The 72,089-nt window shown below is 40.0% G+C and overlaps 2 protein-coding genes across 2 annotated transcripts in view; one reads left to right on the top strand and one right to left on the bottom strand.

Moving 5' to 3' along the window:
- Nucleotides 1-18,643: 18,643 nt before the first annotated feature.
- LOC143438593 (uncharacterized) lies at nucleotides 18,644-41,054 on the bottom strand. The gene is given in 7 exon segments (XM_076924289.1): nucleotides 18,644-20,458; nucleotides 20,460-20,718; nucleotides 22,054-22,083; nucleotides 22,085-22,112; nucleotides 22,350-22,476; nucleotides 39,023-39,092; nucleotides 40,790-41,054. Coding segments are annotated over 6 exon segments (2,028 nt in total). The 5' UTR covers nucleotides 39,083-39,092; nucleotides 40,790-41,054; the 3' UTR covers nucleotides 18,644-18,934.
- Nucleotides 41,055-68,674: 27,620 nt separating this feature from the next.
- The window catches only part of LOC143438590 (uncharacterized), a 111,065-nt gene continuing 107,650 nt past the window's right edge, over nucleotides 68,675-72,089 (top strand). The window contains exons 1-2 of the mRNA XM_076924287.1: nucleotides 68,675-68,848; nucleotides 69,787-69,856. Of these exons, the coding sequence (XP_076780402.1) occupies nucleotides 69,797-69,856 (60 nt within the window). The 5' untranslated portion in view covers nucleotides 68,675-68,848; nucleotides 69,787-69,796. The remainder of the gene's footprint in view (nucleotides 68,849-69,786; nucleotides 69,857-72,089) is intronic.

Here is a 72,089-nt window from a genome sequence, read left to right as displayed (position 1 = left end):
TTAATTTTAGAAAAGCTGCATCATCAGCCTTTTAGAAAAATGTTTTTGAGATTTGGAATGTTGTCACCTTGATCCCAGTTTCTTGCATCCTAGGACAATAACTTTGCTTCCCATTGCCATTTAACTTCTTAAGTCTAGAGTTGAAGGGCTGTATAACAGCTACATTACTCATTTCTGCCAGGTAATGATATGCTCGTTGTTGTAAATGGGAAAAAATTTGCATGTGGAGCATGGCTTCTGCCTTCACCCAATAACATGAGGAATTGCTTGCAGTGTACACTCCAAGGTAAAAGAATGCAGACAATAGATAGCTCACAGACCAAGTTTAAGGGAGTCATCTGCAGAGGTATCCATCCTGAAGAAGGACATGCTGTGGCAAAGAGAGTGATTTTATAATTCCTCAACATTAATTTACTCATGCATTTGAGTAACAATTGTCCAGACTGATACACGTTGGGGAGAATATGTGGAACCAAACTTTGTTAATCTAGGTGAGTCAGCTAAAAAATTTGAATCAGGGTCTACTGGCTATAACTGTGTTACAGGTTACAGATTTCATCAGCTAATGTTGCACATAATGATAAAATCATTGTTAGCATTCTGGATAACCCCCACCCGACAGTTACCTGGCAATAGCCAGGTATATTGTGCCCCAAGGTTACCTGGGAAGAACCAGGTAGGCCTGATCCACTACAAAAGGGCCTGTTTGCCCCCTCCTTGCTCTCTTGCTCTTTCTCTGCTTCCCCTTCACCCCTCTCTCCCAATTCCTATTCCCACTCCCACCTCTTTCCCCAGCTCATAGCAATCCTCTACTCCTCTACTTCTCTGTGTTTCTCTGTCTTTCTCTTTCTCTACTCCCCTCTTGACTCTCCTCCTGATGCCCTATTTTTTCTATTCTCGAATGTCTCCTGATAATTATTTATTTTATTTTCTCAAGTGCTTTATTTGATTCTCTTTAGAAGAATTTCTTCTGTAACTTGCCATTTATTGTGTAATTTCCTTATACACATAATCCTGTCTCTGGTGCCCCATGCATGAAGAGAGTCATGCAAAACCTTCCAGCTGAGTCCTGAATCTACAGTGAAAAAAAAAAAAAAAAAACCAAAATGAGACAAGTGAATGAATGTCCACCTACCTCCCAGACTTTCTTAGGGACAATATAAATAAAGTAGAACTTCAGTAAGGATTGAATTCACTGCCTAACTTATTTAATTTTTAAAAACTTAGTATCTGTAATTACATAAAATACTGGCTGTTTTGTATATCATCTTGGGCACAAGCTGCAGTTATCACAAAGGACCCTCTTTTGAGGAAGTGGCTCCCTGAGATCCAGCTGTAAGGCATTTTCTCAATTAGTGACCAAGGGTGGGAAGGCCCATTTTGGGTGGTGCGATCCTTGGGCTGGTAGTCCTGGATTCTATAAGAAAGCAAGCTTAGCAAGCCAATGGAAACAATCAAGTAAGCAGCAGTCCTCCATAGCTTCTGCATCGGTTCCTGCATCCAGGTTCCTACTGTGAATGAGTTCCAGTCCTAACTTGGCTTTGGTGATAAACAGCAATGTGGAAGTGTAAGCTGAATAAATCCTTTCCTCCCCACCTTACGTTTTGGTCATGATGTTTTATGGAAGAATAGAAACCCTGACTAAGACATATGAATTCAACCAACATAGGTCTTGATAAATCATTGTGGCTATGTCTAATAGGAATATTAATATTCCAGTTTTAAGGTTCACATCCAGAGACAAAAGGTGTGAGTAATACCTGATCATTTCAGTAAATATGTCTGAAAAGTGGATAATTTTTACCATAAAGCCTGTTTCATCATTTACAATAATTTTTAAGATAATAATTAAATCATTTAAGCTTATACTTCTCCCTATTGTTAAGTCTCAAACATTGGCACAAATGACTGATTTCTGTACTTAACAAATCAAAGCTGGCCAGGCTGTCAAGTTCTGCCAGCAACCCTTGGTCCTTACCTGTTATAATTTATGATTGTCAAATCCACCATGGAGCCCAGGGGTTGGGCTGCACTTCTCCAGGCTGCCCTTCCTTATTCAATCCACCTAAATTATTTACATGGTCTTTTCCACCTATAATTTACCCAGCTCATCTCTTGGTCTGGCTTTCCTTTCCTCTCCATCCTCTCTTCACATGCATGGCTCAGGTTCATGCCCACCCTGGAGTCTCTCAGATGTCCTTGCCTCTAAGTCTATTCTCCCTTTTATCCACAATAAACTCACTACTCCATTTCATCTAAGAGTAGACATGTCCCTTCCTTTTTATTTTTTACATTTGCCTCTCATTAACCACTCATTGCTTTAACATTCATGGCCACTTCTTGTTTCAATTGTTGCTACTTTTTGAATTTGACTGAAGTTTGGTTGATGGATTTACAAGGTAAGATATTGAGAGGACATTGAGTATGTAATGAAATCAACATGCAAAGAACCCAGCAGCTTGGATGATGAACAATTGCCACTGGAAAGTGGAAAATTCTATGAAACTAAAAACTTACTAGAGCTATGTCCGCCCATAGTGTGGAAGATGAGGTTTGGGAAGAACTGTTCTGTCTGTCTCGTTTGAGTTACTGTCCTCCAGTCAGGGAGCTGATATGGTCCTGTGTCTAAGCTGTTGTCCTAGGTAATAAGGGATCTGTGCAGATTTAGAAATTAGAAGCACCAGTGGAAGGTAGCTTGCAGGTTCTTTCCAGAATTCTTTGATGCAATTCTATCGAGATGTGAGGGAAACCATAAGCTGTGTTATGTTTGTGTAAGGGATAGCAGAAATACAGGATGGCTAAGCTTTCAGAGACCAGTCTACTGGGACTGGGATCTACCTTTGACAAGACTGTAGTTCCATTGGTACATATGATTCCCTCACACAATGGGGATTTTCTATGGAGGAGGGAAAAATACACCTATGAACATAAGAAGTTGTTTTGCTTACAGTATCACTGTCCAATGTGTTTAACAAGCATTAATTCTGGTGTGCAGGGAGAGATAGATTTGGAAACAATATCTGGTTTCTTTTTTTGTTGTTGTTGTTAAAATATACTTCCACATTTGCTTTGTTTAGATTCTGTTCAAAGATTTATTTTATATATATGAATACACCATTGCTTTCTTCAGATACACCAGAAGAGGGCATCAAATCACATTACAGATCTTTGTGAGCCACCATGTGGTTGCTGAGAATTGAACTCAGGACCTCTGGAAGAGCACTCTCGTAACCACTGAGCCATTTTTCCAGCAAACAATATCTGGTTTCTAGAAGTTCAAAACATTGCACTCCATTATGTTTTGTGCGATCAAAACATTGCACTCCATATTTTGTGTGATAAATTTAAGTAAATGTGATGGAAATCATTCAGGAATATTTGGTAAGAATCTACTACCATCAACCACAATGGTAGTTTTGATAGAAATATAACCCTGGAGGTTTAAAAGAGATTTAAGTTTCAAAGGTTTTTCAGGTGTGCCTGGTGCTTGGCAGGAAACAAAAATTAAATACACTATTCTTCAATATCTTTTTGTGTGTGGACTTCAGTGGGCTTGAGTTTTCCTGAAAACATAATGAGGTTTGAGATGATGTAGAGCCATAGCTACCATTGTGTTTACCTCCATTCAGAGAGATATGTATAGCCCCGGGCTTCTCTATTTGGAAGAGAGATCAATAATAGCTGGAAAGTCAGAAATAAAACAGTTTAAAAGTTACTTTGAGTTATTTTTGTGGGAATTGTGAAGTTTGTGTTTATTTAATTTCTATATATGTGTGCTCATAGGTAAGTTTGCTTAGGTTCTGATTAAAAGAATTATGTATTTATAAAGGAGTCCTTCATGCAGTGCACTATTGGTCATAAAACAGCATTCAATGACAGCTTAAACAGAGTCAAGCCAACTCTCTCATCTGATTTAAATCTCAAATAACACTGTCATTTCTTGGATGTCAGAACATCAGCCATCTTGTCTTTATTACAGATTGAAATTAAAAATGAAGGAAACAAAGTACAGAGACTAGGTAAAGCATTCACTTTCAAATGGTTTTTATAATGTTCTTTTAGTTAGTGTGTGAAGAATAAAAAGTAAAAATGAAGCGTTTTACAGCCAGAGTTGTCAGATAGATAAGAAGCAAATTAATATTATAGTATAGTGTAAAATCCAGAAAGTTCTTTTATTTGAATGGAATGAGAACTTTCTTTCAATAAGTCAAAGTGTGTAAAAATGTAAAATTGAAATTAAGAAACACACTGTTTTCATTTTATTTGAATTTAAATAATGACAAAGAATTGTTGAACAAAAATGTAATAGCTTTAGACAAGTGACTCATCTCCTTCCTTTCTTCTGAGTAAATCACCAGTCTTATATGGTAACACCTTCAGTTTTGTTTTGGAGAGTGTGTTTAAACACTTAATATGTTTACACAGAAGTTTTATTATGTTTAATATATTATCCAATTAATGTATCAAAACACTACAATATTACATATTGATTTTTAGTTATTTCAATAGTTATTTCAACATTAGTTTTCTTTCTTCTTCTTCTTCTTCTTTTTTTTTTTTGGTATTTCAAGACAGGGTTTCTCTGTATAGCCATGGCTGTCCTGGAACTCACTCTGTAGACCAGGCTGGCCTCTAACTCAGAGATCTGCCTGCCTTTGCCTCCCAAGTGCTAGGATTAAAGGCGTGTACCACCACCGCCCAGCAGAACATTAGTTTTTCTTAAAGGGAAGCAAGAATATGTTTTAGAATTAAATGTGTTGTTACTTCTGTAATTGTGCAATACAAACTAGTAAACAATAATACAAGAAAATGAGCTGAGTGTGTTGTCATATATACGTATTATATTTATGTTAATACATATATACTAACATATATATGTATATATACATTTATATGTTTTTTATATATAACATAACTTATAACATATATTCATGTGTGTATATATTTTTTTCCACATAGCAGAGTAGAAAACTTCTGAATTCTAAGATATAGACAGGGCCTAGGAATGGGGTTGTCATGAAGTCCTGTGTGATAAAAATTCTCCTTACAAAAAGAATGAGAATTGTGCCTGTCAATATCATGCTTCCGTGTCTTTACTACTTTGCTTTTATTTGTTCATTGTTCTTTCGCATCCTCTGCACTTTTTTAAAAAAATATTAAATTAAATTAATTCTTAATTGAAAGTAGAATCTTCTCTCATCTTCTATATGACAACCACAGTGTCTCCTCCGTCTACTCCTTCCAGTTACTGCTCCCCATCTCTCTTACCATCTCCCTAGATCCCTTCTGCTTCTTCTACTTTTCTCAGAAAGTAACAAAAACAAACAAACATCAAAAACCACGTTCCAAAGAGAGGAGAGCGAAACAGAACAAAATAAGATATAAAAGACATGCTGAAAGCCCTGATTTTGAGGCTGGACACGGCAAGCAAATAGGGAAAAAGAAACATCAACATGAACTAATACAATAGCTTGTTTATTTATTTACTTATTTAAGTAATCTTGCATCCAGCTTTTTTCCTAAAACTATTTATCAGCTGTATAAAAATGCTACTGGAATTTTTAGGATCACTAATGCATACTGTCATATCATCTTCCAATTAGAATATTCTGAATTTTTTGTCCAAATTATATCCACTTGATCTCCTTAAATGGCCTTATTGCTAGAGCAAGAACTTCAAGCCATATATTGAATACATGTATTGACTCTGGGCAGTCTTATTCCTGATTTTAGTGAATGTTTTTTCATATTTCTTTCCATTTAATTGGACATTGGCTCTAGGCTTGCGATAGATTTTGTTTATTGATGTTTATGTCCCTTGTATCCTTAAGTAGTGTATCGAAATCACAGTTCTCTTTCTCCCATAGTATTCTGAGGGCCAGAACTGAAGAACTGCACTAATATAGTGAACTTGAATTCTAAATCTTATGGTATTTGTTCTTTCTATCTCTATGTCTCGCTTGCTCTCTGTTGCTCTCTCTTTTACACACACTCTACCTGTCTCTCTCCTATCAAAAGGATTTTAATCATGTTATTTGTATGACACTTATGCATAATTGCATGGTTTATACCTTGATCATGTCTGTGGGCCAGGGAAGCAAGGGAATTGTGTTAAAATCCTGGACATGAATGACAGTTAGTAGTGAACTAACTGCATTGGTACTTTTGTTGAGGGAATCCCTTCAGATATCAGATAGGACAGAAAACCATGCTAAGAGATACATGTGAAAAGTTGATTCAGAGTGACTGTGTTAACCTGGCACAGACATTGAGGGGTCTAATTCCAGACAAATCATTGGTAGCATATTTAAAATACAGTATGATTTTTGGAAAGATGTCCAGGCAACACTCAGTCCAATTCCAGTTGCATAATATAGCTTAAAATTTGACTGCCTAGGAACAGGTCTACATAGTACATTTGACCAGGAAAGTGGGTTTTATCTCTAAAAGACCTAGATTTTCATGTGGTCTCTGCCTAATAGCATAGAGTTCAGCTTGCTATTGAACATTTTCCCATAAGGATACTTAACAGCCTAGGGAAGAATCTCAGATAATTGTTCTGTAGAAGTTGGATAAGGTCTACCTCTACAGTAAAGGGTAGGTAAGGTTTGTCTCCAGATAGAAAAAAGATACCAGGTCATTAACAAAATCCACGATGAGTTTTTGTATTAATTGCAGGTATTTTTCTCCTTCATTGAGAAGAGTTTCCTGTGTGCTTAATATTCTTGGATTCCCTAGTGACCTGTGAATGCAAGGGATGTTTTGCTCCCCAACAACCTGTTGCTCATTAAGTAGTAAATGTCATGAGAAACTGGAAGATTACTCTTAGAAAAATATGACCTTCGTAATGGGCTATTTAGTGCACTATGGCCAGTCCTGAATCCACTATGCTTTCAGTCAACAGAAATGAATTAAATTCAGAAAGTTTCATTCATATATGTTACTACATATCACACATACTTAACAAGAAAGAAATCACCTTGGAAAATTTTTTGAATGGATGTAGAGAAGACTGGAAGTGGAAACTGATAATGTGACTGGAGACATAGTTTGGCATTGAAGAGCAAGAAACAAAATTTCTCATTATTCTGAGGTAAGAATAACACATCAAAGCTGCTTCTCTAAGAACAGTGTTCACTGATAGGGGACTTTTCCTTAATGTTTTCTGAATTTGGTTCTCTGTCCTATATATGAGAATTGTGGAAATAACATTTGAGAGGTCACACATCATGATTAACTGTTGTGGCCCAAGCTGCCCCACGTTTGGGGGTCAAAATGTCGTGGGCCACTCTGTCAATGTTGGAACCCACAGTGCCAAAAGCCTTGGGAGGTAAACTGTTAGAGCCTGCACTGCCCCAAGCTGCTCCAGTCCTCGGGTCGGGGTTCAGCAAGAGAGAAAGAGAGGATGTGAAGAATGGAGACCAGACAGTGTGATTCAATCCCATTTATTCTTCAGTCTCTCTTCCTAGTCCAAGTCCCAAGTCTTGAGTTCCTAGTACCTAGTTCCTAGTGCCTCCAAGTTCTTTCTTCCAAGTGCTAAGTGCCTAATGCCTAATGATCTTCCAAGTGCCTAATAACTAACTCCAAGTAGTACTGTCTAATGTCTAATAACGAAGTGATTCCAAGTTGTACTGAACTCTTCTGTCTGCCTCTAGCCTCTTATGTCTCACTTCTGAGCCATGCCTCTAAGTCACGCCCTTAGGTCTTATCTCTAAATCTGATCTCTAAGTCACTCCCTTAAGTCTTGGCTCTAAATCACACCTTTAAGTCTCACACACCCAAGGGAAGATCCTGGGTATCTAAAGCAAGATGTTATCAGAGTATGCTCAGCTGTTGCAGGCTATTGTAATCAAATCTCTTACCAGGGTATATGGCTCCAGATCGCTGCACTGATGATAGCCACCTTCTGTTGGCTCCCCACAATTAACACGTAGCATTGGAAATCTAGTCTCATGGTAACATTTATTTTCAGCTAAATCTTGTGGTGAAAGATGAACATTCCACAGTCATTTCTGCCATCATTTTTATAATTTACATGTTTCCATATGAACTTGAGCTAAAAATGCCCTTAAGTATATCTGCTTTGACACTCTGACCATGTCAGACTAGGATTTAACTAAGCATGCTTCTGAGCAAGCAAACCTATATGTGAACATACCCAGAATGTCTATATAGATTCTCAATCCTCCCATTGTTTAAGAAAATTATTGATTTGGAAATGATTCTGAAGCAGTCCTGGTCTGCCAGAAAAGAAAAATCTTCCTTGGCTCTTTTGGCTGTTGTGATGGCTAATCTTATTAGTCCAGGTAACTTCATATGCAATTCAATAAAACACAGAGAGTTGAGTACTTTGGAGCATTTTGTTTAACTACAATTTTAAAGTAAGAAAATGGTTTCTTATCCTGTTCTCTTTTCATTTTTGTGATAAAATCTAACTATAGTATAGCCTCAGCATCTGGTGATAGCCTGCATATATAAAGGATATTAGAAATAGTAAAACTTTTCTCTCAAAATACAGTCAGAGCATACTTATTCCTAATTGTACCAGTGAAGTACAAGATAGTCCTAATACCCAGTCCATCATTTTGTTGACTAACCAGAACCTCTGTCATCTCTTCTAACTAAAACAGTTACTTTTTGATCCTGGCTTTTTTTTTTTTTTTTTTTTTTTTTTTTTTTTTTTTTTTTTTTTTTTTGGCTTTAGAGTGAATGTCAGCTGAAAACTATACACTCATATCTTTACTCTCAAAGTCAATAGCCAGGATTGGCTAAGAGACTATGGGTCTTAAACCCCGTCAGAAATCCAGAATGACTGAGTTAACTGAAGTTATGGGAAGCACTAAACATAGTTTCTAAAACTTAGCCAATTTATAGAGACCGCTGAACACCTGAAAAGCCCCTATACTACCGAACGTTCGAGCCTCAAATCTTCAGCCTTCTGGCCCAGAGTCATCTGACAGACCTTAGTGATGCAGGATTATTAAGGGCTGATTACTCTGTCTAGGCAGATATAATCAGTCGACTATTCTGCATGTGTGTCCTCTTCTGGACAGTAATTTGCCTGTAGATGGAAAGAGGCAATTCTTGCCTAGTGGCTGTCACCACACAACTGGCATAACACCAAGGATGCTCAATTTCTTCTTAGAATCCACAATATAAAAGCAAAAAGGAAAGGGGGGGCATGGGACAGGGGTTTTCTAGGGAGGGGAAATGGGGAAAGGGGAAGGCATCTTAAATGTAAATAAAATATTAAACTAAAAAAGGGAAAAAAAAGAAATAGTATCTTAACTCTGGCTATCAAGTTCATTTTTTTTTTCTATTAATAGAGCCTAATTCCTATTTCTTGAAATTTTGGTATTAACTGAAGACCAGCTGAGACATTCAGCTACATGAACTGAAACTCTACTGTCTATTTCAACATTCTATTGGTAGACTGAATTCTTGTATTAGTTGAACACATACTCCGAGCCATTCTAATACTTCCACCTGAGAGAAAAATGGGTAATACTTGGTCTGCTCCAGTACATATGTCTAATGCCAACAGAATATTGATAAAATAGTACGTTTCAAATTTTTATAATAATATTTGAGATAATTTCTAAATCATTTCAATCTCCTTATTTCTCTATACTATTAAGTCACAAACCCTGGGACAAGTGACTGTGGTACCTATTTCCCAAATCAAACCAGACCTGTCTACCAGGTTCTCCCAGAATTGCTCAGTCCCTACATGTTACAGTATATGGCTGCCATACTTTTACTCTTTAGTTCATTGGTCAGGCTGCCCTTCTCTCAGGTGCCCTTCCTCTTTTAAACCAATCATTTTGGAGTCCTTGTCTTCATTCAAATGGTCTATCATTTAGCTTTTTGTCCACTTGGCCTGGCTTTGGCTTCCCCTCTTCTCCTTCTCCACAGACAGCTCAGGGTTATATAGACTCTGGCTTCTCCCACATATGCCTATCTCTGTACTCTCCTTTTATGAATAATCAAATGTTTATTCCTTCATTCCCAGGATCAGCCATGTATATATTTTCTATACAATTTTTCATTCACTTCACATTACTGCTCTTTGTGCTACCTGAGTCAATTGAGATCTAATCCTCCAGTAGGTAAGGTTCAATTGTCCTGGGGCACAGCTGGGTGATCCAAGCTAATGAGGGACACTGGGCAGGCCTAACAGTCAGGAGCGTAACTGGGAGAAAACATGGAAGGTTTTTTTTTTCCTAGAATTCTTACATGATGGGGTAAAAGTAAAAAGCTATTTAAAAAAAAGACATAGTGAGTTGGGTTCACAGACAGTAGATTGATCAGTAAGAACAAGTTGCCTGAGCCTTTAGTTCAAAATCTGCTGGACTGGGATGTATTCTGAGCCAGCCTAATTGGTACAAGTGGTGACCTGGGCAGAGGCCCTTTACTTCTGACCCTCCCTTGGCTTGCATTGACTTCATAAATGGAAAGCCAACAAAAATTGTGTTCTTTTTTCCAGAAGCTTTGACCCACTTCCAGAGACTCAGGCCATTTTGTAGAGCTTCAAACTTTCTTCTGGATCAAACAGCCCTTACTGATTCTTGCATGGTGTTTGCCAGTGGATGCAGCTGCTGCTGCTGCTGCTGAGCTGTGTGAACTCAACTGATATCTTGCAGAGCAGATTTAATTTGCTCTAATGACCTATTTATAAACAGGTACACATGTTCCTTTGTTATATTAATGTTTCCTTTCTCCCACCTCTGGTGGGTGGTGGGCTAGGAGGGAGGCTAAATCATGTATGAATATTTAATAACGATAGGTTTTGACAAAAAGAAAGACACTTCACTTAGAAGGGGGAATAAAATGGCCATAAGAGGCATATGAAGGAAGAGAATTGGGAGGGAGAGGGGCTGGGGTTGAGGAGGGAAAAAGTAGACTTGGGATCAGCTGGGAAAGGACAGGAGGGATAGCTAGATGGGCATGGGAATAAGTGGAAATCTACAGAAGGGTGCAGGCATTTTCAAAGAGAAATAATGAGATGAGGGAGGTGCTCAAAAACCAACATGGGTGCCCTTAGCTGTTATAGAATTGGGTTTATTGTAGCAGAATAGGCCTCTTCCTGTATCCTTGGAGTAGCCCTAATGGAGCTAGAGGGACACCCACCCACCCACAAAATTTTCCACACATACTTATTTAGTCCTCAAGAAATGCTGGAACTGGGGGTGGGGCAGAGGCTGAGAGGATGGCCAAATAACCAGCACAACTTGATACCCATTCCATGCACAAGTACCAATGTGTTAATGATACCCTGTTATGCTTGCAGACAGGAGACTAACATGACTTTCCTCTGAGAGGCCTCTTCCCACAGCTGACTCAAACAGATGCTCACATCCACAGCCAAATGGTGGTTGAAGCTTCGGGACTCATATGAAATAATAGACAGAATCATTGCAGGACTCAAAGGGTATAGGGACTCCATAGGAAGACCAAGAGTGTCAACTAACCAGGACCCTTGAAGCTCTCAGAAACTGAACTACCAATGAATGAAGATACATGGGCAGGATCTAGAAGTCCGTGCACATATATAGCAGATGTGCAGCATGGTCTTCCTGGGGAGGCTAAACCAAAAGCTGCTTCTTCTAAGTGGTATAGGTTCTTCTATCTAAGCTGCCTTGATTGGCTTCAGTTAGAGATGAAACACATAGGTGGGCACTAATTTGCTATTCCATGGAAGGGGTATAACAAGGAGGTTTCTTACCTACTCAGAAGCCAGGTGTGTGTGTGTGTGGGGGGGTGTGGATTGTGGAAGAGGTTGATGGGGAGTATAGCAGGGAGTGGGATGTACATTGAATAAGTTAAATAAATAAATAAAAGTTTAAAAAGAGAAATTTAAGACTTAAGGTTTAGGAACAAATAAAAAGGAACAGAAAAAAAAAGCAAAAATAAAAACAAATACATTGACCAGAAATACTTGAATAAAACTATGATCATTTGTACCAGATACACTACTATTATTTAGGAGGAATGTGATGCATGCCATAATAACCTAAGAGATAACTGAGAAGACTAGTTGACACACAAGGTGTTTACTGAGTAAACTAGAGTGATGTGTAGAATGCATTAGATGTGGTAAGAGTATTTAGAAAGTAGCATGTCATGAACTTAAAGCTTCCATTAAGAAGTTAAACTTATATTTGCAAAACAAATGATAAATATGAATATATAATTGTAGCATTCTTGAAAGTTTGTGAGAAACTTTCTTTGATAGAAAATTTCAGTCTCCAAAGAATATGAAATAATACTCAAAGTCCATATCTACAGGTTAAATTATATAAAATTTAAGTAATAGTAACATTGTTACGTATAAAATGAATAAATCAAGAATAAAGTATCATGAATATGAGCAAAGACACTGCAAAACCACTGAACTAGACTGTTCTATGTTTGGAAGAATACATATGTATTCATCTTTCTTTTTTCTTAAAGCGACACAAAACGACAGGAAGGCCTTCAAAGGTTTAAAGGGGTAAATTTGCAGTGGGAGTAAATGTATAAGTGGGAATAGTGTGGGAGACATGGTGGAATTCCTGTGGTCTGAAAAGCCTCAGATCTCAAGTGGGAAACTATGTTATATGTTACAGGTATGTGCTCATAGGTGTCAAGTACCAATCCTCCATGTAAAGAGGGGTTCTGGGAAAAAGGGTTATCTGGAAGTGGTGAAAAGAACAACTGGAAGTCAAGTAGTGGTTGTAAGCTGAAGACCTGTGTTATGTTTGACTACAGCTTTCCTAAGTCTGTTTCTATATTCTGCTTTCTCTCTGGAGATTTCTGTCTCTTATTCTGCTTGCTTGCTATTCTAAGAGACCTCTCTGTCCATGGGCTACTTGCTTGTATGTGTGAGTGTGTATGAATGTTCCTTATGCATGCAGTTCTGTTTTAATTCCTAAGAAATTCTCTGGTTAGATCTTCTCCTGCAGAACACAGGTCCAGTCTTTATATTTTACATATCAATCCAGTCATTTACTCCAGCTTTTCCTTTTGATTATCTTAGGAATCAGCAGCCAATGACCTGAGCCCTTTGTTTCTTAGGACATACAAAGCATACTCTTTTGTTGTTGTTGACATAGTGAAAGAATTTAGAGATCTGTCTTCCTTCCTTGTTAAGGTATAGATGATAGACTAGTTGGGAGGCTCCCTGCCCTGAAATTTTCCATTTCTACCATTCCTGAGCATAACCTAGCTCTCTCCTATGCTCATCCTGAACTCAGGAATCTATTTGCCTTTGTTTTTTTCTAAAGATTTATTTTATGTATATGAGTACACTGTAACTGTCTTCAGACACACCAGAAGAGGATATCAGATCCCACTACAGATGGTTGTGAGCCACCCTGTGGTTGCTGGGAATTGAATTCAGGACTTCTAGAAGAGCAGTCAGTGTTCTTAACCACTGAGCCATCTCTCCAGCCCTCTATTTGCCTTTGTAAACTTAAAAGAACTTAGCTGACTGGGATCTTCTTCAATCACCACTCACTAAATCTGTTCATCTCCTTCCTAGGTAATTTTCTAAGAATTTGGCTCACAGAGAACCTGTGTTTGCTCTTTACATTTATGAAGCCCCTATTATAATTCACAGTGCATCCTTGTCTTTAGTAGAGAAATTTTATATTTCTGTACTTATTTATTTAGAGGTGTGTACTCTAGCTTTAAGTACTGTCTTGAAAGTCTTGGTGTTTACTCTTTTCCTCAGACATAGCCACCACCTCCACTTATGGACTCCTGCTGTTTCCAATTATCATGCAGTCATTCACAGGGAGGACAATCCTCCTTGAAGGAATGTGAAGTGTGCACACTATACAAGCAAGCCTTATGTCACCAGCAGCTATCAAAAGTTGTGAAGGCTCAAACCAGTTCCCTATCCCAAGTGAAAAAAGTAAAAAAGCTGGAGTAAGTAAATCTTGCACAAGCTATGTCTTATGCTAAGGGAAAATAGAGTCATTTAAACTAAGTCCAAAGGACATGGAAAGAAATATGAGACCTATGAAGTCAGCAGAAACTATCATAAAACAAGAAATGTAGGAGGACTCTAATAAAACAATGCTGCCCAAGAGAAATACAAGAAACTCTGGAATATTACTGACAAAACCTACAGTAGCACTTGGACTCGGAAACAACAGTTTCCTGTGATAGGAAGAAGTTGTAATTTCAGGAGCTGAACAATACCTCCCTGAATACCATGTCTCAAGGTCATTACTAGCTTTCCCTAGCATACTTCTGTTTTACAGTCTGGTTGTCTTTTTCTTTACCTCATGGCCTTAGAACAAGTTTCCAAGGCCTAGGCCCCAGATTGTTCTGTGCTCTATCAAGCATGTTCCTGGATTTGAGAAGGAAGTATCTCATTCTGCATACATAATGGCCTCAGTGAAAGCCTTGTTTGATCAGCCCAGACCACAACAAAACCATGTTTTTCCCTTTCAAACCATGTCATCTTGTGTCATCTTGCCCATGTTGTAAACCAGAGCTTTTATCAAGAGAACTGAACTTTTATGGCAAAACAGGCATTAACATTGATTATGATCTTGTCATGCAAGGTGGTTCATTGATATAAATATGCACAGTGCCTGGTTCTAAATCAAGGGTGTATCCTACTTATGGTTTGGAGTTATATTTCTGTGCCAACTTGGAGAATATATTAGTGTATCCTAGGGTTTTAATTGCTAGTAAGCCTGGTTGGAATACTGTTTATTTGTGAATGTTATACAGGCAGACTTCAGACAACTAAATTATACTTTGTGAGACTTACAACCTCCTGAGAACTGATACGTACCAAAATTAATCTTATTCTTTTATATCACACCTTAATATTGAAGTGTTACACAACACATGAGATGCCATTTGCCATTTAACACCTCCAAAATTTTACCTTCCAATGTATTTTAAATGGAAATGTGAAATGCTCACATAAAAAAGAAAACAGAATGAAGAAGGGTTTTCCCTTTTTAAAACCTATAATTAAACGAAATCCCAGACAGTATTCAACTCTCTGGGTTTGATATGTAGTCAACTGGAATAAGATTAGACATCACAACGGCCAAGGTTATGGAGCTGAGGAAGATTGTTTTCTGGGCAGTACAGAAGTGCTTCGGCATAATTTCTGAAGTAATACTTTAATTTTCTCAAACAAAGGAAAAATTGAGATTTAACATAGAGATTCTGGGAATGAACACATATAGGCTTGATTGCTCAGGAGCATGTTTAGTTAAAGCCTAGTGTGAACAAGGTCACTGAGTAGAAGTAGAGATATTTAAGCTCAGAGTCAAACATAAATATATGTAAAGTATAAAATATGATGGGCAGAACTGACTGTTTAGTTAGTATCATAAGTTACTAACTAAAATGAATTAATAACACTTTGAAAGTACTTAGCTCATGAGGCAATGCTACCTCTTCATGGTGTATGACCTAATAGACACATATCATTGCCAGTTCTCACAGAAAGGGAAGAGAACATATTTAGAAATAATCAAAAAATTGTCACCTATCAGGGCTTTGAACACTGCTGTTAGAAAAGCAGCTTTGATGTACTATTCTTACCTCAGAATGAGGAGGCTTCTGCCTCTGAGGAGGCTGTCTCACAGTTGTTTCCATAAAGAACCAGAAATGTTTCCATTTAACTAGACCTGTCTGCTGTCTCTCTCAGGGCATTGAAATCACTATATATATATATATATATATATATATATATATATATATCTCAATTCTTTTAAGGATTCCCTATTATATCATGTATAGGGATGTTTGCCTTCATGTATCTGTGTGAATTATCAAATAATCCAGAAGAAGGGAGAAGGTGTGTGGGAATGCAGCTAAGCAAATATTTAGATAACATGTGGTTTATGTGGACAAGACCTGTGTCATTTGTAAAAATTTTCCTTGCTCATGAGTCACAAAGGATATTTGTAGTCACTTTTTAAATAATATTGACAATTACATATCTTGATTAAAATATATTAGGCCACTTTCCCCTTCCTTATTCTTCTCGAAATCACTTCCAAAAAATTTCCAGCTCATCTGTTCATTGTTAAGTATGTGCTATTAAGTATGCACACATTTAAGAATAAAATTTTCTGAGTCCATTCCAGTTTGTGCATGTGTAATGGCTTCAGGACTGGCCATTTTGCAATGAATACTCTAATTGGGTATGCCATCTTGCCTGAGGCTAATTCATACAACTGCTGCATAGTATTGCTCTGTAATGAGGAACAAGAAGTTGGGAGCATAGTTCCTTGCATGCACAGTACACATTAGGGAATTCAGGAATATTAAACACAGAGGGAACTCTTTTCAATGAAGAAGATAAATTTATTAAATCCAAAATGCTCAGAATGTGTATTGATAAAGAACTGGTGACCTCTTTGCTATTTAAAGACAGATCCTTACCAAGTTTCCCTGTAGAGGCAGACCTTTTCCAACTTCTGCTCAATAATTATGCCAGAGCTTCTTTCTTCCCTAGACTTTTAACCTACCCTTAGGGGAATTGTCAGATATACTTTGTGAACTGTATGTTCTTGGTCAGAGACCAAACTAAATTCTAGGAGTTTAATAAATAAAACCCATTCTTGTGGTCAAAAGTAAATTTGGAAAATGCAGTCAAAACTTAACCTATATTGTGAACCTAGAATTGGACTGATTGTTGTCTGCAAAATTTTCCACAAATTGCACTGTATTTTAAATACACTGTCAATGATTTGGCTGGAATTAGAGTCCCTTCTTGTGTACCAGGTTGATAAAGTCAATCTACATCAGGTTTTCGTTCTCATGTCTTACCATGGTTCACACCTCTAAAATGTCATTCTGCTCAGAAGTTGGATCCCGAAGTGACCCTAGAATGTCTTCAATAGAAAACAATACCAGGTTTAGGAAAGAAGCAGAATAGAAAATACCTCAGAGGCTAAGAAAACAGTTCCTTCAAGAGCATCCAGGTTTTATTAACAGTACATAAAGTAACAAACTACTATCTGTAACACTAGTTTCACCGGTTTTAACATAATCTCCAGGCCTCCCTACCCTACTGGCATGAACAGGGAACAAAATCATACATGCAAACATTCCTGGACATGAAGTAATAATACAAATTTATTTAGTAGGAAAGAGACAGAGAGAAAGACAGAGAAAAAGAATGAGAAATAGCACCATAACACTTAGTTGTGGTTGGGCATTTCTACAATCCTAGCAATTAGAACAGACAGAGAAAGATCACTGTGATTTTGAGAAATGTCTCATGGATATAATGTATTTACAGAAAGAAAGAAATAAAGAAAGAAAGAAAGAAAGAAAGAAAGAAAGAAAAAGGAAGAAAGAAATTTAAATATAATCCTATATCCAGAATCAAACTACATTGAGATAAATTCAAAGAATTCCTTAAAATGAGGAATGAGACAAGGCTGGCTGGTCTGTATATATGTATTTAATATATGATTTGAAGTTCTACTTAGAGCAATATTACAATTGAAGGAGATCAAGTGGATATAATTTGGACAGGATGAATTCAAGAAGCACTAATTGGTAGATGATATGACAGTATGCTTTAGTGACTCTTAAGTTTCTACTACCAACTGATTACAGCTTATAAACACTTTCAGGAAAAAAAGGATGCAGGAGTAACTAACAAATAAATCAGTAGCCCTCCCCTATAGTTCTAATCTAAAAATGAAAAATGGACTAAGGAAAAGAAATTAGAGAAACAATGTAGCTTCAAACAACAAAAGATATGTTAGACTAACCTTATTTTATTTTATTTTATTTTATTTTTTGAGACAGGGTTTTTCTGTGTAGCCCTGGCTGTCCTGGAACGAACTTTGTAGACCAGGGTGGCCTCAAATTGAGAAATCTGCCTGCCTCTGACTTCAAAGTGCTGAGATTAAAGGTGTGCACCACCCCTGCCGAGCAAACTTATACTCTCAATAATCTTAGCAACCATGCCACAAGTATATGAGTAATATCAGTATAAGATGGACATGCATATCAGACCGATTTGGATATAAAGTGACTAGTCAATGTGTATACTTTTAGACCTCTCTGAGTGGTTTGAGTCTAAACAGACTGGCAGTTCTACAGTGTAGCTTGAATGGGGCTGTGCTTGAAATGGTACTATCTGTTAAGGCACTGTTTCCACATTTTCTGGATGTCCCCAGCCACAGTCCTCCAAATTAAATAAGCCTTGAATCACCTTAGGTAAAGTTGGTCTGAGCTCCCTGCATCTGATAAGGGTTTGATCATTCATTGTCCATACCTACACGGCTTGTAAACCCCATGTTCCCTGTCTTTGCTCCCACTGCTCAATGGACCAGTATCAGCTAAAGATCTTTGAGGGCAGAGACACACACAATGAAAAACCTATACATAGGTTACCTTAATTTGTTATAAATTAATATATATTTGATTCAAATCTTGTTTAGAATGTGCATGTGTAAATGTGCAGTTAGTGTTTTTATTTCTTACTATATTTTCATCTTGCTTTATATCTGGACCACAGTCCCCCTCCCTCCACTTCTCCATACCCCTCCAACCTAACATCACAACCAGATACTAAGCCATTTCCCTTCAAAAAGGAGCATGCCTCTTATGGATATCAAATGAACAAGGTATACAATGTATCAATAAAAATAGGCACAAGAGATCATATCAAAGCTGGCAAGGCAATTAATTAGAAGGAAAAGTATCTCAAGAGGAGGCAAAAGACTCAAACACACACACCATGCCATAGAAGGTGACTATTTGAAATGGATATATTAAATTGATTACATTTTTAAGGTTCTCTCAAGAATGTTTCTAAAATTCCCTTTTAAACCACCATAACATGCAAAGGTTCTAACACATTTATTACAGTATCAGCGTTTCTCTCCAATATTTGTTCTTTTATGCTTTGAAGATGTCTGTGACCTGCAAAAACTTTACCACATTGGTGACATTAATATGGTTTCTCTCCAGTATGTGTTCTTCTATGTACTTGAAGATGACTATCTTGTACAAAGGCTTTGCCACACTGGTTACATTCATAGGGTTTCTCTCTAGTATGTTTTCTTTTATATCTTTGAAGATTGCTGATATATGCAAAGCTTTTACCACATTGGTCACATTCATAGGGTTTCTCTCAAGTATGTGTTCTTCTATGTACTTGAAGATAATAATAGCTTGTAAAGGCTTTGTCACATTGGTTACATTCATAGGGTTTCTCTCCATTATGTATTCTTTTATGTTTTTGAAAGTTGCTGTTACAGTCAAAACATTTACCACATTGGTCACATTCATAGGGTTTCTCTCCAGTATGTGCTCTTTTATGTCTTTGAAAATTGCTGATATATGCAAAGCTTTTACCACATTGGTCACATTCATACGGTTTCTCTCCAGTATGTGTTCTTCTATGTACTTGAAGGTAATAATAGCTTGCAAAGGCTTTGCCACACTGGTTACATTCATAGGGTTTCTCTCCAGTATGTGTTCTCTTATGTTTTTGAAGGTTGCTGTTACAATCAAAGCCTTTACCACATTGGGCACATTCATAGGGTTTCTTTCCAGTATGTGTTCTTCTATGTATTTGAAGGCAACCAGAGCTTACAAAGGCTTTGCCACATTGGTCACATTCATAGGGTTTCTCTCCAGTATGTCTTCTTCTATGTACTTGAAGATAACCAGAGCTAGCAAAGGCTTTACCACACTGGTTACACTCATAGGGTTTCTCTCCAGTATGTCTTCTTCTATGTTTCTGAAGAGTACTGTATTGTGTAAAGGCTTTGCCACACTGGTTACATTCATAGGGCATCTCTCCAGTATGTGTCATCTTATGTATTCGGAGTTGACAGTATCGTGCATAGGCTTTGCTACATTGGTTACACTCGTAGGGTTTCTCTCCAGTATGTGTTCTTGTATGTATTTGAAGAGTACTGTATTGTGTAAAGGCTTTGCCACACTGGTTACATTCATAGGGTTTCTCTCCAGTATGTCTTATCTTATGTACTTGAAGCTGACTGTATTGTGCAAAGGCTTTGCTACATTGGTTACACTCATAGGGTTTCTCTCCAGTATGTGTTCTTCTGTGTATTTGAAGATGACTGTCTTGTGCAAAGGCTTTGCCACATTGGTTACATTCATAGGGTTTCTCTCCAGTATGTATTCTTTTATGTTTCTGAAGAAGAGTGGTTGTTGCAAAGTGTTTGCCACACTGATTACATTCATAGGGTTTCTCTCCAGTATGTGTTCTTTCATGCCTTTGAAGATGACTGAGTCGTGAAAAGGCTTTGGCACATTGGTTACATTCATATGGTTTCTCTCCAGTATGTGTCCTTTTATGTATTTGAACATTGCTCTGATATGCAAAGGCTTTACCACATTGGTTACATTCATAAGGTTTCTCTCCAGTATGTTTTCTTTTATGCCTTTGAAGAAGCATGGCGAATGCTGCAAAGGTTTTACCACAGTAGATACATCCATACGGGCTTCTCTCCAGTATGTGTTTTTTTATGCCTTTGAAGATAGTTTTGGCAATAAAAGACCTTACCACATTGGTCACAATCATAGAGCTTTTCTTCAGTGTGTGTTCTTCTATGTATTCGAAGACCAGTATAATACACAAAGCATCCAGTACCTGTGCCTTTATGTATCTGAAGGTGATTGTTTCTTGCAATGGCTCCTTCATACTGCATACATTCAAAAGGTTTCTCTCCATTATGAATCGGTTCATCACTTTGAAGAGGCCTGTGATATAAATAGGCTTTAACACATTGGATATATTCAGAGTTTCTCTACAGGAGGATTACTTTCAAGCCTGTTTATGTCAATGGCACATGTAAAAGGATTACCCCATTCATTATAGTAATGAATCATATTTATACGAATTAATTTAACAATATTTCCTAACTGTAAAGAGGAAACATATATAATAATGTTCTAAAAGGTTTGTTTATGTCCATTGTGTTCATTATTGATATCATTTACATCTCTAACACTGCCAGTGAAAGTAAGTGCATTTATTATATGGCTCAAAATTATAACATCCTTTTCCTATATGATTTTTCATATATTTGACAAAATGTGCAAACATTCACAGCTTTGCTAAAATAATTCCATTCATACATTTAAGTATAATGTGAGTCATACAACATTTGTGAAGATACACAGGACAAACAGAAAATTTCTAACTTATTTTCCTGCAGTCTGAGTTTTTGATATATTTCCAAAGAAGTTGTGAAATCAGTTAATTGTAAACCTTCATAATTTTAAACAAATTTACTCTAAGTTAGGAAAATTACAAATCTTATAAAGGTGCTCTGAGAGAGCTACAAGATTTATGTCAATATGCGATAGGCATAGAAAATTGTATTCATTATAGTCAATAGATAAATATAGATAGATAGACAGATAGATAGACAGACAGAAAAACAGCCAGATAGATAGATAGATAGATAGATAGATAGATAGATAGATAGATAGATAGATGAATAGGTTGGTAGATGATAGAGATATACCTATCAAAGAGATAGAGATACACCTATGAAAGGAAAAATAAGAAATAAAACATATCCACATTGTATTCACACACGTTTATTTTTTGTTCCTCAAAGACATTTGGATTAAGTTTTCTTTACAAAAAAAACCTTTTTAATTTCCATGTACTTCCACTCTCAATAATCACAGCAACCTTGCCACAAGTACATAAGTAACATCAGTATACTATGCACTTGCATATCAGACAGTTTTGGATATAAACTGATTACATATTCAATGTGTACACTTTTTACCCTATCTGAGTTGTATGAGACTAAAGAGATTGGCAGTTCTACAGTGTAGCTTGAATGGGGCTGTGCTTGAAATGGCACTATCTGTTAAGGCATTTTTTCCATATTTTCTGTCTTAACAGATTGCCTTGCAAACATACATAGAATACCTGACACTGAAGTATAGCATTTGTGAGAACTTAATAATCAGTATCCTTAAATACTTATTTACACTCAGTGATTTTAATGGAAAATTGAAAAACACATTAAGATTTCTTCAAAGGAATATTCATATCAGCATCAACAAGAACATTACCTGTTATGTCTTATATAATTTCCAAAATGTTTCACTATTGTGATCTTCCCATTTATAGCCTAGAATATATACAGAAAACAAATATATAGTATATTACTGTAATTTAGTCAAAATTTAAGAAACTGTCTTCAAGATCCTTACAAGCCTGACTTATTCACGTAATTCTTGCTCCTTCTCAAATGAAACTATAGAAGTACATCGATAAGAACAAACACACAAACTAACAACCACCAAAAAAAATACACTAATAACCCCCTGCCCCTTATTTTAAAAAGAGAAAAAACATTCAGTCTTACCTATTACAGAGAGGTTCCTATAGGTCTCTAGCATTACATCTTTGTAGAGACTCTTCTGGGAAGGATCAAGCAACGCCCATTCTTCCTGAGTAAAATTCACTACTACATCATCATATGTCACTGCATTCTAAAATACCCCATATATATGTAAAAAAGTAAGAACAATACTGAAATATTAGACATGTATATTTCATTGACAATATTATCAAACACTTTTGGTACTTCCTCTATTTCTGCACTGACACAGAAGCTACAATGTTATGATAACCAAGTCATTTTTGAAGGATACTAAATAATGAGGTTCTCATCTGTAATTTCTTCATAGAAGGAGGATGGGATAGGGGGGTTCCTGATTTGGGGGGGGGGGGGGTGGAATGTGAAAATGTAAATGAAATATCCAATGAAAATATATAAATAAAATGACCAATAGCAGTAAGCTCAAAGATATTGTATAAATAATTACTAACTACAAAAGCAATGGACAAGATGGTTGGATTGCTGAATGCATTTAATCTCAGCACTGAGAACACAAAGGCAAAAGTTTATCATTGTTTTTGATACCAGGTTGGGCTATGAGGTAAGTTATACGAAAGCCAGAATTATACACTATGACTCAGTATCCCTTGCAAAAAATCAAATTAGGAAACCATAAGGAAGAAACAAATCAGAATATTATTTATGTTCTTAAAATGAATTATATATTCACCACAGTTGTATACTTATCTTCCAGAACATGTAGTGCCACAATTGTAATTATACCATTAATAATATCTTTTTAAAAGGGGAATCATGACTACACAATTATGCAATGGACAGATGAAATATTAGCAATGTAAATATTGATAAATTAATTGCATAAAGCTGGGATAAGCTGTGAAGAATCATTGCTGCTCCTGAAAAGAAGGGTCCCCAATGGCCAGTACTTACATAGGGCCTCATAAGTAACCATGAGTTCCTAAGTTCAAGAGCTGAGGTCATCATCTGACTACTGAATGGACCAGACACACATGAGATGAATATGTATGCATAAAAACAAAACACTCAGTTTTTTTCAATGTGAATTCAAAGGCAACACAACAGGCAGGAAGAATGTCATACACCTATAATTCAATGTCTAAGGAGGTTTAGGAAGTAAAAATGTCATCAGTACATGCCATCCTAGAAAACAGAATGGAACACACCACAAAATTTAAAAATTCAAGATGTGGGTGAAGCTCAGCATGACAGTACCTGTATGACATGTACAAAAACTACATTCCAGGTCCATTGGCCGATAATGTGAGAAAAAAACAAACAAAATGATAGGCATGTAGTCCCACATTTAATACAAGCACCCATGGGATAGATTTATGCTGATCTCTAAGTCTTGAGGCTCTTACTTTAAGGACTGCCAAAGTTACACAGACAAAGATTGTCTTCTAAAACAAATGCAAAACCCACAAATAAAAAAAAGTAAAAACCTTTAAGATAGCAAAAATTCTGTCATAAAGTTATTGTGCACTGTGCAAAGATTATCATTGTATTATTCAAACACTGATATTTGTGCCATCGTATCTGGTTTCAATATCTGGTTAAGTATTTCCTGCCTCAATATTATATAAGCATTGCTACCCATTTATTCTCTTATTTTTTGAATAAAAGTTAATATACCAATGACTGAGATGATAGAATAATATAGGACCTCTACAACCATAACCTGGAAAAGAATAATGGGAGTGGGGATTCACTCTGGAGACAATCCAGAAGACATCATGAGAAAACACCTCTAGCCTACAGACACAGATAAGTGCAAAATTGCAAGTATCACTGGACTTCTGACTGGGAAGTGGTCAGATTACTGTAGAGGATGAAAAGAGAGGAAAAACTGCACAGCAATTATTCTCTTAAAGCTTGATAAATACATATAATAGTTGAGTTTTCATTATTAGTATACAAAATTAGAAACAAGTACCTTTGGTAACTTCACAGGAAGGAGCTCATGATTCCTTGAATAGACCATCAGAGGTGCAGAAACAGTGCATAAACAGTGGCAGAAAAGTAGAGAGAAAAGGAAAGGAAACACCAGGGTAGTTCTTTCAAGAAATTCCTTCTGAGTAAATAAAAGCTGCCTCTTCAAAACAGGCAAGCCTCCCAGAACAGGACACAGTTGTCTAACTGGGCCTGAGGCTATATCCCTTTGAGAAGGGGCTCAGGATGGCCTGGCTCACACTGGCCTGAAGAGCAAACATTTGTGATACCAATAGGTTCCCAGAGAGTGGCAGAGGTTCAGGATTTTTAAAGCATCTCTGGGTTATACTTCAAAGTCTTGAGATGGAAAAAATACTCCAATCAAATGGACATAAAAGATAAGCTGGTGTAGGTATTTTAACCATTTCAGAAAACAGAAGATTTCAAAGTATACAAATAGGCTGATGCTATGATAGTATATATAAGTGATCTGTAAAATAGTAAAAGAAATCTCTTCTACCTCATAAAGCACTTTCAGCATAGTAGCTGTATCCTAAATTATTTGAAACAAAATCAGTATCCCTCTTACATTCTTATGTATAAAGTAAAAATTGATTAGAAAGACTTCAGGGAATCAACAATCTGCACAATAGACACAATTAATATGAATCACCATAAAAAACTCTAAAGAAGCAAATTAAAGAGTTGTCTGAGAAAAAAGAGAAATAAACAAACAAACTACAAGTCTTTGAAGAAGGAAATTGCCCCAGACAGTTACCAGCTCTCCAATTCATATTCTTGGTTTCAAAGTAGGAACTCTCTTGTTTGTTTGTTTGACAACTCCATATGCTTAGACTACAGACTGTTATTTCTGGGTTCTCACTATGTTAATTTTGATACATGGGGGCCTCCCTGCAAGCCTTACTTGATCAGCTCAGAGCACAACACAACAATGTCTTTCCATTGCAAATGGTGTCACCTCTTTCATGTTATACAACTAGGCTTTTATCAAGAGGAAAACTCAAGTCTTGCTGCACAACCTGTATTAATGGTGACTGTGACCTTGTAATGACCTGTTCAGCACTTCTTTGGAGGCCTACTCTCTGATGCGGGGATAGGCACAGTGGCTGGTTGGAAATCAGAGTTGACTCATTTTTGTGGTTGGGAGCCATATTTCTGAAAAATCCTGGAGAACAAACTTGTTTATCTTAGGATTCTAATTATTACTAGGCCTAGCTGGAATTGTAAAGCCCAAATGAAAAGGACCTCACCGATCCCTGGAGAACTGCAGACGCACCCCAAATCACTCACAAGAAACACACTTTGCTTACTGGCTAGCCAGGGCTGTCTTCACTTCTAGCCCCAAGCAGGGAATAGCGGAATTCAGCCCCAAACAAAAGAATTTTACAACTTTTAAGGGGGAATCTACAAACCAGGTGGGGGTGGAGTTAGGGAAGGGGAAAGGCTGAGAGTGGAGTTAGGGAAGAGGGAAGGAGGAAGGAGGGGGAACAGGACACTAGGTCATCGATACATTTGATCTCAAATTCTTAAGATGGATAGTGTGTCACTTTATAATTGGCTATTTCAAACTAGTTTCACACTATATAGCATGAGCTCTAGTTCAAGGGGGTCAGGCTTATCTCAAATTTTTAGCATCCTGGCACCAACTGTCTTAGGGCTGTTAGTTCAAAGGACAGCCAAGCTAATCTCAGGCCCATAGCATCCTGATACCATACATCTTAGGGTTTGTTTAGTTAGAGCCATCTGTTCAAATGGTCAGCTAATTTCCTGGGACTGAGGCGACACAGTGTTTGACTTACAGGTTTTTATGTCTTTGCTTTTAAGAGTAGGGTTCAGGGGATCAACTTATGATTTTTCTATTTTTCAGAATACTGCTTATTTGTGAATGCTATAGAATAAGTCTTCAGTCATCTAAATTTCAGTCATTTAAATTTATGGTGTGACTTAGCATCTCCTAAAAACTTTTAACCCTTTACTATATCAATTTTAGTCTTTTACATCACAGAGAAATATAGTATTGCTATCCACATATGAGATGCCATTTAAAACCTAAAAAAGTTTTTACTTAAGATGCTTCTCATAACTAAATGTTAAAGGCAGAACTTGTTGAAGATTCAAAGAAATCTGACCTCACCAATTTGCCAAAGTGCCCTGTGTGTTTCTGTACAGGAACTTCTGCTATAAATGCTTTGTGTAGATACATACCCACAGTTAAAATTTTCAGATGCCAACACTAGATCCGGGAATGGCTAATACCACAAGAGACTTCACAGTTGGCTGCACCTACATGTTGATATGCACCCAGAACTAAAAATGGCCCATCATTTTGGCTCCTTCCCACTCCTCCTCTTTTAGGACACTAAACATATGCTCACCATTTTATACCTTCCAAGCTTGCCTGAAATCCTCTGAGACAAACCATCAGTAGTGCACAGCACACAACACAATGAAGCATTCAAGCCTGCTCCAATACAGGGAACCTGAAGCATGGCAAAAGGAAGAACACTCCTCTTCTGATTAACAAGTTTGCCCAGAGGAGGCTCCAATTGGCCACTGAATCTTGAATGACTCAAGTAAATCATTCAGGGTTAGAGGGTGTTAAAGAAACCCAACAGACTGGTTTCTGGCCAAGGTTTCCAGTCTAGGGCCAGACCTTTTCCACATCTGCAGAGATTTGTATTTCAGTAGCACTTCTGCCTGTCTTCCAATAGCCTACTTGTCTGTCTTCCTGACAGGTCCTCCAGAGGTCCCACCATTCCAGCTCACCTCTGATTAGCAGCTGCCTCCTCCCCTTTGAATGGACTTAATCTGTGCTTACCAGATCACAACTACCAAGCTTTCCTGTGCTTTCATTACAGCAATCAGTAGGTGTTTTCCCTTATTCCTCCTTGAATCAAAGTGGAAAACATTCACAGAACTCAACTTGCAGTGCAGTGAGAAATCTGTCCTACACATAAAAGGGTTTCCAGAATATTGACAATTAAAGAGAGACTTTAAGAAACACATGTTTTTGTATCTCTAAGTTATACTGTAGCTGCTTTTCAGATGGAAAAAATAGGACAACCCTGGGAGAAAAGCAGGAGACAGATGACAAACAATGTGGAAGAGTATTGTTAGCTGGCACATCTTCCTCAGTGGGAGGGTTAAAAAAAAAACCCTCAACTATGCTTGTAAAGATAAAGGGACCTGATAAAATGAATGTATGTATTTAGAAAGTGAATGTATTACAATGATACAGAGGCTGTGTTCCAACAAGCATAAGAACTTTGTTTACCAATGGATAGGTGAAGAAGAAAGCAGTGTTTGAGTCCATGTGGCTGGACATTTCACTTGATCTTCAGAAAATACACAGACTTTAAAAAAAAAAAAAAAAAAATTCTAGCTGGGTGCATGCCTTTAATCCCAGCACTAGGGAGGCAGAGGCAGGTGAATTTCTGTGTTTGAGGCCAGCCTGGTCTACAGAATGAGTTCCAGGACAGCCAAGACTTCACAGAGAAACCCTGTCAAAAAAAAAAAAAAAAAAAACAAAAAAAAACAAAAACAAAAACAAAAACATTCTAATGGCCAAAAACTAAAACCAAACAAAACCAAACAAACAAAATAACTGGACATAATGAGAGACTGGGAAAGCAGTCAAAGACCAGATGAAAAACGTCTCTAATTTTCATTAGGTAGGCTGCAACCAGGATCTGCTGCCTACAATAAAGGTGGATCTTAACACCTCAAAAGATTCAGAATAAAGAAGGGTTTTTCCCTACTTCAAAAGCTGTAATTAAAATAAAACCACCACAATAGTCAATTCTCTGGTATTCTATTTAATCCATACGTAGTCAACTTGGCTATCAAAAATAACCATCAGAACATCCAAGACAGAAAAGCTATATTTTTTTTAAACTAAATTTATTTACTTAGCTGTTTTTTATTATATATTTACATGTTTATTTAATTTCTGCAGGCAAGGAAAGCCAGGGAGATATTTCCAAAGCAATAATTTCATTTTAAAAAAGAAAAAGGGAGCATTGAGATTTTTACCTAGAGATTTTGGGTATGCTCACATAAGGGTTTGCTTGCTCCTAAGTATGCTTAGCTAAAATCTAGTCTGACCATGGTCACAGTGTAAAAGTAGGAATATTTAAGAGGATTTTCAGCTCAAAGTCGTCCAGAGACATATGTAAATTATAAAAGTGATGGGCAGAAATAATTCTAAATGTGCATCTTATACCACAGGATGTTACATAAAAATAAAGTAAATGACACCAAGAATTTAGATTGCTCGGGACCCAATGATACCAAAATTATATTATATGATCTAATACATAGATGTATCATTGCCACAATTCTTATATAAAGGACACTACTACTACAAGGATGACTCTTGGAACCTCCTAGTCACATCTCGGATTAATGAAAACATTCTTGGCAAATGCTTTTACTCTAGGTCAAATTGCCAGGTCCAAGAAATTCACCCTCTAGCAACACAACATCAATGCCCCTGGCCATGCATCTTAATTAGGTCAACAACTAGAACCATGGTCCCATTCCATTATTTCTAGCTGCAGTATCCAGGTGGCTCAGGCCTGCAATGACCACTCTTATTTTTTCAAAGTAAACCATTTGGGGCCCAAGGAAACACTCAGATAAGAGGGAAAAAAATGAGAGGGCGCCTAGAGGCAAGAGATGGGTAGGTGCTGTTACTGACACAGTGGACAGAGTGTCAGTAACAGCAGGGGCAACTGGAATGGCCCTTGTAAGGCACCAAAAGACCATCTGACCAACTACCTGGCATGTGAAGTAAACCAGCAGAAATTATACTTTCCACATTCCTGGACCAGTCAGCACCACTGAGCCAAGCAAAAACAAACAGCCCCCTGGGGAGCTCAAAAAACTCCACAGGAGAGACTACCAACTGTGCAGCCAACAACAAAGGCCCTCCTGCAGCAATAGGCCCAAACATCAAAGAGTCACTGGACTCAGCCAACTATCCTTCTACAAAAGACCACCCTTGATAGAGAGATTAATTAATACTGACAGACACAGACCATTCTGGCCCCAAAAAGGGGAAGACACCTGCATACCACCAACCATGGGAACGCTGCAGAGTAAGGAGGTAAGGTGACAGACACCACACAGCACTTGCATGTAGCACGAACAAAGCTTGGCAAATGTGTGGCACTGTAATAGTCAAAAGGGGACCTGAGCAGGAGGGACACAAGCAGCAGCAGGCAAGGGGGATGGAAGATGGGCAAGACTACAACTCTAGGAGCCTAATTCCTACCTTCCATTCTGTTTACCATAGTGACTGACCCTAGAGGAGGTGAAGTAGCAAACATACAGATGTGCATGCAGCCCTTTCCAAACACCACAAGAAATCACAGCAACATACATACTCAGAATCACAGCTCATCCTGTGTGATTCCTCCTCAAAATTAGAGCAGGAAGGTGAAAGCCTCTTAAGACAAAAGAGGGGTCTTCAGTATCTGTAAGTCCTCTCCTTACATGGACAGAGAGGACCTGAGACAGTTTCCCCAAGAGCCAAGACTCTCAAAGCTCCTCCAGGTCCCAGAATAAGGTGCAGCTTAGCAAAAGGTCTTTTAAGACAGTGTCCATCCAGGACTGCTCCGCACCACCTGACACTCAGGCATATGGGGAAAGGCGTCAGCACCTTTGTGTTCACCCACAAGGCACTCTTCTTTCAGAAAATGGGCAACACTAGATCCTCTTTTACCACCCTTTTTCTGATCCTCCTTGGGCTTCTCATACAGAACCAGTAAAATGACATGGGAATAAAACACACACACAGCAGGTAAACACACACACAAAACAGCTGGTCATGGAGGGGCTCCTGGAATCACCATAAGAAATCAGTGTTCTCCCTCCTCACTGATAACTCCTCCATTCTATTCTGTACAGGTGACAATGACCATGGAGAAAGAGGGAAAGCCTTACAGGAAAACAATAGACAGTGCCAGGTTGTCACAAGCAGCTCACATGGAGATAGCAAGCAATCAAACAGGACAGGACAGGAAACAGGAAGAGTGCACACACATAGCTCCTGGCACTGCAAGCCCCAAAGACAGAAAAACAGGTGGCTGGAAAAGGCAACAGCCTTGGAGGACCCTGATCTATATTATCACCTACAAAGGACAGTGTGTCAGCTTATATCCCCTGGTACAATATGGACAGATTGCAAAGCTCCAAACAATAACAGGTTCGGGGAATAAATTCACTGGCCACATGGAATACCTGAAGTGATGCCTGGTGAAGGGTCCCAAAAATGTCCACATGAGCAAGTAACTAACCTCAAAGGAACAACTGGTTGACCATAAAACTTGAGTAGAAGACCAGAAGTCCATGCTAGAATGCAGGGTCCACAGATTCCTCTTGGACTTAGAAATATAGAGCCTATCCCCGGGGCCCAGGTATTCCTCAAAAAAATAAGTCTCTGAAACTCCTAGGAGACCGGGCCAGGCCACTTCTATTGACTTGGAAACTAAGCCACATCATCCTCTCATACTCAGAAATCCAGAGTCCTGGCCCTGGGAACAAGGTGCTCGTGGACAAAAAAAAACAAAAAACAAAAAACAAAATAGAGGCTCCAAAGCTCTGTGAACAGTGGGACAGGGCACATCAGCTTTTAAGCCTGGGGCCAAGAATCCAAATGGCCTAAGATATCCAGAGCTCTATCAAGGGTATCAAGAGCCACCAGAGTTGTTTTTTGTTTTGTTTTGTTTTTTTTAAAGGTCCCATTGGCTCGAAGGTAAAGGTGGAAACAGCATCCTTTGGGCCTCAGAAATCCCCAATGATGTAGGGTATCAACCACTTTACCAGAGTGGCATAAACAGTGGCCTCTGTCCCTCCTGAACACAGTGGACATTGACCTGGACTCAGGCGGGGGCCCCATAAGGCACCCCAAAATGAAAGTATGACAGGGAGTTGTGAAAACAGATGAAACTACTCTCTAAGAGGGAGGCTCAAGTAAATCCATTAGTGGGGCAAGAAAAGGGCACAGCTATAGGACAAACATGGTGTGAAGGGGGGGAGGCAGGGATATCAGTTCCACTCCATTTATGTCTCATTGTAAAATCACTCTACCACTTGCGGTTTGTTGTTTTCTGTTCTACAATGCTAGTGCCTCCTCCCACCTGCCCACCCCCACACACACATTTTTGGAAGATTAAATACAGAGTTTCAGAAAACTCAAACAGCATTGAAATGGTTAAAATTCCAATTTGTTTTTTATTTCAACTGACACATTTTCATAGTGATTTGTTTTAAATCCTTTCACTTTGGTCAGAAAACAATTACTTATTTTTTAAAAGGGTCTCCTTTTGAACTGGAGTGTCTATGTTGCAGGTGATGATATGATCCTTCCCTTTCTATCTGTTGAGTGCTGGGATTACAGGAATAGGCCAGTACAACCAAGTTTATACAGGACTGAGAGGATGCGGCCCAGGGCTTGTGAGAGAACATAGACAAGTGCTTCTGACACTCCTCATACAGATGCCATGAACGTCCTCTGGTATGGACGTGTGTGTGTGTGTGTGTGTGTGTGTGTGTGTGTGTGTGTGATTTCTTCAAAGTTGTTTGATTCTACTTATCTGTTTTTTTTCTTCCTTCCTTCCTTCCTTCCATAAAGATAAGATTGATCTCTCCACATAATGTAACCTGTCCTTGAACCAGCTATGTAGAACAGAACAACTGTGATCTCTGAGCTCACCATCATCATCTTCATCATCATCATCATCATTTTACATTTATGTCTTCTCACCAAAGAATAGAGGAAAGGGATGGCTAGCTGGCTAGCATTGAAAACTGAAGTACGGAGTTTCCTCACAAATGTGAAAAAATGGCCAACTTTGGGAAAGCAGCATCAAAGCATCTTCTCCCCCATCCCACTCCACCTTGACCTGAAAACCACTCCATCTTCTTATTGCCAGCTCCTGAGTGCTTAAGACACTGAATTTATACAGTACAGACTTCAGCAAGGCAGGCAGGGACACAACTGAGTCTGAAAACATTCTAGTTCAGCTCTCAGGATGGGGGCAGAAAAGTAGAAAGGGGGAAAAGAAACTCATCAAGGATCCAATAATATTGCGGATGGGGTTACAGATTATTAGTGGGAAAAAGGACTCCATTAGAGATGGGTAAAAATAGAACATATAACCACAGTATTCAGATTGCTAAAGAGAACCAGTCAAGCGTCTCTCTCCCTCTTTTCTCATCCTCATTGCTCTGCTCCATAATAAAAGCTAAAGGTTAAACATATGAAGAGGAGGAGAGGAAGAGGAGGAGAACAGTTAAAATAATGATAAAATAACTTTGTTAGACTCACTCACATAGCACCAATCAGAAAGAAGTCCTGAGACTGGAGTGAAAGCACATGTCTGGATCATTGAGGGTGAGGGAGGTGGAACAATCCATAGGACTTACTGGCTAGTAGATAAAATGAAATCAAACTAAAAAGTAAAGTAAAAACTGAATAAGGCAGAGCCACATAAGCATGAAGATTCCTCAACAAGCCAAAAGGGGCCGACTGTAGAAACCAGCATGAAAACACCTTCAATCCCACACCTCCCCTACTCTACCACTACCATATCTGCTTATTTCCAGCTCCTGGGTGCTGGGGGATCCACATTTGTGAGGTACAGAGTATGGAGCCTAGAGCTTTAGACACTTTCGCCCAGGGGTCTCCCCTCCTGTAAAATCCAGGCACACAGCTCTGCCTTCCCTTGTTCATAATTATCCTTATTTGGTTATTCTATTCCCTTATTTAGTTGGAACAGGGGTCTCTCTTCAAATCACTGGAAATGCTATCTAGATCAGATAAACTACAATTCACAGCATTCCACCTGCCTCTATCTCCTTCTATAGAGTAAAAAATTATCATTCCACCTACTTCTATCTCCTTCTGTAGAGTGAAAAATTATAAAGATAAAGATATATAGATATAGATATAGATATATGCTTTTTCTTTGCCCATAGACCCGAGCAAAAGAATGTAAGTTCCAGAAAACAGAACTGAATGTAAGATTTTCACTGCCCCAGGACATATTCTGGGTGGGGGACATTATCCCTGAATCAGAGGACACTTGCTGGATTATATTCCTCAAGCCTCAGGGAGTAGACCCACCTGTGGGTGGGAAAAGCCCAAGGGAAGAAGACACATTCCTCCCTGCACTTCGGAAGCAGAGGCAAGTGGATTTCTGAGTTCGAGGCCAGCCTGGTCTACAGAGTGAGTTCCAGGACAGCCAGGACTACACAGAGAAATCCTGTCTCGAAAAAACAAAAAAACAAAAAAACAAAAACAAAAAGAAAACACATTCCTGACCACAGAGAAAGATGCAAGTCATCTAGGTGGGGCTATAGCCTGAACAAGTGAAAATAGTTAACCTGAAATAGTTGGTAATGACAGGGTAGGGCACAGTGACATGGAAGAACTACATTTTTGAGAAGAATAAGTATGCAGAGTAATTTTCACGTGGCTCTAAATCCTTTAAGGTGGATTCCTCTGAAAAGTTCCACTGTTCTTGGTTACCCCCCCACCTCACCCCACCCCAGGTCTTTCCAGTGTTACAGCCTGCTGATATTCAAACTTTGTAAGCAACAAATCATGTGTAACTGCATGAAAATGCAACCAATCATGTGTAACTGCTTGAAAATTCCTTCCTTTCCCCACCCCATGTTATAAAAAAAAAAACCCTCAGCTTGCTGGCCCTTTGTCAAAATTCTGTTCCTGCATGGACAAGCAGTTTTGACCGTTGGCTAGCCAACTCTCCCCAATAAACCTCTGCTGATTGCATCGAGGTATGGTTTCTTGTGATCTTTGGGTGGTCGCGACTTCCTGAGCCTTGAGTAAGGGTCTCCCAAGTTTGAGGGTCTTCACTTCCTGAGTGATGGGATTAAAGGTGTGTAAGACCACATACTGTTTCCTTATTTCCCTAAACAAGGAAGGTTATTGTTTTCTGTTAGTTTTTAATTTCTTTTCCTGTTATGTTATTGTATATTTAGTTCAAATTCACACACTCACCTGTCACCTCTGTCCCCCCTCTCTCCCTCTCTCCCAACTCTAGAAAGTTTTGTGTTTGCATCTGTATTTGTTTCTAATTCCTTGTTCTGTAACTTCATTTCATATTGACCTCACCAAGATGGAAGCTGCCATGTGGATGGCAGCCATCTTAGCTGCTGACCTCACCGAGATGGAAACAGCCATGTGACCTAATTCTCCAGGTCATTTTTGTTTTTCTATTTACTAGCAACAAGAAGACCAGAACTTAAATAAGCCCAGCTTGCATGTACAGAATTGTGAAGAAACACTCAGAAGCATTCAGAAGCCTAATAACATCCCCACTCATGTTCTTTTTCTCTTATTGTCTGTTATTTTAATGATAGTGATAGATGAATCAATCATTTTAATTTTTTATTGTTTTTTAACTAAATGGAATAATAGGAAATAAATAAAAATCCAAGCCAGGTGAGGTCTCCTGCAGCAAACAGGTCTCAGGTCCAGACTCCTGAGCTGGCTGACCAGACATTTCTCATACAAGGCTCCTTGTGCCAAGACACCTGGCAACCAGGACTGCCTCTGGGTAACACCTGTAAGGGAGGAATCTGCTCCAGTGTCTGTCCAACCTCAGGCAATGGAATAAATAGATATTTTTTAAACTATCCTCTTTCCATTCAAAGTCAAAGTAAATTCTATCTCAACTCTTAATTTGTTTCCTTTGGAAGCATTTGTTGAACCAAGAGTACTGGCTCAGACAATGGTTGCTCTGTTTGCACCATGCTACTAAAACTGCCCCTTTCAGGAGAAAAAAACATCTTCATAATACTAGGAATCACAGAAGCCTGAGTTGGAAACACCATGCACAGCCCTGGCACGTCCTCAGCACAAACCTGTTTCCCCTGCAGCCCTATGGCAGTACCAGCCTTTTATTTCTGAGTTCAGGCCTGTCTACTACTCCTAAGAGAATAGGGCTGTTACAAGCATCCTTGAGAGGGACCACTTGCAAATGCCTCAGCTCACAGCCCAAGTCTGTTTCAGACAGAGATGAGTCTAAGTTGAGTCTGATAGACCTGGCTATCAGTCCATCCTGCCTGTGGACCTCAGGTTGTAGTGAATTATTACTGAGCACTAATGGAAATCTACCATCCTCAGCAGTGTTATCAGAACAAGACATTATCCCAACAGGAAACAATTTGGGAAATGGATCTAATTGAATGCACATCCAAACATCTTCTGCTGCCCAGTCTGATAACTGGGTTCTCTGGTGTTCCAAGTGCCCCACACACACAGGCTTTATGCTACTCAAGGCTGATGGTTCTGCAGAATCTGTACTGGGTGTAAGTTCCCAAATGATGCTGTCTCTCCCAGCCCTGGAACCCCTTTGAGGTATGTACTGAACAGAATCCCTCAGCCAGCCACTAAACAAGGCTCTGGCTTCTTACTGGATTAAGTGGCAAGGCAAAGTTCAGGTTTTCAAACCTATTCCCCTCCCAGAACTCTGATGTTCCAACACGGAAATCAAGGCAGGCTACTTTCCTATTCTCAAGCTGCCCACATTATCTTCATGTCAATTTAAATATCTAACACCAGGTACTATTGCTTCCATTATAAAGTCATCCTTTGAGGTCAGGGTGGGGCTGGGTTGGCTCCAGAATTCCCAGCAGACAGGAGCATCTGCAGATGATCAAATCTCTTATATAAAATGGCATCATGCTTAGAGACCCCACAATCCACCTCTCATATACTCTAAGCATCCTAGGTTATTTATTAATATTGAATACAGCATAAGTTACATGTAAATAGCTAACACTAGTTACACTGCATGGCTTAGGGAAAATGAACCTACACCAGATGATAATATTTTTCAAACACGCCCCATCCCTAAGGCTGAGACTCATATAGCTCAGGCTGATCCTGAACTCCTGCCTCCACACCTTCTAAGTGCTGGGATTACAGATGTGCACCACCATGTTGTTGTTATTGTTTTATTCCCAAATATTTTGATCTGTATCAGTAAACTATCACAGCTACAGAACACATGGACCAACTAACCTAACATAATTTAGTTTCTCAGCAAAAGATACATATTTTTGCAAGTACTTCATGTGACTGAGGAAAAAATGATGGTCTGTTAGGTACTAAAACAACACCTGGAGAGACACAAAACTTCTGCTCACAAGGCTGCTGCCTGGAACCCAGCCTCCTGAGGGAATCTCCGTTGACCTCTGCATCTGAATGTTCTAATCTTTAAACAGCATGCTTTTGAGACCATCAGTGAAATGAAGGCCTTGATTCCTACATAGTGCAGAAAAAGAAATGAATATACACGAAGACCTTGCTAAACAATGTGTCAAAACTGTTGGCATTTACTCTAGTCTCCACCCCATAGTTACCTGGCAACTGCTATAACCTGAACTCACTATAAAAAGGGCTGCTTGTCCCCTCCTCATTCTCTTGCTCTCTTGCCCTTGCCCTCTCTCTTAACCTCTTCCCTCCTCTTTCCATTCCCCTCTCCACATGCTTATGGCAGGCTTCTATTTCTCCCTTTTCACCTACCCCCTCTCTCTGCCTTTCTCTCAACTCACCTCCCTATGCCATGAATAAACTCTATTCTACACTACTATACCATCCTGTGGCTGGTACCTCAGAGGGGGAAGGGATTCCTCAGCATGGGACCACAGAGGCACCTCTTCCCGCATACCAAAAACAATCTCCAGCAAACGTATCTCTGGTCTCTCTTAACTTTTTATAAAATACAACAAAAATGGTTGACATCCATAAGCTGGCATTTAATCACAGAAAAGGCTTCATGACTTGCTAAAAATACAAAACATAATTTGGAATAGCAAGTCTACCTGTCCTTCCTTATGGATGATTAATAGTCTGTTTGCATATCTAGTGACCCTGTACAAACCTACAAAATTTGCAGAATGCCATTCTTCACATCCAAGCAGCTGCTTTCTCTGGAGAAACCAAACTGTATAGGACAAATACACTTAAATTACCAAGCTTTCTTCATAGTCTCACGTTGGGAGTGACCTTGCTTATACATTAATGGCCTAAGTCAGTCATACATGCCTAATAACACAAAGTCTTTGTCTCTGTGGGAAAGCACTAACCCTAGAACAGATAGCTATAGATTTTGTAGACAGGTAGCCCTGGTGGGAAAGTACCAGCCTAGATAAGAACAAAAAAAACCAATAGATCTTATAGACAGGTAGCTTTGGTGGGAAAGTACTAACTTAGATAAGAATATATGAATAATAGATCTTATGGACAGGTACATAGTAACCTGTTCTGCCCAGTTTCTTCTGTGAGCTTTTCACCCAGCCAAGATCCTGTTCTGGAAGACATCTGTACTCCCCCGAAGAACACCTGCACTCGCCAGGAACAAAGAACACCCTACTTCATCCCCCTCCCCACATCGTGCTTCTATTATATAACCCCCCACGTGAAAAACTTAAAATTACAGCCTGATCAGACTTCCAGACAGGCTGTTGTTCTTTGCATATCCCTGTCCCCCAGTACTCTCTTACAGGTTTTCTGATCCCAGTTCAATGCCCTGTGAGACTGGGGCAGTCTCAGCCTTTAGATCCACACACAGGATCATCCAAACCATCCCCTCCCTATCTAAGTAAGTAGTTCTTGAATAGATGGGTTAGCTTTGAATTTCTATATGGAACCATCTACAAAAACATCCAAAAACTAAGCATATTAGAAAGTAAATGCACTAAAATGAGACACAGGTTCTCAGTCCCAACTGGGCTGGAGCTCTCAGCAATCTGCCTGCTAGTCTCCAGGATGCTGGGACTGTAGGCATGCACCTCTGTGAATGTTCATCACTCACTTGATGTTCCATTTAAGTTCTGTTTATTCATCTACAAATACCTGATCTTCAACACAAACATAAATTCCAGAGTCCAAAACCAAATCTACAGCTCACAATAGTCAAATGCAAAGACGCATTAAATCAAAATAAATTTAGGCTGAAATATTAATGTATACAGTATTCTCTTCACTGTTGTGCACAAATAAAATTTTAACAACATAAAAATCTCTCTAAATAGCTGAAAAAGCCATTAAATTCTTTAGAATTGGATGTCATGTCAAACAGCCAGCTGAGGTGGGCATGGAAGCACACATTTGTAATCCCAGCACTTGGAGGGTAGAGGAGCTCATTTGAGGAAAACCTGTCCAGCTGTGCTCACAGCAGGTGGTACAACAGGGAACCAGAGACCCTCTGCAGTGGCAGTGGGGTGGTGGTATTCCCCTTTTCAGGAAGAGGTATTAACTAAATTGAGTTATTCTACACTAGTCTCTATAAACTTTGAGTATGGGGTTCTCCTTGAGAATGTGTCAGTTACCACTTACAAGTGAGAGAGGGCTAAGACCTGCTAGGAAAGTCCCCATCCCCACCCCATCCCATAGAGTAAAACCTGGTGGGAGAGACCACTTAACTTTTCAAATCTCATTAGTGACAGCAGGTTTGTAGTCAACAACTAAAAAGTACCTTTTTCTGGGACAGTTAATCCTGTAGAGAAAGCAAACTGCCCAGCTATAACCAGTTTTATACAATGTAGTGCATCGATTTCACTCTGTGCTCTTTAACCCAATTTGCACACTGCTTTCCTCTCCTTTCAAGCACACACAAAGACAGAAATGGACTAAAGAAACAACACACACACACACACACACACCTTACCTCCACTGGATCCTTAAGGTTTGTCTGAGATCCCTTTTCTATTACAGGTTTCCTGGGCATCTTAGCCTTCCTGGTTAAAAATAAAAAGAGAGAGAAAAAAAAACCCAAACAAACATAAATTTCAATTCAATACTAGCCAAGAAGCTATCATAAATTCTAACAATGGTGAACTTCCTAAGGCTTAAAATATTATTTCCCAGAGCAGTGGTGGTGCACACCTTCAATCCTAGCACTTGGGAGGCAGAGGCAGGTGGATTTCTGAGTTCAAGGCCAGACTAGTCTACACAGTGAGTTCCAGGACAGCCAGGGATACACAGAGAACCCCTGTCTCGAAAAACCAAAAAAAAAAAAAAAAAAATCATTCCCCAGCATTCCCAAAATACTGCACAGCAAATAACATGAATATAAAAAACAAACTGTATTAGAGAAATGTGGTATATGTAATCTGACTCATTAGATTGTGATTGGGAATGTTAAGAGTGAAAAATTTTAAGTCCACTTGTAAACTCCTGGAGAAGGGCCCCAAAGCAAGGACATCTCTAAGAGCTGCAGCTGTGTGTGCCAGATAAGAGATAGGTCCCTAGCTGCCAATGGGCTGAACCATATCCTGACCACCTGGGGGCCACCAATCAAGAGCACTCCCATCTGGAAAGTCCCTATTCCCCAGTCCCCCTCCCAATTTGTGGGGTTTTGCCTTTATAAGCTTGTATAATTTTGTACTCAGGGCTCTTCTCCTTCCCTTCTGCAAGCAATAAGAGTCCAGCCTTAGTGAGCTATTTCCTAAATACAGCCTCTTGCCATGCTGCATCAAGTGCTGACTTCAGTGGACATTGGGGTGAGAGAAGGTTCTAGGGACTCCAGTAGGGGTCTCCCTTTTCAGGGATCTTACAGGAAAATATACTTTTGATAGCAGAAGTACCCAGGGGGACTTTTGTTAGACTTCATTTTTTTTTAAGTTGGAGCCCAAATTCTGAGCTTTGCTCATGCTGGGCAGGAAGAGTAGATTATTCACAATGCTGAAATGTCTTGCTATTTAAGTAAACAATATTTAAAAAAACATTTTGATTCTCAACATTCTTTATCAATTAATTTAATTCTTTTGTTTTGTTTTGTTTTTCGAGACAGGGTTTCTCTGTGTAGTTCTGGCTGTCCTGGAACTCACTCTGTAGACCAGGCTGGCCTCGAACTCAGAAATCCACCTGCCTCTGTCTCCCAAGTGGGATTAAAGGCGTGCGCCACCACCGCCCAGCATTTTATTTAATTCTTATTTATAGGCTACAATTATATTTAACACAAATTAAATCAGAAGATTCCTAGGCCAGTGGGATAGCCTGGGGACAGAGATAGCTCCAGGTTACTGAGCTGCAGAAGGACCCGACCTCAAGGCTAGAACTAGTCTAGGAATGCGGAAGTAGCTGTGGAGACTCAACTCCCGGAAGTGCCAGCGCGCACCCGGCTGCGCGCTCCCGGGGTCCCTAGACCTGCCACCTGCCCAGGGGGCCTGAGGAAAGAAGTTGGGGAGGACGGGCGGCCCAAAGGATGGCAACCCGAGGAGGTAGTGGCAGACAGCCCCGATTTGGGGGCCAGCCTTCGCGGGCTGAGAGGACTGTGAGGACGCGGGCACACACCGGTCGGCAGCCACCAGAACTGCGGTGCGGAGCTCCGGCCTACACGTCCGGACTCAGCTCCCGGGCAGCCCCCAGTCTCAGCGTGAGGATGGCGGCGACCCCCGCCCAGTCCTCCCACCAGTCCCCTCCTGGTACTCACGCCGACTTCCTGACCCCAGGCTCCGTGCTATGCTGACGTGGGCGGAGGACGTTGGGCTCCGACCCAGCTGGGCTGGCGGAGACCCGGACTCTGAGGAGAACCGTGTGGCGACACTGAAGCCGCAAGCCCAAGTGTGCGCCGGACGGGCAACTCAATCTGAGGAGAGCCAGGAAGTGACGTTGCAATCTCAAGTATTCGCCCGCCCGCCCGCCCGCCCGCTCGCGCAGTTCAAACAGACGGAGGGGCGGGGCCTCGGGGAGCTCCCACCCCCACGGGTGCGCTCGTTGCCTTGGCAACCCGAGGATCCTGCGGGAGACCTGAGGAAAGCAGGGAAATCCCTACCCTTCTGCCCTTCCATTCTGACACAGAAACTGAGGTCTCCCATTCTTTGTCCAGAGACGCTCTAAGGAGGTAAAGACAAGTCGTGGTCGGGCATGTTCTACTCTCAGAATGGCCGGTTTTATATTGTCAGAGTAGAACATTTTTAATTGGCCAGTATCTCAGAATAACATGGGACTGTGAACCCCGGGGGAAGAGCACCAGGACAAGGACATACAAAACATTTCTGAAAACTGCAGCTATGTGTGCCAATAAGACACACAATCAAGAGGACTCCCGCCTAAGAAGTCGCTATTCCCCAGTCCCCCTCCCTGCCTGTGGTTCTTGCTTTATAAGCTTGTGTAATTTTATGTGCAGGCCTCTTCTCTCCTTTCCTTTTGTGAGAGGTACAAGATGAGTCATATTGATTGAGTTTAAGACCAACCTCCACTACATATTGAGACCCTATCTAAAAAATAAATAAAAATGATGCATGTGTGTGTGAACTCTACAACTTGCTATACCTTATTAATTTGCTTGATATCATCTTACAGGTCAGTGATGTTGTCTTCTTTTTCTCTATTTCTCTTGGTGTTTCATTGAAACAATTATCACATTTTAATTTTTTTAGAGGATATGTGTTGACAAATATGTATGATGATATCCATGTAGAGGTCAGAGGACAACTTCGGTTCTCCCTGTTTACCATATAGATTCCAGAGACCAAGCCTGGGCAGCCAGTGCCCTTGGTGGTCTGGCTGGATACACATACTGCCACGTCTTCAGGTTTTACCTTTTCCGTTTCTCCTGAAATATATAACATACTACTACTCTTTCCACTTCAGACATTGTTCTTCCTTTGCAGAAGTTATATTTGGGTCTCTTTCTATCAATAACTTCCATTTTCCTTGGCATGTTCATGTTTTCCTTTGTTCTCTTGAACATACAAAGTATATCTGTAATAGCTGTCTTAATGTCCATATTTGATAATCCTGTCACTTGTTGCTTCTCTATTTTTACTGGTTGATTTTTGTCCTTGCTAAGGATCATATTTTTCTGCCTTTTCACATGTTTGATAATTTTATGTTAGTTAATGTATTTTCCAAATTAGTCATGAATATATTTATCTTGTGTGCATTACTTCAGTGTTCAGTAATATGTTTTATTATTTAAAAAGCAGTTACTATTCATAGTACACATAAATGAAAATGTCCTCACTGCATTTTACCCTCCTGAGTCACATGTACAGCACAGAATTTGTTACATGTAAATACACAAAGCCTTTTATTCTTGTATAACCTAGCCCTTGCCAACTACTGCTTTACTTTTGCAAGTCTGAGCATTTTAAATGGCCCTTATATGGTGCAATGGCAAAGCATGTATCCTGCTTTTAAAAATAAGGCCTCAAATTTTTTCAAGAAAAATTCAAGAGGGTTCTGACATTGAGAATAATGACCTCCGAAAGGCTCTTACATTGGAAATAAGTCCATTTATTTAGCATATTGCATACAGTTAAATTTTAGGTGGTGATAAAAATCTTGAAGACAGAAACTTCTTGAATACTAATTATGAATCTAAAAAACAAGAGAGTATAAATGTTGACAAAATGAACAGAGAACAAGGCTTATGATATAAGACCATCATATTGTGTACGAATATATGAACTGTAGAAGTTTTGGAAGAGAAAGAAAGGGGCCGAGATTGTATGGAAAAATATGGAGCTTCAAATTTGTTAAAAGATGAATAGAAACATCCAGAAAGCACCATGAACTCCAAGTAGAAAGTACTTAGAGCTTAGCCACCACTGTAGAAAGCAGAGACTCTCTATGGTATAACATCTCGGTACTTCAGTATTCTCCCCAAAGAACTAAAGCATGGCCACAAAATTCTATCTGTACACCCACACTGATGGCAGCACTGTTCATGTATATAACCCATATGTCCAATGATGGAAGAATAGATACATGGGGAAAGTGCATATATTGGGGTATCCTTTACTCTTGTTTCAAAAGAAGAGAATCCTAACATATGCTATAAAATAGATAAATTTTAAGCATTATGCAAAGTGAAGTAAGTTACATACAGAAAACAAATACTATATGACTTGTAACAGTTATAATGAAGTTAAAGAGACAGAAGGCTAGTGGTTGCCAGGGGAAGTTGCTAAGAATTTATTTTAATGGGTACAAAATTTCAAAATTAAAGGCTGTAGAGAAAGATGAATAGCATGCAACTAAAAATGGCTAAAACAGAAATTTTCATGTTATACATATTTCAACACACACAATAAAAACAAAAGTATATCAACTAAGATTTAATCTTAGTAGCCAAACTCTAATGATTTACTTTACAGAGTAAAAGATTAACAGATTAGTGGCTGTTAAAAGTCACACAACTAGTCTTGCTACCATAACTTCTGGATTCAAGTTTTCCAAATTCCATTTTTTAATTTACCACTTGTATTGATCTACTTATAATACAGGAAGGATTAAACAAATATATTCAAATAATGCTTCTTATATCACCCAAACAGTCTACAATCTACTTTATCCTAGAATGTTTTAAAAGATCATTAAGTCTTGAATTCTCTCTTTTTATTTGGTCTTTTTCATTACCAAATGTCAATTAGCCTTTACCAAGATTTAAGGGAAAGATGTATTTAGGCTGATGGCTCTTATATCCCAAGAAAGTTTCTCCTGCAATTTTGTCATACTTTAAATAGTTTCTGTTGATATCAAGATAATGTGTTAGAAAGAGTTAAATTAATCCTTGGTATGTAGATGAATTTGTATTAAGTGTACTTTAACATGCCACTAGTAAAATGAAAATATTAATAAGTAAATTTTGACAATTCTACATATAGTCATTAAAGCTTGGCATTACTACAGAATAAAATATAGTTAATATAAAGATGGCATAATCATTGTACAGTTTATTGATCTACCATAAAATGAGTTTATTGAGAAAACAGTTTTCTTGTAAACAAATCATCAGAAAATACATGTCTGTATTACTATTTGCTGAAATTCAGAAATTCAACACATGCTCAGTAACTTTGTGGCAGTCCAGTGAAATGATTACAGAAATGATACTTATTGACCCCGTGGCTTAGGGTACCCAGACGCCATACCACAGGGCACAGGTAGAGGAGGATACACAGAGGCCTGCCTGCTGGTGGCTCAACTGAAGTGGGAGCCACTAAGATGTGTGATTATGTGGTTGACAGATGAATGAAAAAGAAAAGCAGAACAGTTTGAACATTAAGAAGAGAGGTAGAACTAAAGACCTAGGGGGTAGAAAGAAACATCCTACTATGAACTGCCATACTGAGGCCATGGTGAATTTTCAGTCCATTGCCCCATCCAGCAGGGCAGTGGACTAGGACTGGGGGACCACCCAAAAGAGGGAATGAGGGGACGGGGTAGGCAAAGAACCACGGCTTGTCTAGAGTCTGACCTAACAACAATTTTAATTTTTTCACACAGGGGTTATATACACATAGAGGCAGAATATGGGAGGGGCATGATGCAGGAATATAGATATTCTCAGGGGGAGTACAGATAACAGGGCTTTGGCTGGGTGAAAAGTTCACAGAAGAATCAGGGCAGAACAGGTCACTATGACCCTATGATTTATTTGTTCTTATGTAAGCTGGCACTTTCCACCAAGGCTACCTATTCACAAGATTTATGATTACTTGTTCTCATCCAGGCTGGTAGTTTTCCACCAAGGCCACCCGTCCACAAGATCCACAGTTAACTATTATAGGGCCAGTGCTTTCTCTAACAGACGAAGACTTTGTGTTAGTAGACATGTATGGCTGCTTAGGCCTTCAGTGTATAAGCAAGGTTGCTCCCAATCATTCATGCTGCTGCTGAGGTCCATGTCTAGGTCTGTGGCCATATAACAGCAGGAGTATGTGTCTATGACTGAGACTCATATTACCACTAAAGACCCTGTGAAGTTCCCCCGGTCTGGGCTGCCACTTGGGACTATGTTGATGTCCAAGAGCTGTGTAGAGCTGACCCTGCCCCTCTTGAAGGCTGCAGTACTTGGGAGATCAGGCCCTGCCCCTTACCTGGGCAACACAGTATAGCTGGCCTCAATGGTGAAATCACAGGTCAGTCAACTCTGAAGGTGTAAGAGAAGGAGATGTGACCCAGCCCCTTGGTAGCTACAGCACATGGGGGAGCAGTTACAGCTTAATTGGGCAGCACAGTAGAGCTGGCTCTGGGCCTGAGGGCATGAGAAAAATACTGCTGACCCTGCCCCTTGCTAGCTGTAGCATTGGCACAGTACTGGTGGTGTGGCAGGAGAGCTGATGGTCTGACCAGCTCAGATACCATTTAGGCCAGAGATCCAGGGCTTTGAGTTAGTCAACCACAATGTCTACCTCAGCTACAAACTGCTGGAACACACAAAGGGGCTACTTCTGCAAATCAAAGATGCAGGATTTCTATGACACAGGGCAACAACATAATATCCAAGAGGAGTCCTGGTGAGAATCCAGTATTTATGGTGTAGAAGCCAGAGGCCTTTAAACAGATCAATGACTTGCTGCAAGGAACACTTGCAAGTAAAAATAAGTGGACAAAAGGGTAAATATTGTGGGATATATTGTGACATGCTACAGCTTCCATGATGAGAGTTTTTTATGCTTTTTTTTCTTTTGGGGGAGAGGTTGCAGGGGTAGAGGGGGAATATGGAGGGATGTGGAGATTACTGGGATTGGGATACATGATGTGAAACAAAGAATCACTATGAAGTTTTAAAAAATATATAATTACAAATGTTTTAAATTTCCAGCTTTCTTTCTTTAAAAGTTTTAAATTTGTTTTCTGAGAACAAAGCAAACACAAACATCAAATCCAAACCTATTTTAAACCAAATACTCTCTCAGGCTAGGTGTCAAATATGTTTCAACTCCAATGTTTTTTTTTTTACACACACTTCAGCTTAAAGTTTATTTTTAATAAGTTACCCAGAATAAATTTCCTCCAAGTCCTTATTTTTCCTCTTCAGGTTTTGGTGTCTAAAACAGGTATTTCTTTAATAGAAGTTGGAAATGCATTATAATTTCTACTTAGATTATTATGTGCTTTTATTTGTTCTTTAGCCTTTTAGAGAGCATTGAGAAGCACAGCATATATCTTACTTAACTCAAATAATTTCTTCTTCTAATATTTCTAAACATCCATAATTTTAGAAATAACATTAAATGCTGGGTGCCAGCCCCGACTTGAAGGGGAAGTCCTCTTATTTCTTCTTGTCAGTTCTTCTTGAGGCAGCAGAGGGGGAGAGCATCAGTGGGGATAAGACTTGGTCTTACAAAATTTGGGGGTAAGACTTTGGTCTTATGAGATACTTAGGGTTGCTGTATAATAAAAGTTTACTTATCTAAGTTACTATGCTACTGTAGCTGACTTGCCTTCTGTGATCCTCTGAGGCCAGAAACTGCAGTCTCTGGCATGTAGCATTTCATTTTAAAAACAGTAAAGGATTAAGTAAATAGCCTTTGTTCTATCTCAGCAGGAACTGCTAGGTTCTAACTTATACCTGCTGGTCTGAGGTCTCAGGAAGAAAAGACACTTAGAGAAGTTTTTATTTAATTTATTACTAAGTGTAAAATGTTTCCTATTAAAGCTATCTAAGGGGAAAAGCAGAAAGGTCCTAAGTGGGAAAAAGGAAAAAATTCTACTTTATTTGGGAAAAGGGAAAATTCTATTCTATATATTACTCTAAGTGTGGAAAGGCAAAAAATCCTACTCTATCTCTCCATTGTATCTCTGCCTTTCATCACTTTGTCCTCAGTACTTATACATCTTTCAGAACTTGATTACATGTTACAAAGCTCATCACAAGTTCACACCAAAATCAAATCATAAATTGAAATAGAAATTTACAACAGAGAATGTTTACATGCATATTCATTAGGAGTAATCATCTGGCTAAACATCCATCACCTGTCTAGCTCCACAGGTTCACTGAAGGTTTAAAACTATAACTAAGTTATTAGTAAAGTTTTGTATAGATAAAGCCAGGCAATATTCTACCTTCTGTCCTAGTACCTATAATAAATCGTTAGTTCCGTTCTAGTGACCATTGGTTAATTGTTTTACAACCTCTTGAAATGTGCTCTGAGTAGGAGAAAGTCTGGTTATTATCTAAGAGCAATTAACTGATGACATTTGGGAGACTGTCAGAGTTCTCATTGCAGTTTTGACTATCAGAAAAAGATCTAATAGCAGTCCCATTATAAAAGACCTTAATAATCATTGATATAATTTGAGGAATTCTTATAGGATCATCATTAAGATTTAAGAAGTCATCTATTTGTCTATATAGCAACACCACAAGACAGTACATCTTGGTGGATCTGCAGAGATCTGCTCCAAAATCACTATTGCTTAGTGATTGTTACATATGTTTAATAATAATAGGAAAAGCATATTAATAGCAGGAATCTTTCCTAAAGTAAGTCCCTTTCAGCCTTGCTGGATAAGTGCTCACTTGTCGAAGATTATATAATAATCCAAGGCAAGCCATTTCAGGATGATCACCTGCTAATTATTAGCTTGTCCCATTATTGCTCCTGATAATGAAATTAGGTCTAGGACCCAAGAACATAAAAATCGGTGTGCACATGTTTCTTTTGTAAACTAGCACACTACCTTCATGAAACCTCCATAAATCCTCCCCCTCTAAATCATCCCAGATTACTCACACACCAGCTATTAGATTACAAATGCTTTGTCTGTAGTTGTTATACTGTACTGTTTAGGGAATTACCATGAGGAAGTAAAGTTTATATAGTTTTTATTGCAAATATCTTTGTGTTGATTTTGATCAAATTCACCAATATGGAACTTGCTGAGATGGAAGGCCAACCACATTAAGTGGTTGAATTCACATTTTAGAGGGAAATGTGATTCTCATTTTAACTGCTAGATATTTATTATTTTTGTTGTTATTATAATTTAAGACCTTTATTAACAGGTGCTTTCAGTTTGTTGACTTTTTTGAAAAAATCAAGTTGTAAATTTTATTACAAATTAAAAATGAAAGTCTTTTTGTTAATTGGATATTTTACTTATATTTCAGATGTTATCCTTTTACCACATTTCCCTCCTACCCAGAAACCCCCATCCCATTCTCCTCCTCCTGCTTCTATGAGGATAAGCCCCCATTCACACCCCTAACTCCACCCCCAATTCCACCTCACCACCCTCGTATTCCCCCACACTGCAGCATCCAGCCTTCATGGGACCAAGGATCTCTTCTCCCTTCTATGCCGGACAAAGCCATCCTCCCCTACATATACAGTTGGAGCCATGGGTCTCTCCCTATGTGCTCCCATGCTGGTGGTTTAGACCCTGGGAGCTCTGGTTTGTTGGCATTGATGCTCTCCTCATGGGGCATCTTTCAGCTCCTTCAGCTCCTTCTCTCTAACTTCTCCATTGGGAACTCCTTGATCAGTTCAATGGTTAGCTGTGAGCATCTGCCTCTAGATATGTCAGAATCTGGCAGACCTCTAAGGAGACAGCTGTATCAGGCTCCTGTCAGCATGTACTTCCTGACATCCACATCAGCATCTACTGTTGGTGGTGACTGCACATGGGATGGATACCCAGGTAGAGCAGTCTCTGAATGGCCCCTCCTTCAATTTCTGTCCCACACTTTGTCTCCCTGTTTGCTCCCTTGAGTATTTTGTTACTCCTTCTAAGAAGAACCAAAGCATCCACACTTGTTCTTTCTTCTTCATGAGCTTCATGTGGTCTGTGAATTGAATTTTGGGTATTGCAAGCTTCTGGGCTAATATTCAATTATCAGTAAGTGAACACCATGTGTGCTCTTTTGTGATTGGGTTACCTCACTCAGGATGATATTTTCTAGTTCCATCCATTTACCTAAGAATTTCTCAAATTCATAGTTTTTAATAGTTGAGTAATACTCCATTGTGTAAATGTACCACATTTTTTGTATCCATTTTTCTGTTGAAGGACATCTGGGTTCTTTCAAGATTTTGGCTATTATAAAGAAGGCTGCTATGAACATAGAGGAGCATATGTCCTTGTTATATGTTGGAGCATCTTCTGGGTATATGCCCAGGAGTAGTATAGCTAGGTCCTCAGGTAATGCTATGTCCAATTTTCTGAGGAACTGCCAGACTGATTCCCAGAGTGGTTGCAGCATCTTGCAATCCCACCAACAATGGAGGAGTGTTCCTCCTACATATCTTTGAACTTCCTTCCACCCCAAGTCCATTCCTCACATAGTAGAGATACCCAAAAATCTCTTCTAATTTCAAAGTGCCAGACCTGAGAATGAGAACACCAGATGTGTGTTAGTGACTGTGTGCATATGTGGATCTAGCAAAACATAGATCAAGCTGCTCTTGAACTAACAGAGATCTCCCATGTTCAGCATATCTTGGATATTATTTTAAAATACAAGCAGTGGAAAAAATCAAAGTTCTGTTCATTTAAAAAAAGAAAAAAGCATACACATGTGTTGCTGTATGTGGGTGCCCCTGGAAGCCAAAAGAAGATGTCAGATCCCCTGGGTGCTGGGAACCGGAAACTGGTCCTCAAAGCAGCACTTTTATCTACTGAGAAACCTGAGTGTGTATGCATGTGCGTGTGTGTGTGTGTGTGTGTGTGTGTGTGTGTGTCTGTGTGTCTGTGTGTGTCTGTGTGCTGTCCTTGCATCTGTATACATGTTTTTGCATGTGTGGTCACACATGGGAGTGAAGGTGTACATGTATGTGCAAGTACAGATAAAAGACAAAAATCTTCCTCCATTGCTCTTCCACCTTCTCCATGAGGGCAGGTCTCTCAATCAACCCCAGAACTCACCCGTATGGATAGTCTTGCTAGCTGCCTTGCTCTGGAGATCTGTCTTCAACTTCTGGGGCTGTAATTACAGGTAGGATGCCATGCCCACCCAGCATTTACATAGGTTTCTGGGGATCCAAACTGTGGCCCTCATGCTTCTGTAGTTAACACTTTACTCATGTAAGCCATCACCTCAACACCAAGGCTTGTTTTTAAAGAGGTCTACGAGGCCCCTTAACTCTTCTAGCACAGTGCACCAAGGGACCAACTCCAACATATGTGGCTCATAAATCCCACTGATTTAACAGGTATGTAGATGTTATAATGCAAACCCAAGACCTCCCGATGTATAGCTAGTGTCTGCACTTTGACAAAGGTACAAGTGACTCCAAACCCCAGTCAGAGCTGAAATACATTGCTCTTCTGGAGACCTTGGGTCCCACTTGCAAGTGTGGCTGCCCCAGGCAGTGAGTTCAAATGATCCAGTTCTTTTACCAAAGGTGTGTTTGTTCAACAAAGACTTCCTCACCCCTGCTATCAACAGCTTGGCATTCTCTTGTGCCAGAATTACACCTGTACAGCTGACACTGGGCATTCCTCCCAGTAGCTTCCTGGGCAGGAGAAATAATTGTCACAATTCTATTCAAACATAGATCCCATTCTTTATACTCTTACTTTATCAACAGTGGAATTCAGTCAAGCAAAAAACACATATGAACCACAATATTTGTGACAGGCAAGGCTGTACAATGATACTTTCCCTCAGCAGCACTCATGAGGCATGCAGCCTCAGCAGCAGCTAACCCTCAGTCTAGTCTACTCAATATTAACAGTTTACAAGACATGAAAATGAAAAGCAGTCTTACTATGAGGATAACACTACTTCCATCTTCTGTAAAGAAAGTCACATACAATGTTTATCTCCTTCACGGGTAATTAGTAGCAAACTACTTCATGGCAACTCACAACTGGCAAGACCTGTTAGTGAACCAGCACACTGTGACAGAACTGTTTTCTACAGTCTTAGGCTGCTCTTGAGAATGGAAAACAGTAGAAATGCCTAAGAAATGATGGCTGCTGACAAGAGTATCAACAACAGTCCCAGACTCGGAAGTCATGAAAGACTACATTGTTGCATCCTCAGTGGGGATATATACAAATCTGTGAATATGGAGCTGCAAAGATGACTCAGCAGGTAAGAGTCCTCCCTGTTCTTGCAGCGGACTAGAGTTCAGTTCTCACCTCCACTGGCTGCTCACAGCTATCTGTAACTCTAGTTACAGGAGAATTTTCACTGTCTTGTGTCCTCCTCAAGCACTAAGTATGCATATAGTGGTCTGATAGGGTACATGGGATTATTTCCATCTTTTTGTATCTGTTGAGGCCTGTTTTGTGACCAATTATATGGTCTATTTTGGAGAAGGTACCAAGAGGTGCTGAGAAGAAGGTATATTCTTTTGCTTTATGATGAAATGTTCTATAGATGTCAGATAAATCCAATTGGTTCATAACTACTGTTAGTTTCATTGTGTCTCAGTTTAGTTTTTGTTTCCATGATCTGTCCATTTCTGAGAGTGGGTTATTGAAACCCCCCACTATTATTGTGTGAGATGTAATGTGTGCTTTGAGCTTTAGTAAAGTTTCTTTTATGTATGTGGGTGCCCTTGCATTTGGGGCATAGATGTTCAGAGTTGAGAGTCCTTGGTACATTTTTTCGATGAGTATGTAGTGTCCTTCCTTATCTTTTTTTTTTTTTTTTTGATTACTTCTGGTTGAAAATCAATTTTATTTGATATTAGAATGGCTATTCCAGCTTGTTTCTTGGGACCATTTGCTTGGAAGATTGTTTTCCATCCTTTTACTCTGAGGTAGTGTCTGTCTTTGTCACAGAAGTGAGTTTCCTGTATGCAGCAAAATTCTAGGTCCTGTTTATGTATCCAGTCTGATAGTCTACCTCTTTTTATTGGAGAATTGAGTCCATTGTTATTAAGAGATATTAAGGAAAAATGATGTTGCTTCCTGTTACTTTTTGTTATTGGCGGTGGTATTATGTTTGTATACCTACCTTCTTTTAGGGTTGTTAGAAGATTACTTTCTTGCTTTTTCTAGGTTGTAGTTTCCCTCATTGTGTTGAAGTTTTCCACCAATTATCCTTTGAAGGGCTGGATTTGTGGTAAGATATTGTGTGAATTTGGTTTTGTCATGGAATATCTTGTTTTCTCCATCAATAGTGATTGAGAGTTTTTCTGGGTATAGTAGTCTGGGCTGGCATTTGTGTTCTCTTAGGGTCTGTATGATATCAGTCCAGGATCTTCTGGCTTTTATAGTCTCTGGTGAGAAGTCTGGTGTAATTCTTATAGGTCTGCCTTTATTTGTTACTTTGCCTTTTTCCCTTACTGCTTTTAGTATCTTCTTTTTGTTTTGTACATTTGTGTTTTTGATTATTATGTGACAGGAGGTATTTCTTTTTTGGTCTAGTCTATTTGGGGTTCTGTAGGCTTCTTGTATATTTAAGGACATCTCTTTCTTTAGGTTAGGGAAATTTTCCTCTATAATTTTGTTGAAGATATTTACTGGCCCTTTAAGTTGGGAGTCTTCACTCTCATCTATACCTATTATCCTTAGGTTTGGTCTTCTCATTGTGTCCTGGATTTCCTGGATGTTTTGTGTTAGGAGCAGTTTACATTTCACATTTTCTTTGACTGTTGTGTCTATGTTTTCCATGGTGTCTTCTTCACATGAGAGTCTCTCTTCTATTTCTTGTATTCTGTTGGTGATGCTTGTGTCTATGACTCCTGATCTTTTTTCTAGGTTTTCTATCTCCAAGATAGTCTCCCTTTGAGAGTTCTTTGTTGTTTCTACTTCCATTTTTAGATCCTGGACAGTTTTGTGTAAGTCCGTCACCTGTTTGGTTGTGTTTTCTTGCATTTCTTGAAGAGCTTTTACCTGTTTACCTGTGTTCTCCTCAAATTCTTTGAGAGTGTTGTTTATGTCCTTTTTAAAGTTCTCCATCATCATCATGAGAAGTGATTTTAATTCTAAATCCTGCTTTTCCGGTGTGATGTGGTGTTCAGGACTTGCTATGGTGGGAGAACTGGGTTCTGGTGATGCCTAGTAACTTTGGTTTCTGTTGTTTACATTCTTACACTTGCCTTTCACCATTTGGTTAGCTCTAGTGCTATCTGCACTCAATGGTTCTGACTGGAGCCGGCCTTTCCAGTTATCTTGGTTGACCTCGGGGTCCGGATGTCTCTGTGATCCTGAGTTTCAGCTGTTCTGGGTACAGTGGCTCCTCTAGGATATCTCAGGATATGGTGTCTCCACGGTAGTAGACCAGCTAGGTGTTTGTTGCTCTGAGTGTAGTCGATCCTCAAGGATGCCTCAGGATGTGGTATCCCCTGCTCTGAGGACAGTGGACTCTCTAGGGTGTCTCTGGAAGTGGTTTCTGCAGCTCTGATGGCAGTGGCCTCTCTAGGATGTCTGCAGCTCTGTGGGCTGTGGCCTCTCTATGATGCCTCCAAAAGCAGTTTTCACAGGGGAGCTGATCTTCTGGGTGTCTGCTCCAGTCACCAGGATCCAGGCAAGGGGCAGAAGGGGAGTGGTACTCCACAGGGGTTGGGGCCTGGATGCCAGGTGTACACTGGGGGCTCCCTACTGCTAGTTGTGCCTCTGGGGAGTAGGGCAGTGTGCGGGCACTCCTACCTGCAGCTCTGCAGGCCATGGCCTCTCTATGATACCTCTTGATGCAGTTTCCACAGGGGAGCAGATCTGCTGGGTGTCTGCTCCAGTCACCAGGATATGGGCGAGGGCTTCATTCTATTTGTAATCTGTACTATATTTGATATTTTCTAAACATTTCTTAACATCTGCATGCCATGCTGATTTTTAACAATCTATGTTCCTGTAACCATGGATATTTTCTCATCTCATTTCAAAATCTCATCTTGATTCTTAGTTTCAAGGATATAGGAAAACTGTTTCATTACTATTTTTTCAACAGCTAACTATAGTAAAATTTACTAAAAATGACCAGCTTTGTAGGGGCCTGAACAAGTGCATAGAAAAGGGAAAAGGGCCCACAGTGGGCAGACTTACTGTAGCATGCTATCTTATATTGTAGCAAAGAGACTGTACTGAGCAGATAAGACTGCATAATGAAAAGTGCTATCAGGTTTTAGCCATAAAAAAATAGCTCTGAAAGCCAAGAAACTAAAATGTCAATTGCTTCTGAGTAGAGGAATGGGAGGCTTGAGCTCAAGAGTAGGAGATACCTGTGAACACAACCCCCCTTTTTCAATCTTTTTGAGAAAAGATTTCACTAAATCACTAATTCTGCCTGACCAGAATTTTAACTCTGTAGATGAGACTGGTCTCAAACTTTTGACAATCCTCCTGCCTCTTTCTTCCAAGTAGTATGATTATAGGCATGTATACTAATACCAGGCTATAACATAAACCATTTTTATACCGTTTGGTAATTAGACCACATATAAAATATTATATAGGGTAAAAATAATAAAATCACAACAATATTCAAGTTATATAACAAAAGGCACACAAAGCTATTAAAAGTCACCCTTGGGCTGTGTAAGCAGGTCAGTAATAGAGCACAATGCCCAGTACTGCAGAAAAAAAGGCCACTCATTCCTTTGACCTAGCAGTTCCAATTTAAGAAATGAAAATGCTAAACATATGAAGATTCATTACTTCAGCAACAACTCACTGGGAGCTTGTGACAGGTTGCCTTGGGCAATGGAAATAAGATAGATTAACAAAACTAAGACAAGACCGTGTCTTCATTCTAATAAAGTGAAACAGACTAAGCCTGCTAATAGACAAGATATTATGTTAGATGACAATAAGTGTTGTGAAAATCAAGCAGGGGAGAGACTCGGAAGTTTAGCAGGGAGATTGATGGAAACCTTAGGTGAGTGGCTGGGAAATCACTTACTGAAAAGATGACATTGAATAAAGACCATTAGAAGTTATGGGAATAAGACTATGTCAGCTAACTTCAGTTCCCAACTTGTCTACATCTGAAATCAACAAAAATCTAAGCAGCTGGGCATGTCTGTGAGAGATTTTCTTTTCTTCTCTCCTGCTCCTTTTTTGTTTGAGACAGTCCTGGCTGTCATGGAACTCACTCTGTAGACCAGGCTGGCCTCAAACACAGAGATCCACTTGCCTCTGCCTCCTGAGTTCTGGTATTAAAGGCATATACTACCATTACATATAAAAAAAGGTTTACATTTTATATTTCTAATCTTTTATGTGTAGGGATCTATGTAATTTGATATATGTGCTGTTTAAGTGCTACAAAATAAGCATGTTATGAGGTCAACAAAATATAGTAGTATAAAGCTAAAATAGTCATTCTGTGGGAACATGTCAAATGACTAAAGAAATGGAAGAAATTCATAAGTAGGAATGATATCTTTAGAGTACTAAAACCAACTCAGCTCAATGAAAAGAAGATAGTATAATACAGAGACTTTTGCTTAAAGTACTGAATAGTATGCTGGTTAGTTGTATGTCAACTTGACACAAGCTAGAAGCTTGAGTCATTTCAGAAAAGAAAACCTCAGTTGAGAAAATGCCCTTACCTGGTGGTCAAGCCTATGGTGCATTTTCTTGATTGATGATTAATGTGATTGAGTTCAGCTCACTGTGGGCAGTGCCATCCTTGGGCAAATGTTTCTGAGTGCTATGAGAAAGCAGGCTAAGCAAGCCATGAGGAGCAAGCATGTTCCTTCACAGCTTCCCCTCAGTGATGGACTTACAAGCTGGAAGGTAAAAGAAGCCAAGTTACTTTTGGTCACAGTGTAGAAATCCTAACTATGACAGATAATAAATAATTCAGGGTAGCACATCTATTCAATTCTGCTGGTACAATATGAAGCTAGCCACCCACAATGATTATTTGAATAGATTGCTGTGATCTAGTAAATCTTTATTAGTAAGATAGGGTGGTACAATTTCTGATTCCTGATCTAATCCACAGTGCTGCAACATCTAGCTCTCCACTTCAACAATTAAAGAAAAAGAGGCCATTTATTTGAGAGAGATCAAGGCAGGTACACACAAGAGTTGAAAAAGAAGGGTAATGATGTAATTTTATTATAGATATATATATATTATATATCAAAAATAAAAATTATTTTTAAAACTTTCTAATAATAACAAGAAAGTAAGGTGGTATAAAAGTGCCTGGGGCTAATGAGATGGCTCTGGATGTAAAGGTACTGGATGGAATCCACACAGTGAAAGGAAAAGAATTGATTCTCACAGGTCTTCTTTGGTCTCCAAATGTGTGCCATGGTACACATGCACTTCAATGTTTAAAACAAAAGACAGTTTGGTTTAATCTTATGACTTTAAAAACATTTCAATATAATGAAAACAATCAAATACATTATCTAAAAATGCTCGGGTAATGCTCAGAAAAGCACTGTGAACACATGGAACAGTTAATTGCTAAGAAGTGGTGATCTGATCAGTGACATGAACTAAATACTGGAGTACTGCTTCAAGGAACATATGGCTCTGAGGGGAAGGAATGATGCACTCTACCCAAAGAAAGAATTATAGTGTGGCTTTCCTCAGTAAGCGGTGTGGGGAAGAAATCTTGCTGGGGGGCGGGGGGGAGTCCAGCGGCCGGGTCCTACAGCGGTCTGGCATCAGGGTCCCAGGCGGGCTTCCCACGCCGCCAGCAGATGGTCCCACACTGGTAAAGCCACCGGGGCTGGCGGTGGGCGGCTCAAGTTTCCAAAGGCTGGGAAGGAACCTGGTGGTGGCAGATCAGGCAACACGTGGAGTCTGGTTTTCCAAAGCTTTTATTGTTCATGGCATGGTAAATGGATGTAGGTGGTATGCACTTCCCCGCCAAAGGCCAGGGGAGCCTAATTTTATAGGGAGGGGAAAAGGGGGACGGAATAATTTAAATCTCTGGAGGTGGAGACCTCTACCTGTGCTACTTGATTGAAGGTTGCAGGTTAAATGGAGTTACCTCGTTCAAGGCCCAACAAAGCAGGGAATTCAAAAGGATTCATTTTGATCGAGAATGTGAACCTAGAAATGGTAAACCAGGGGCACACAAGGCATAACAACTCCTGTCACAGCTCAACCCTGACTGCCTTAAAGTGGTCCTTCTCATCCTAGAGAATACTGTAACATCTTTTCCAAACACTGTTAACATCATTTGGAGTTGCTACAATTTTTTATGTACAATATCTAATGGCATGCCAGAACATGGACACTTACCCAAATTCAAAGGGAAAACATACAGTTAACATATACAATATGACCCACAAAATGGAAGGAAAGGTTATGGTTAAATAGTGATGTGTTTGTGTGTCAAGTTGAGAAAGGGCTGTTAGTATTCCTTCTATGCTCTGCCCCACAGTTGCCAGATAACTGTGATAATTCCTGACTCAGTATAACAGTGGCTATTTGTCCCCTCCTGACTCTTATCCTCTTACTCTCTACTCCTCCTCCTTCTCTCCTTACCCACCTTCTCTCCACATGTTCCTGGCTGGCCTCTCCTCTCACTCCTGCTCCCCCTCACCCCTCCTCCTCCTCTTCTCCTTCTCCCTTCTCTCTCTCCCCCCTCAATTCGCCTCCCCATGCCCTAAATACACTCTAATCCATACTATATCTGTTGTATGGCTGGTACCTCAGGGGGAAGGGATACCTCATCATGGGCCCACAGAGGCACCCCTATAAACACCATATCTCTCTTCTACAAACATATACTTGGTCCTCTGTTTTTTTTCTATAAAACCTAACATTGTTGCCATAATTAATATTTACAAACTTCCAGGTTCACATCTGTCATGTCAAGTTTGTAAATATTAATTATAATTCCAGCCATATTGGATAGCATGCTAGACCTATCCACCCAAACACAGGCAAATTGTTAAGCAACCCCTCCCACTAGTCAGGGTAAATGTCCCCTGTTCCCAAGGGAGGGCTGTTGAGCTCCCAGCCACCTTGTGGTATCCTTGAGGATGAAGGTATGCACTCACAGTCATGAGTGGCTGTCTCACTGACTCTTTGTTCTAGGACCTCTACTCTTTGGTGAGCTACCTCTTCCACTTTCAGTTTTCTCTCTAGGCTTCTCCCCAGAAAAAAATCCCAGGCTGAGCCTAGGTGAACCATTCTACTGCTATCTGTTACTCAGGGCATGGACCCAACCTCTGTTATTTTAATTAATATATCACTGTTGGTAAATCTCCAGCCCAAATAAGACCAGTCAAAGAAAACACAACTCAATAATTATGAATATATGCTGCACACCTAGATCAGGCAAATTTACCACTTTGCTACTCTATTCCCTAGCTATGAGACCCTTATAACTTGTGGGTTATTTAGACTCTGCATTTGTCCTTTCACCTCCTGCTTCTCCATAGTTCTCCTCAGTTGTCTTTTCTCTTGTCATCTCCCTCCCTGTTCTCTTCCCACCAACCTTTATTTCTCCACCTCTCCTTCTTCTGCCCAATCACTGGCTCCAGACTTTATTTTACAAATTAAGGTGGACAGAAGGTTCACTAAATTTCACCTGTGTAATGATTCACCCCTCCTCTGAAGTCCTTCCCAGGAAAGGGGAACTATCATCAAACTACAAGCCTGGGGTATCCACAAAACTTACCCCTTTCTGTCCAATTAAAAGACTCGTTTCTCCCAGACAGAAGTTGAACACAACTATATTACCATATTGTAATGGTTAAAGTACAAGATAGACCTAACATCCAGCCCATCATTTTTGTTAACTAAATAGAACCTCTGTCATCTCTCTTAACTAAAAGGCTTAGTTCTGAACCTGGGTTTTTTTCCTGGCTTTAGAATGAATGTCAGCTGAAAACCATCCTCTCAAGTCTGTTCTCTCAATGTAAATAGCCTGGATTGGCTATGATACTGCAAGTCTTCAACCCTGACAGAAATCTTGAATGACTGAATTAATTGAAATTATGGGAAGCACAAAGCATAGCTTCTAAAATTAGCCAATATATAGAGACCCTATACTTATATATATAAAACACTGAAGCATCCTATCTCCAGCATTCTGTCCCAGGATCATCTGACACACCAGGTAATGCAGAAATATTAAGGACTGATTATTCTGTCTTGGCAGATATAATCAGTTGACTATTTCACATATGTGTCCTTTTGTGGACAGTAATTTGTCTGTAGATGAAAAGAGGCAATTCCTGCCTAGTGGCTGTCTCACCACAACTGGAGTAACCCCCAAAATGCTCAATTTCTTCTAAGAGTCCAAGACAGGAAAACTGTCAGGAGCAGACACGTCTCTAATAAAAATGAACATTTATATGGGAATGTTTGTAATGTCAATTCTATGGACTTCTGACGTTTTTGGAAACCAACTAATTATGTAAAGCAATCTAGAGTGTTGTTCGTTAACTTCTCTCAGCTATTTCTAATTAAAATATAGAAAACAGCCCAACAGTAAACTCAGATCCATGAATTTGCTATAGGCTCTTAATTTACAGGCTAACCATCACAAATCAGTTAAAACAGTTAAAGAAGGACTGGGTCTAAGCCTTATATTCCTAAATGTGTTATATAGGCACAAGGCCCATGAGAGTAACACTATTAATCTCACTTTTATATCAATAAAAACTTCATGTCAATGAAAACCTTAAATTTGAAATCAAAATAAATTTTGTACCATTTAGAAAATATAACTGTAGCTTAATAACAATTATACATATTTCTACTAATAGGTTACGGCTATGCAATAAATCCTAGATAATCCTCCCTGTTCCTACAAAACCACTATTTTTCCCTAGAAAGACAGCCCAATATTAACCACATCAGTCCCCAAGCCCAGGGAATAGGGGCACCGACTCTTCATTAAGTTCTTCAAGCTGATTATGGGCATTGAGATATTAGAAGAGGGGCAGGGGGAAGAGTAAATTGATAAGCCTCTGACTCTGTGTCTTTACTGCATCCAGTTGGAATTCCAGTACATCAGAGGTTCAAGCGGGTCTGCTCAGCTTACTTGATGATACCAAAGCTGTGTGTTCTTCAATATACAATTCTCAAAACAAATTTTAGTATCAAGATAATTTTTGTTTGAATTCTGGAATCTAGTCTTCTGGCAGCCTGCATCTGTCATGTCTAATCCATATAAATATGGGAGTTTCTATGAGGGTGTGCTCCCACTATCCTCCCATTCCTGCCTTCCTGCTCTCAAATCCCCTAACACTAGGGAATCCAAACCTTCAGGCACCAAGGGCCTCCACTTCCAGTGATGCCTGGCAAGGCCATTCTCAACAGGTGGAGCCATGAGTTTCTCCCTCTGTGTTCTCCAGATGGAGATTTTAGAATGGCTACTCCAGCTTTTTTCTTAGGACCATATGCTTGAAAAATTGTTTTCCAGCCTACTACTCTAAGGTAGAGTCTCTCTTTGTCACTGAGGTGGATTTCCTGTATGCAGCAAAGTGGTGGGTCCTGTTTACATATCCAGTCCATTAGCCTATGTCTTTTAATTGGGGGATTGAGTCCATTGATGTTAAGAGATATTAAGGAACAGTGATTGTTGCTTCCTGTTATTTTTGTTATTAGAGGTGGAATTATCTTTGTGTAGCTATCTTCTTTTGGATTGTTGGAAGAAGATTACTTTCTTGCTCTTTCTAGGGTATAATTTCACTCCTTGTATTGGAGCTTTCTAGCTATTATCCTTTGTAATACTGGGTTTGTGGAAAGATATTATGTAAATTTGGTTTTGTTGTGGAATACCTTGGTTTTTCCATAAATAGTGATTGAGAGTTTTGCTGGCTATAGTAGCCTAGGCTGGCATTTGTGTTCTCTTAGGGTCTGTATGACATCTGTCCAGCAACTTCTAGTTTTTATAGTATTTGGTGAGAAGTCTGATGTATTTCTGATAGGTCTGCCTTTATATGTTACTTGGCCCTTTTCCCTTACTGCACTTAATACTCTTTCTTTGTTTTGTGCACTTGGTGTTTTGATTATTATGGGAGGTATTTTTTTTGTGGTCTAGTCTATTTGGCGTTCTATAGGCTTCTTTTATGTTTATGGGCATCTCATTTTTTAGATTAGGGAAGTTTTCTTCTATAATTTTGTTGAAGATATTTATTGGCCCTATAGGTTGGGAATCTTCACTCTCATCTATACCTATTATCCGTAAGTTTGGTCTTCTCATTGTGCTTGCATCTATGACTCCTGATTTCTTTCCTAGGTTTCTATCACCAGGGCAGTCACCCTTTGTAATTTCTTTATTGTTTCTACTTCCATTTTTATGTCCTGGATGGTTTTGTTCAATTCCTTCTCCTGTTCGGTTGTGTTCTCTTATAATTCTTTAAGGAATTTTTGTGTTTCCTCTTTAAAAGCTTCTACCTACTTACCTGTGTTCTCACATTCTTTGAGAGTGTTATTTATTTCCTTCTTAAAGTCCTCTATCATCATCTTTAAAAGTGATTTTAAATCTGAATCTTGCTTCCCTAGTAATATGGAAAATTCAGAACTTACTTGTGTGGAAGAACTAGGTTCTAATGATGCCAAGTAACCTGGGTTGTTGAAGCTTATATTCTTGTGCTTGCCTTTTGCCATCTGGATCTCCTTAGTGCTACCTGCCCTGTCTCTGACTGGAGCCTGTGTTTCCTGTTATCTCTGCCAAGGAAACATGCCCTGTCCAGCAGGGCATTGATCTCCCGTCCGGGGAGATCACCTGAAAGAGAGAATGTTGGAACATGCACATGCAAAGAAAGATGACTTGTCTATTGGCTGATTAAACTGTAATTTTTACCTTTTCACACAGGGATTATAAACACAGGCAGGATATGGGGAAGGAGATAACACAGGAGTGTAGGTGTTCAGGGGGAGTACAGATATCTTCCAGAAAAGGGTATTGGCTGGGTGAAGGTTCAGGGAACAGGTCACTATGACTCTTGTTTATGAATCACTTGTCCTTATCTAAGTTGGTACCAAGGCTGATTATCCACAAGGTCTATGACTATCCAGGCTGGTAAATTTCCACTAAAGCTGCCTGTTTACAATATCTTATAGCTGTCTGTTTCAGTGTTTTTCCACAAAGACCCAAGACTTTGTTTTAGCAAGCTTACTTAGGCCTATTGCTGATTTTAGGCCTCCAGTGTATAAGCAAGGCTGCCCCTGACAGAAACAGACCTAGGGGCCTGGGAGAAAGGTACCCCAGAGAACTGCATGACCACTTTGATAAGCCCACACTCTTGGGAGGCTTCAAGGGTCCACAAGAGCCAGACTGGTTGACGAGTAGTAGACAGACATTTTGGGCCTTGGGGCCAGCAAGAGTTGTCTTACTGGAAGGAGAGGAGTCAGGACAGCCCTTCTAGAAATGTCAAAGGTTACTCTAGAAGATAATGACCAAATTCTTTTTTTTTTCTGTTTTCTTTTTTTCCTTTTTTTAGGGGGGAGGGTTGTTTGTTTGTTTGTTTTTCAAGACAGGGTTTCTCTGTGTAATCCTGGCTGTCCTGGAACTCACTCTGTAGACCAGGCTGGCCTCAAACCCATAAATCCACCTTCCTCTGCATCCCAAGTGCTGGGATTAAAGACGTGCGCCACCACTGCCCGGCATAACCAAATTTTTGATTCTGAAACTGCTCTGATTTTTCTCCCAAGAGACTGCCCCAGGGCTTTCCTGAACTGCTTTGTAAGTGTATGGAATGCATGGAGTTGGGTAATAAAGCACCTCAGGCAGGCAATTACCAGCTGCTATCTTGTCTGAGCATCAGCTTTCTAGAACTGGCTTTGCTTTGTCCTCCTTGAAGAGTAGATAAAAAGGAGCTCAAAGATACCTTAGTTCACCCTAATGTTGTCCAACTGTGTAAATGAACACAGTGAGGCCTATGCATGCTGACATATAAGATACAAGGGGGAGAAGCACTGATACTTGGCTATTCAGAAAAGTTCTCAGATGATCTCATACCTGATTCTGGGAATGAAATCTTGGGACCACTATGCATCTGTTTCACCCAGTGCAATACTTAAACTCAACATTAGACCTACCAAGAGAGAGAGGAAACATGTCCTGGGGATTGAACTCAGGCTTGGAGTCAAGCATCCTTACTGGCTTATCCAGCTCACTAGCTCCAATCCTACTTTTTAAAAGAAAAAGAACAATAGCCAGGCAGTCATGTGCACATGTCCTTTAATCCCAGCACTTGGGAGGCAGAGGCAGGCGGATTTCTGATTCTGAGGCCAGCCTGGCCTACAGAGTGAGTTCCAGGACAGCCAGGGCTACACAGAGAAACCCTGTCCTGAAAAACAAAAAGAAAAAAAGGAAAAACACAGAAAACATAATTTTGGATTCAGAAATATACTGCAAAAGGTTAGAAACATTTCCAGTTCCTAGCCCCTTCTGCAGGAGTGGGAGATTTGTGTCACCAGCCAGTTAGCCAGGATGTGTTTTCTGACTTGCTCAGTCCTTAACTGTGGGGCATGTTTCACACTTACTAACCATGCCAGGGTGAGAAAGGGTGTCATTAGAAGTTTGCTGTGTCTCAGTTTCCTTCTGTCTGGAATAGTCTAATTGTCTTAGCCATTGGTTCTTAACCTGTGAGTTTTGACCCCTTTGGGGGTCGAACAACCCTTTCACAGGGTTTACCTAAGACTATTAGAAAACACAGATATTTACATTATGATTCATAACAATAGCAAAATTCCAGTTTTGAAATATCAAATATGGCTGGGGGTCAACACACCATGAGGAACTGTATTAAAGGGTCACAGCATTTGGAAGGTTGAGAATCACTGCTCTAAGCAGTCTAAACTACTGGGATAATTACTTCTACTTTCTCTGTATGCTATTCATTGGAAATGTGGCTTGTAAGTCTATATTTATTCCATGTGGGTTTACTTATATGGCCCATCTACCTGATCTTGTTTCAGGAGTATATAAAAGATAAATTCCTAGCCTTTCACACTGTACAGAAGCCTAGGAACCTGAAACAGTGAAGGCAGATGATAAGCAGTCAGTCATGGTGACTGAGGTGGGTGGAATGGGGTTCGAGTTACAGCATGGTCCTTTCTCCATTTTATCTCCTCTCACACCTGAACTTTAGCAGTTGCTTTTCATTGGCATTTATAGGCTTCCCACAGCTGGACTTGCTTCTCTGTGTGTTTTAGCTACTTGTAGTTAACCATCACACTGTGTATTTGGAGTAAAATATAGTTTTAAGCATCTGTAGTGCCGGTCCCCTTTCAATGCTTTGCACAAGACCTTCTTGTCCAGAAATTAAGGGTATAAGTACCAGACCCACAGTCCTACCCAAGAGAAAGAAAAGTGTGTGTAAGTGTGTGTGTGAATACACACTTTAATGCAAGTTACAGCTCTTTCTTTCATAATTACCCAAATGAGAGGCATGTTAAAGCCCTATTAGCTAAGGACTGGATGCACCTTTAATGGTTTCTACAATGCACTGCTATTTGGAAATGACAAGGTACCAACTGCTGGTGCATGGAAAGCAGGGATAAATTTCAAAACCTCCTGCTGGATGGGAGGAGACTGGAAAAGTCAAACAACAGGGAGGGGATTCAGACAAGTGATTGTCAAGGGATGGGTGGTGAGCCTGATGAGAAAGGGGCAGCAAAGGATACATTTGGGAGATAGAAATCATACCTCAAAATTTGACATTTTTTCTTCTTTTCTTTTGTTTTCTATTTTATGACAGTCTTTCTATGTAGTCCTATCTGTTTTAGAACTTCCTATATAGACTATGCTGGCCTCAAAGTCTTGGAAATCTACCAGCCTCTGCCTCCTGAGTGCTGGGATTAAAGTTGTGCCCAAATACACCCAGCAGCCTGACTTGGTTTCATTGTTGTTGTTGTCTTTCTTTTTAGACAGTCTTCTGTAGACAAGGCTCACCCTGAACAGGCTTTAGAGCTAAGAATCAACATGAACTTCTTGGCTCTGTCTTGCCTCCAAGTACTCAGTTTATAGGCATGCACCACCAAAATATATGGCTCTAGAGTTAGATCCAAGGGCTTTGTGTATGCAAGGTAAGCAGTCTACTTCCATTGCCAGCTCCTAAATAGGATTAAGACAAAAACATGATTTGTGTGTTAGACAGCTGGAGAGATGGTTCAGCAGTTAAAAGTACTTACTGCTCTTACAGAGGACCTGGGTTCAATACCAGCACCTCATGGTGGCTCACAGCCATCTCTCACTCTAGTTCTTGGGGGATCTGATGTACTCTCTGGCCTTTTCAGGTACTGCACACCCATGGTGTACAGACATTCAAGCAGGCAAACATTCATTAAATAAAAATAAATATCTTAAAGATTTATTTTTATGTTTAATTATATATAAACAATGTGTCAATATAAAATGTGTGTCTGTCTAGGAGTATATATGCACATGAATACAGGTATAATTAGAGAACAGAGAGGGTGTCAGACCCCCTGAAGCTGTTAGTTACAGGTGGTTGTAAGCAGCCTAAAGTAGGTGCTGGGAACAGAACTTGGGTCAACTGAAAGAGCAGTGATCACCCTTAACCACTGATCCTTCAAATTTGATTTTCAAAAAAGCCTCCCAGCCAGGTGGTGCTGGTACACACCTTTGATCCCAGCACTCAGGAGGCAGAGGCAGGCAGGTCTCTATGAGTTTGAGGCCAACCTGGTTTACAGAGAGAGTTCCAAGACAGCAAAGGCTAACAGAGATACCATGTCTTGAAAAACCAAAAACAAAACACAAAAACAAAACAACCCCCCCCCCCGGCAACAATAAAGAAACAAAACAAATAAAAACTAAACCAAAAAAAAGTCTCCCAGTTAAGGCCCACTCTACTAGTTGGAGCTGATGCCTGACATTCCTGGGGTGGCCAAGAGCCTAAGAGTGGATATGGGCCTAAGGGAAAAGCAAATACTATTCTCTATTACTCTGCTAAAGGAACATGGCAATAAAATGTCTCCTTGGTGCCCCATTCAGCCCTCATCAGAGAAGCTTCCTCTTGCAGTAGGTGGGAACTAACATGGAGATCCACCTGGATAATGTGCAGACAGCCAGAGATTTTACAACATGCAGTCTTCAATGGGATGTCTTTATCAACTCCTCCCCTCCAGGCTCAGGGAGATGTGTACATAAGGAAGCTGGAAAGAACCTGAGGGTGTGATGACTCCTAGGAAACTGTATTCCAGGCACAGCAGGGCTGGTACACATACAGACTCACAGGGACTGTGGCAGCATGTGCTGGGTTTGCAGGGGCACAAGCCATGTGGGTACCAGTGCTGAGGGAGGGAGGTACACATGGGCTCTCATCCCTAGCCAAGAAGCTATCTGCACTTGAAACCTGCCTGCAAAGGAAATGTTAGTTTACCCCAATGAAGTCTCACTGTATATACAAATCACTTTTATAGGCAGGCCTCATGCCCAGAAGAAGCCACACAACACAAAACAAACACAATGGTATCTTTGTAGACTTTTTTAAAATCTAATTTTGCTTTGTTTAGGCTTTGTTTGTTTTATTGGGCTTTTTTGTGTATATGGTGGTCTCCAGTTTGTGTTTTTTTTTTTTTTTTGATCTGTGTGCATGTGAGTTTCTCTTTCTTTTTTGTCCTTTTTTTTGGGGCGGGGGTGTGAGGGATGGAGATTGTAGGTGGATAGTTCATGGGGATCTGGGAAAAGTTGTGGGAGGGGAAAAGTGTGCTCAGGATATATTGTATATGAATATTTCTTCTAAAAATGTGTTTTTATAACTTTCTCTGGTCCACATCAATAATTCTAGAGAGGAGTACAGATCTTTCACGGTGATTGTACAGTGAATGAGCTAGAGAGCCTAACTGTGGATGGATAGGAGCAAGAGAGAGAACCCACCCTGAGTAAAAGCTACAGATGAAGCATGGGAGAGCCTCTCCAGTGTCCTTCAGGGAGAGCTTCCATCAATCAGCCTTTCAAACCTTAGGGCCATGCTCATACTTGTAAACACTGAGCATGTAACAGTGCCATCTATTGAGGCTGAGGGAGATATGCTGGGAGAGGACTCAGTAAACAGGGGTTGTGCACTGGGGGATGATCCTGAAATCAATGGTGTAGTGACAGGCAGCAGGGGCTCCAGGATCTAGAGAAGGTGAGGCATTCTCAGAGGAAAGGAAGACTGAGAGACAGAAGAGAGACTTGAGTGTGGGGGCAGATATGTTCCAAGCATGTGCTTGGGTTTGGGACAGGTGAAAAGTGACACAGTGGAGAAGGAAGACTAGCCTCAGGGCTTGCTGAGGGTCTCAAGCAAAGGGTGATGACCCACCCTAGGGTGTCTTCTAGACCTGTGATTTAGAGGTGAGAGAGCTATCAAATGGGACCGTTATTTGAAAGGTGATGGTGGCAAAGTCTGTTAGCTTTCTATCTGCTTCTGGAAATTTATCTGACCTATCTATACAAGGATACATTTTCAGGTTCATTCATTGTAACAATTTGTAACAGTAAATACTGGAAAGACTAATGTCTGTTCCATCCCAAAGGGCAGTAAACAGGGACCAGGGGACCACCTGAAAGAGAGAATGGGGAACAGGGGTATACAAAGAACCATGGCTTGTCTAGAGTCTGATCAAATTGCCATTTAATTTTTCACACATAGGTTATATACACATAGAGGCAGGATGTGGGGAGAGGGATGATGCAGGGAGGAACAGGTCACTATGACTCTATGATAAATTTGTTCTTATCTAAGCTGGTACTTTCCACCAAGGCTACCTGTCTACAAGATCTATAGCTATCTGTTCTAGAGTTAGTGTTTTCCCACAGAGACTAAGACTTTGTGTTAGTAGGCATGTATGGCAGACTTAGGCCTTCAGTGTATAAGCAAGGTTGCTCCCAACAAATGTCCAGTAATATGGACATTAAACTCTGGGTATTAAACTGACTATACTTATCAGTGCTGGCCCTAAAGGAAGTTCTGAGTGGAGCTTGAATCACAGAATGCAGGTGTGGGTACATCCTTGAGGATAGTCAGCATAGGTCAGGGGTCAAGTGAAACAGAATCAATCTGTGGAAGACAAAGGGTAGATTCTGGTGGTTGTACAAGGGCAGTGGGTAGATTTTCTTCACCTCTGTATATCCAGGAAACATCAAAATCAAGAATTTTAAGGTTAAGGATGTGTAGCTTAGTGGTAACACTTTTTACCTAGCATTGTGAAGTTATAGGTTTGATTACCAGCACACACACACACACACACACACACACACACACACACACACAGAGAGAGAGAGAGAGAGAGAGAGAGAGAGAGAGAGAGAGAGAGAGAGAGAGAGAGAGAACTGGAGAGCCCAGTGAAGGGAACTTACAAAAGGTTGACTGCCAAGTCTTCAAGATCATCCTGGGGGATATACTGTAAGTTTGAGGACAGCCTGGGCTACGAGAGACCCTTGTCTCAAATTAAATATCAAAAGTAAGATAAAATGCGAACATAGAACTAAGTGGAAAAGTAAAAATAAAATATAAAATGAATAAGATTATGTAGTGGCTTGGAAGCCAACTGGCCAGCCTGAGAATAGAACATGCCCGACCACGACTTGGCTTTACCTCCTTAGAGCGTCTCTGGACAGAGACAGGGAGACCTCAGTTTTTGTGTTGGCAAGGTAGGGCAGAAGGGCCGGGATTTCCCAACTCTCCTTGGTCTCCCGCAGGTTCCTCCGGTTGCCAAGGAGACGAGCGCACCTCCCCCCCCCCGTGGGGGTGGGAGCTCCCCGAGGCCCCGCCCCTCTGTTTGAACTGCGCTGGCGGGCGGGCGCACACTTGTGCTTGCAGCATCAGCGTCACTGCCTGGCTCTCCTCTGATTGAGTCCGGGTCCCCGCGGCTGCCGTATACAACGCTTGGTCCACGCCAGCCCTGCTCCGTCGGAGCCGGACGTCCAGCACACTCGTCAGCATAGCTCGGAGCCTCGGGTCAGGAAGTCGGCGTGAGTACCAGGAGGGGACTGGTGGGAGGACTGGGCGGGGGTCGCCGCCGTCCTCACGCTGAGACTGGGGGCTGCCCGGGAGCTGAGTCCGGACGTGTAGGCCGGAGCTCCGCACCGCAGTTCTGGTGGCTGCCGACCCACGTGTGCCCGCGTCCTCACAGTCCTCTCAGCCCGCGAAGGCTGGCCCCCAAATCGGGGCTGTCTGCCACTACCTCCTCGGGTTGCCATCCTTTGGGCTGCCCGTCCTCCCCAACTTCTTTCCTTTGGCCCGCTGGGCAGGTGGCAGGTCTAGGGACCCCGGGAGCGCGCAGCCCGGTGCGCGCTGGCACTTCCGGGAGTTGAGTCTCCACAACTCCTTCCGCATCCCTTGTCTAGTTCTAGCCTTGAGGTCAGGGTCCTTTTGCAAGCTACCTTTGTACCCAGGCTATCCCACTGGCATTCGAATCTTCTGATTTAATTTGTGTTAAATATTCTTGTAGCCTATAAATGAGAAAGAAAAAAAATTAAATGATAAAGAATGTTGAGAATCAAAAATTTTTTTTTAATATTGATTAAAATAGCAAGACATTTCAGCATTGTGAATAATCTACTCTTCCTGCCCAGCCTAAGCAAATCTCAGAATTTAGTCTCCAACTTAAAAAAAAAAAAAAAAAAAGAAATAAAACAAAAGTCCCCCTGGGTACTTCTGATATCAAAAGTATATTTTCCTAATCACAATTTCATGAGTTAGATCACATATACCACATTTCTGTAATACAGTTTATTATTGTTTATATTCATGTTATTTGCTGTGCAGTATTTAGGGATTGCTGGGAAATGATTTTTTAAGCCTTAGGAAGTTCACCATTGTTAGAATTTGTGATGTCTTCTATACTAGTATTGAATTGAAATTTATGTTTGTTTGGGTTTTTTTTCTCTCTCTTTTTCTTTTTAACTAGGAAGGCTAAGATGCCCAGGAAACCTGTAATAGAAAAGGGATCTCAGACAAACCTTAAGGATCCAGTGGAGGTAAGGTGTCTGTGTGTGTTCTTTCTTTAGTCCATTTCTGTCTGTGTGTGCTTGAGAGGAAAGCAGTGTGCAAATTGGGTTAAAGAGCACAGAGTGAAATCGATGCACTACATTGTATAAAACTGGTTATAGCTGGGCAGTTTGCTTTCTCTACAGGATTAACTGTCCCAGAAAAAGGTACTTTTTAGTTGTTGACTACAAATCTGCTATCACTAATGAGATTTGAAAAGTTAAATGGTCTCTCCCACCAGGTTCTACTCTATGGGATGGGGTGGGGATGGGGACTTTCCTAGCAGGTCTTAGCCCTCTCTCACCTGTATGTGGTAACTGACACATTCTCAAGGAGAACCCTATACTCAAAGTTTATAGAGACTAGTGTAGAATAACTCAATTTAGTTAATACCTCTTCCTGAAAAGGGGAATACCAACACCCCACTGCCACTGCAGAGGGTCTCTGGTTCCCAGTTGTACCACCTGCTGTGAGCACAGCTGGACAGGTTTTCCTCAAATGAGCTCCTCTACCCTCCAAGTGCTGGGATTACAAATGTGTGCTTCCATGCCCACCTCAGCTGGCTGTTTGACATGACGTCCAATTCTAAAGAATTTAATGGCTTTTTCAGCTATGTAGAGAGATTTTTGTGTTATTACAGTTTTATTTGTGCACAACAGTGAAGAGAATACTGTATAGTTTAATATTTTAGCCTACATGTATTTTGATTTAATGCGTCTTTGCATTTGACCATTGTGAGCTGTAGATTTGGTTTTGGTGACTCTGGAATTTATGTTTGTGTTGAAGATCAGGTATTTGTAGATGAATAGACAGAACTTAAATGGAAAGTCAGGTGAGTGATGAGCGTTCACAGAGGTGCATGCCTGCAGTCCCAGCATCCTGGAGACTAGCAGGCAGATTGCTGAGAGCTCCAGCCCAGTTGGGACTGAGAACCTGTGTCTTCATTTTACTGCATTTACTGTCGAATATGCTTAGTTTTTGGATGTTTTTGTAGATGGTTCCATATCAAAATTCAAAGCTAACTCATCTATTCAAGAACTACTTAGATAGGGAGGGGATGGTTTGGATGATCCTGTGTGTGGATCTAAAGGCTGAGACTGCCCCAGTCCCACAGGGCATTGAACTGGGATCAGAAAACCTGTAAGAGAGAACTGGGGGACAGGGGTAGGCAAAGAACAACAGCCTGTCTGGAAGTCTGATCAGGCTGTAAGTTTAAGCTTTTCACATGGGGGTTATGTACTCATAGAAGCAGGATGTGGGGAGGGGGATGATGTAGGGTGTTCTTTGTTCCTGGGGAGCACAGGTGCTCTTAGGGGGAGTACAGATGTCTTCTAGAACAGGATATTGGCTGGGTAAAAAGTTCATAGAAGAAACTGGGCAGAACAGGTCACTATGTACCTGTCCATAAGATCTATTATTCATTTTTTCTTAATCTAAGTTAGTACTTTCCCACCAATGCTACCTGTCCATAAGATCTATTGTTCATTTGTTCTTATCTAGGCTGGTACTTTCCCACCAGGGATACCTGTCTACAAGATCTATAGCTATCTGTTCTAGGGTTAGAGCTTTCCCACAGAGACAAAGACTTTGTCTTAGTAGTCAGTATGACTGACTTAGGCCTATGGCTGACTTAGGCCACTAATGTATAAGCAAGGTCACTCCCAACATGAGACTATGAAGAAAGCTTTGTAATTTAAGTGTATTTGTCCTATACAGTTTGGTTTCTCTAGAGAAAGCAGCTGCTTGGATGTGAAGAATGGCATTCTGCAAATTTTGTAGGTTTGTACAGGGTCACTAGATATGCAAACAGACTATTTAGTCATCCATAAGGAAGGACAGGTAGGCTTGCTATTCCAAATTATGTTTTGTATTTTTAGCAAGTCATGAGGCCTTTTCTGTGGTTAAATGCCAGCTTATGTATGTCAACAATTTTTGTTGTATTTCATAAAAAGTTAAGGGAGACCAGAGACATATTTGATGGAGACCCTTTTTGGTGTGTGGGAAGAGGTGCCTCTGTGGTCCCATGCTGAGGAATCCCTTCCCCCTCTGAGGTACCAGCTATAGGAAGGTATAGTATTGAATAGAGTTTATTCATGGCATAGGGAAGGGAGTTGAGAGAAAGGCAGAGAGAGGGGGTAGGTGAAAAGGGAGGAGTAGAAGCCTGCCATAAGCATGTGGAGAGAGGGGGGAGTAGAATGGAAAGAGGAGGGAAGAGGTTAAGAG

The sequence above is a fragment of the Arvicanthis niloticus genome, chromosome 25 (assembly GCF_011762505.2).
Source record: "Arvicanthis niloticus isolate mArvNil1 chromosome 25, mArvNil1.pat.X, whole genome shotgun sequence".
NCBI lineage: Eukaryota > Metazoa > Chordata > Mammalia > Rodentia > Muridae > Arvicanthis > Arvicanthis niloticus.
This window is presented reverse-complemented; position numbering and strand designations above follow the sequence as displayed.